This window comes from Tachypleus tridentatus, chromosome 2, assembly GCF_004210375.1.
Source record: "Tachypleus tridentatus isolate NWPU-2018 chromosome 2, ASM421037v1, whole genome shotgun sequence".
NCBI classification, from domain to species: Eukaryota; Metazoa; Arthropoda; class Merostomata; order Xiphosura; family Limulidae; genus Tachypleus; species Tachypleus tridentatus.
Window position 1 is genome coordinate 35,251,703 of NC_134826.1, and position 63,600 is coordinate 35,315,302.

Sequence of the window (63,600 nt, forward strand, 5' to 3'; positions counted from 1 at the left end):
TGCTTACGAATTATTACAGAAAAGCCTTTGTTAAAACAGACTGGGGATGGTAATTATCTGTAGGGTAGAGAGCCTATTTTTTCTCAAAAGAAGAATAGGTTTGTATTGAATAACATGCTCATCATATGTCTTACTTAATATTTTATAAAGACACCAAATTTTAGCATTTGTCCTTTGTTATATGTAGTGGATTCAGAAGGAATATGTTCCCGAGAGAGGAAATAATACATTTCGTTTGTGTTTTGCCAGTTTTATGAAGAACGATTTTTGGTTTCCAGTGGTTTGTTGTCATATTTTAAGTGGTTTTATGTTAATTAAATAAGATTAACAAAGAAGTTTTAGCGGTTATAATCTATATACTCTTTAGACTTGTATGTGTAGTTTATTTGCAGTATCTTTTTCTCACATGGTAAACTATAGTACCCACGAGTTGAATACCCAACAAAATCGTTTTTGGAGTTTGATTGTTAAATCGCACTAGAGTTAAAGGCTCTATATTTTATCGGTTTTGCCCTTTAGTAAAAGTAAATGAACCTTTCACATTGTGGTATCGTAGATGGCCACGGGAGGGTACGAGCCATCCTTACCTCAAAATATTTGTTTATATTGGAAACCAATAAGTTGATAAACGTAACAGTATAAATGAAATTATGTGAAAAGTAAGAGGCACCCTTATTCTTATTATTACTAATACTACTAGTACTATTTATTGGTAAAAGTGTAGTCCAAGAGTTGGCGGTGGGTAGTGAAAACTAGCTGCCTTCCCTCTAATCTTACACTGCTAAATTAGGAACGGATAGCATAGATAGCCTTCGTGTAACTTAGCGCGAAAATGAAACCATACCACAGTTTGATTTTGACTGTGCATGGCGTAACTGCTTTCACGTGTCATCTATAAAATTTATGTATGTAAATCCAAGAAATCTGGAGTTATAGGAACTGGTAGTTTATTATATTATCGCAAGTTAAGATTGTCAACACTTGAACATTTTGAAGTAGGACTTTTATATTATGGGTCGTCTATAAAGTACGTCACATGATTTAAGCCATATTTTAGCGCCCTACCCTGTGCCACATTAGGTCACATGGACGGCCCTAAGTAAATGAACACTTCCTCATACAACAGATGGTAGTAAAACATAAACACATTTTATCTCTAAATAGGACATTTGACAACTCTATTTCTGGTAGTCCTCTGTTGATTGTTAAAAATACAAGAAGAAGTAAAACATCTGTTACTGCGAGGCCCGCAATCAGTCTTGAACTGTAAGAATATAGAACTTCATTGTAGGGGCTGTTCTGGTAGTTACTTTAGAAAACAGGCATTATTCGAATTTGTAGTTTTGTAGATGTATTCAACTCTATGAAGGCCGTTTTAAGTTTGTATTAAACCACCTTCATTGAAAGCAACAGGTAAAGCTTCTATTAAAATTATTTGACCTTTGAAGTTGTCAGCATAAGTTTCTGAATAATGTTTACAATATTTCTAGTGACCTTATGTAAATCACATGGCCATGCTGTATAATTACAACGGATTGAAAATTTCCCACTGACCACGTAGAAAAATAATTTAATATTGAAAATGTTCTGTAAATTTATTTATTTATTTTTTACATTTAAGTTTAAACCGAATTAAAAAAAATCAACTTGTAGATAATACATTTATCTCAGATTGAACTTTTTTGTATAATAACCAACCTAAATTGAAAGGGTTAACACTTATAAACTCAGCTTTTTACAGTTTTTAGTAATAGTATATATTTCCCCCCGTAATAGTATATATTTGCCTACCCCAGTGGCACAGTGGTGTGTTTGCGGACTTACGCTATTAAAAAATCGGGTTTCGATACTCGTGGTGGGCAAAGTACAGATAGCCCATATATATATATATATATATTTCAAATTATCGTTCTATATGTTGGTGAGTTGACAAACAACAATTTATAAGTGTAATGAAGTGATTTTTATTTTAGGAAACATACTAACTATTTCGCCGGAACACTAGTTCGTCATCTTCAGAATTTACATAAGGTCAATAATTCCATTTTTACACTATACATAGCAAGGCTAGTCTGGCTTTGCGTTAGGACAAATTTTATCATTGAAATTCTCATTACAAAATCTATAACTTTTGCTCACATTACTGTTTAAGAATAATTTCGCAAAAGGGGGGGGAAAGGATGATAGAACGTATCTGTTTTGACACTTCCTCCGTGAAGTCTTTAAGTGGTATATACTAATTAATAGCCATAAACATATTAAAGGTATAATTTTCAAAATTTGCAGAACGTGCTGTACTTTTTTTACCTAGAATAAAACCTTTAAAGTAATAATTTTACGCCTAATGTTCAAACACATTTTTCTCAAAATCATAGTGGTTTTTAACTCGTAACCTCAGATGTGGTGATGCTATAGACTTCACAAGTAACACAAACATGCATTATTAGTGTATCTATGGTGTGTCTTAAGGTAAAGTTGCTAAGAGATTTGTTTTTTGTTAAATAACCATTAACGAGTCACTGTAGCATATGTCTTACTCAGGGCATGCTCATTAGTGGTGTAATTTGACACTGATTTAATTTTCTGAATTTTCTTTACTTTAGACTAAGTAAAGTCTAGTTCCATTATCAGGATTTCAGCAGAGCAGAGCAGAGAACGGGGTAGTAGTTTCTGTTTAAAATTATCTGACCTCAAACTAATGCTTATGATCAGATATAATTTGGGCGCTCAGTATTTTCTCTTCGCCCCGCCCGTGATTATGATTGTTTAAAAATATATATATGTATAAATATATATACATATAGTTATACCTACAGAAACTTATAATAAAATAACAAGAATAATAATAAAAATAGGAAGCAACTTAATAATAATAATAAAAATTCAATGGACCTCGGCTTAATAGTAGCTTTAGGGAAGCAAGCAGTAGTGAAAAAAAACCGACGACATATCCTGACATCTATCACAAAATATACGGTCGATTTTGGGCTTACGGTCCTTCAGATCATCTGGAATCATTAGATCCAATGCCACAGATTTGATGTGGTATGAAACGGGAATGCCCCGAGAAAAACCTACTTACACTATTCGTAGACCGAATACTCTACCCAAATAGTGCCTTAGCTGAAAACATAATTATATATGAATTAATTCGCTGATGGGATTATGAAATTGTCACAACATGTGTTGTTATGTTAATTAGATTCATATGAGTTTGCCATGTGTGTGAGGTTATTGCAAGACTTGTGAATTCTTGAGCTAGTGAGTAAAAATTAAGAGAGTTCTTGAAGAAATGTATGACCAGTTGCATTATTATGTCATTGATGTTTTGGATGTCGTCAACAAGATGTGAAAGAGGAGTGTATATCGGTAGTCTGTATTTCGGGAGCATTCAATTGTGTTTACAGAAGTTTTGAAGAATATAAGACATTTCTTTTGTACTTTATTTTTACAATATGCAAATCAGCCACAATCGTAATATTACACATCTGCCACAATGTCTTTGTATCAGTTTTAATATATTTTCATATAAAAAGCACAGTATGAAATGCTTTCTTCAGATAAAACGGCCCAAATACAGATAACACTGTGTGAAGGGTATATGCTACCTTATGTAATAAAACCTTTTCTTGCAACTTGCTTTGATATAACAGTTTTAACGTACACCCTTACAACTGACTACAATCAAGGTAATATTCGAATCACCCCGTGAGGAAATACATTTCTTTAACTTTAAGACTTAAATTAACGGATATAATTATTTACTATTTCCACGATCTTCCCCACACACGTAAAACAAAATATTGCTTCAGGCCTGACGTTTTACGGTCTTTCCCAGTGATGGCATATGAGACGTCAGAAGCACGGCAGCCAATCAAGACACGAATTTGTCTAGTCAAAAAAACAGTACAAGTTCGTTGATGCTTGTAAACTAATTTTAAAAGGCACGAGCTTTGCTAGTGAGAGTAACACAAACAAACTTCACATTACTACTATATTTAAAGACTTAGACAGTTTGATTATTGTCGTGAGTATACTTTACGTACGCGAATTGGTGCAAAGTGAAAACCGATCCTGCGTTTCTGAAAGAATCAAGTTTTAGGTATGTAGAACGTTGTTTTATAAAGAAGTTGCTAATGGCAACTAGCAGAGGTATAGAGTTTTATCATCTAGGCGTCTAGAGGCGTAGTGGTGAGAGAGAGCACAATTTATATTCGAATTTAAAATTATGTAATAAGGTATGTCAGAAAATGTATCTTTGGCGGTTCAACAGTCTGTACTTTCCAGTAAGTTTGTGCACTTGATACTATGGTTTTGTAAACAAACTAAAAAAAGAAGGAAATAGAATGGAACCTGGTAAATTTAGATTAATTGGGACCGATATTTGTCCGAAGAACTGGTTAATCGTGGCGGATTTGTCTGTTGATAAGTACAAAATTGCATAATAGGATATATGTGTTCTTCTCGCCACGGCTACGGAAACCCGGTTTTAATATAAGTCCTCAAACTTGTTTGTAAGCTGCCGGAGGGGGAGATGGTCGTCGAGGAAAAGTGACTTAATAATTGTATTGTTTCATTTTGTTGTTTTGTTTTCAAAGTGTCAAGGAAAGTTCATATATCTTTATGTAACTAAGTCTCTGTAGCTGAGCTACTTCGTGAATTGTGTGTAAACTGATTAACTAACTTAAAAAAACAACAAAAATAATGGTAACTTTAACAGCAGGCAAGTTCTGATGTATTGAAATCTGATTATTAGCATTATAACCCTTTAGATTTATTGCTGAGACACCAGGAAGTAGGTAAAAACTAAATTAAATAAATAAATAAAATCGAACTTCATAGCAATAAATTTTTTATAAGCGTTTGAGTCTTCATAAATCTGAACTGTAAGCTTTAAAATAGTTGGGAGGGGGGGATGCATTGTACATATTACGAGCCAAAAATTTGGAATTAGTTTATTACGTCTGTTTTACTATGTAAAGCACGAAACAAAAGTTTCCAGGTATTTTTGAATGTTCTTGTTTGTATACTTTTTTTTTTTTTTTTTAAGCATTTCACAAAACTAAAATTTGAGAGGAGGCCCGAGGGTAGAGGAAGACCTTTTGAAATAAAAACTGTGATATAAATAAGCTTTCCTGTAAATCACTCATAACAAAACGTGTGTATAAACGCTGTAGAGGTCAGAACATCGACAACTGAAAAAGAACAATCAATATATGAAAAGTTACGAACATCTAATCTGGTCGTTGAATTAAATCCACCATACACTTCAAGCTGTTCTTGCTCATCTAATTGTAACAATATTGAAATAAAACGAGGCAGTGTAACTTTTGCTACGTGGGGGTGGGAGGGTAGTGTAGTGAAACTGAGAACTGGTATTTTTACTGACGGTAGCGATTTCTCTATTGGTATTAAACATGCTAAAGTAAAAATAATTTATCACAAACCACGTCTCATTCAGACCATTTTCTCCAGTGCAAAGAACAATAAAATGGAGTTTTTCCTTTTTTAGAATGAGCCCGAGTTTTCCTTTCCTTGTAAAAGCTATACTTAGCCAGTTTTTTCCCTCCTTCCCTCTAACCCCCCCCCTCCCATTACTTGACCCGACTTGAGACACTCGACTCCAAACTTTGAGTCGTGGATTCGAATCCTCATTCCACCGAACATGCTAGGCCTTTCAGCTGTGGTAGCGTTATAATGTTACAGTAAATCCTACTATCTCTTGGTAAGAGAGCTTAACAGTTGGCGGTGGGAGTAGGCCTTTTTTTTTTTTTTTATTGGTTTACGTCAAACCTTTCATTGTACCTTTTTAATAGTGATTTATAAATATAACTAGAGCAAATATATTGGTTAGAATTCCAAGATTCAGATCAAAAGGTCTGAGATTCAGGCCACGATGCACTTCAACACTTTCCTTTTGTTGCTCCTATATCTGCGGGCATGCTACAATAGTGACTGAATTTCTTTAGCAGATCAAAGGCGAACGAGCCTATTTGGGGACTGGTACTTCTACTGCTTGCGTTATCTCTTTAGTTGGTCAACATAAGAGAAAACTATACTTAAACCGTGAGAACTCTTTCCTGTACGTTTAGTTCATGTGACTATAAGGTAACGTTGAGACCGATAATATAAACAAAATTTATCGTTTGACACTTTGTAAATGGAACTGTGAATTTATCTTCTCGGGTCAAACCTCATATTTATTTATTTTTTAAGTGTTGTAATTTACAAAAGTTATTGCGAATTGTTTTGGGAAACATCCACACAAGGGTAAAACAAAAACTTGTTATTCTGTTGATGTTAGAACCAGAAAGTACAGGAAATAATTAAACTGTATATCTAGAAAATTAAGAACATAAGTATTGACTTTTCTCGCTCCAGTGTCCGAGCGACACTTGTTGAGTAGACTGTAAAATGGGCGGCAACTACTTATTAAAGAAACACTTTTTTTTTTTTTTTTAAATTACAACAACCCCCTCCATCACACTGGTGTAGCTCAAATGCAGGGGGCGACGTTTACATCAGTGTAGTTTGTAGTATCAGAATAAGTTTAGTGTATCATAGAACTAGAACACTAGTTCTAACACTGAAACATTGCGATTTGGCAAAACGTTAGTTAATACCATGTGTAGGTGGCAACATTGAATATGAAAATTAGCCTCTAGCAACTAAAGAAACGTGGCTTAAGTGCTTATTCTTCTAGACCTTCACTTTTGTGCTTTCTCAGCATCTACGATACATAATTTCTGAGAAGAAAGTTGTGCAACTCAACCGGATACATTAGGAACCACAACATCCTGTATCGTTGTAAGATAAGTTGGAAAGCAAAACACACTGTTCATTAATATTGTTAAAACAAACAACAACAAAACAGAATCTGCTAATTTTTTTATGGATTTTAATGCAAAGAATTTCTTGTATTAATTTTTACAATATATTTGTGAAAACAACAACAAAGTCATCATACTTTACTAATTCATAGCAAAGCTGCTCAGATTCTCGCATATTGGAGTGAGGGAACCAACACTAATATTCATTTGACTGAAAGGATAGCAGTATACCACACTCGCTTTTAATAGCACACTGAAGAAGTAAGGCTTATGTGAGGGGTAAAACAATTTAAGGAGGGTGATTAACGTTTCTAACTTTCATATACAGAATATTTCTTAATGAAATTATGTACCAAAACATGTATCTTGATGTTATTCTATTCGTGACGGCTTTTCGGTGAAATATTCTTAAGAAAAAAAAAAAACTATATAAAAAACAAGTGTTTACAGCGACCAGACAATTTGTTTTCGTATTTAATTAATTGAGGTTCCTTCAGTAAATATCTTGCCAACTAAGAGTTACTTCTACGGTGTATTTGGAAAATTTCTTATTGCCATGTAACAGAGCTGCCGCTGGAATATTAGATTAGTTTTTGTCACCAGGTTCATTTTTCTAAACAGCATTAAATAGCGGATAATTTTTAGATGTCTATTTCATTGCTCTGAACTGTAATGATAAAAGAAACCTAGTTTTTTATGAAAAAATTACAAAATTCTTTTTGTTTCTAAAAGTTTTAATAAAACAACAAAAAAAAAACTTGCGAGATAATTTATTAATAAACATGTATTTTTCTAGATCACAAGAAATATGAAGCTTGGAGACTGGAAGTTCTGTCTACTTCTATTTCAACTAATGTTCTTGACAAACGTTTGTCTGTCTGACCTTTCTTTTAATCCTTACAAGTGGCCTGTCAACCAGCTACGTAGAGTAATTGGAGCTGTAAAGGTGACCAACACTAGCAATTACTTTGGTTTCAGTTTATATGAGAACCTTAACAGTAACGGTAATGTTTTTATTTCTCCTTACAGCCTGGCCAGTGTAATGGCTATGTTATATCTTGGTGCTCGTGGTGTAACTAAAAATGAAATGGATTTAACACTAGGATATAATTCGGTAAATTTAAACAGTGAAGATCTTGTGCTCGGGTTTCAACAATCATTACTGCTTCTTAACGCTGAATCTAAAGAGTATCAGCTGGAGACAGCAAATTCCCTTATGATTCAAAACACCTTTAATATCTTGGATAATTATAAACGGATGCTAGAAGACAAGTTTGGTGCAAATGTACAAGATGTTGATTTTATTAATAAAGCAGAATTAGTCCAGCGATATATCAATGCTTGGGTAGCTTTTAAAACAAAAAACAAGATTCCTATCCTCCTGAATGAACCCCTTAAACCAGAAACTCGTCTGGCTTTTTTCAACGCCGTTTACTTTAAAGGTGTATGGGAAACAAAATTTGACTCTGCCCTAACCAGGAGAGTTACCTTCTACAACAATGGATATGTCCCGACCCAAGTTCCTATGATGATGCTGAGAGGAATATTTCCATTTGCTTATGTTTCTAGTTTAAGGTCCTACGTTCTTGAGTTGCCTTATAAAGGTCATGAGGTAAGTATGTTGCTGTTGTTGCCTAAGGATAGAAACGGTATATCTGATTTGGAGAGGGACTTGTCTTCCTCTTCTCTTGACTCTGTTACTTCTAACTTGCGAGAAATTGGGGTCTTGGTCACTGTTCCTAAGTTCAAACTTGAAGAGACCTACGAAGATGACTTAAAACAAAGCCTAGAGTCTATGGGAATGACAAGTTTGTTTAGTGAAGCCAACGCAAACCTAGAGGGTATCACTGGTCACCGTGATTTATTTGTGACTAAAATAACCCACAGAACCCTTATCGAAGTCAACGAAGAAGGGACTGAGGCTTCAGGAATCAGTAGTGTCGTCGCAGGTGTTCGGTCAGGTTGGAAGAGACCAACTTTTACTGCTGACCATCCATTTGTATTCTTTATTCGTCACAATCGATCTGGTATTATTTTGTTTATGGGACGGGTTTCACAACTGTGACCTATATATTTCGTAAATCTGTGCCACAAAACCGAAAGAAAACTGCCAACAAACCTATTAAACTGACTTAAATCAGACCAAACTTCTGCCGTTATAAACCTTACGAATTCTTCAGAAGAACACTATTTACCATATTCTCCACGAAAAACAGAAGTACAATATATTACTTGCTCAACTCCTGTTTTAATACGCTCTTGGAAGTGGATATTTCAAACGGATGAATCTAATACCTACTGTACAAGAAAGAAACGTTACTTGTATTCTAAACTAGCATGTTTTCGACAAGAATTAGTATTTTATTGTATTTTGAATTTAAACACACATGTAGCGATAGAGAACTCAAATTACCAGTTGTGGTCTCATGAAACTAAAATGGCTTCGGTAATTTTGAAAGTGACTTGAAACGTCATCTTGGGTAAAATTAGCTTTTGAATAAGTTCTTGTACTACTTGTTTTTGTTATAGTATGTACTAGAAACAAAATTAGGGAGATCCAATAAAAACTAGACTGAAATTATAGTAAAACCTAGTTTCATAACAGTTTATTCTGTAATAAAGTTGTTTGACACTTATTATACCTTAAATAGTAAAGATATTGGATCCGAGCACTTTTTGTTTTAGGCATTTTCTGCTATTGAACAAAATTTTATTATATGAAAATATAGAAGTATTACTTAACATGCAACCGTTTTGCAGTCTAGTTTTTATTGGATTACCCGTATTCGTGGATTTCTCTAGGTATAATTCACGATGCAAGTGTTTAAAGTGTACTACTATTCTCCTTTAAGTATCCATTTAGTTAGCAGTTCAAGATATATTTTTAAAAAACAAATTGCATAGATGATATAACCAGATTTCTTCATGTACAAGAATTTTGTTTGAAGTTTAGCACAAAGATAAACAATGGACTATCTGTGCTCCGCCCATTACGGGTATCGAAACTCAGTTTCTAGCATCGTAAATCCGCAGACGTATATATACAAAATATTTGTAACCCAGGTATCATAAGACTTTAGTTCACGCCAAATTATCTCGAATTTTAAGTTTTTTAAATTCATTTTACACAATGTGTGCTTATGTTTTGAGATGTCTTGAAGCGAATTGTTAAACATCTTTAATAAATGTCATAAACATGTTTGCATTTACAGAAAAAGCTTTTTGTTTTATCTTGCGCAGTAAATAAAACTGGAATGTTACTTTTCTACCATCTCGATTGCTGTTCTTCAAACAAACTATCTGTGTTTAAGTTTCCGCATATTTCGACAAAAATTAAGTAGGTACCATACAAATAATTCCCTTAAACATTCGTTGTTAAGCGTGATAACTTGTTTAATGTTAACTAATCATTATTTCTTGTAAATCGTTTCAGTCATTCTGTTGTAGTTGTACAGCAATTTCATCACTATTCACAAAACTTTAAGTTTTGAAGATTTTCTTTTTAACTTGTTTTGATAGATTTTGCTTATCGTAGCTACTCAATACTTTTATAAGTATTTATTGTAGGTTAATATTTTAACAGATATCCTTTATTCTAAGGAATCATTTGTGCTTGATTAATATAAAGTTAAAAAGTCAAGACTACACTTGACTTCTCATTTCTCTGGTTGTCTTTCAAATCTCCCACGCTTCTGTATTAACAAAATTAGCTAGCGTGTAAATTTTTATTTCTACATTATTTTCTTAATGAAACTTGCGTCCTTGACAGCCTGGTAACAATTTAAAAAAAATGAACGTGTTCTCTAAGCTGAAAACTAGATGGAAGAAATAAGATAATTTTAAAAGTATAGTAATAAAGTTTCACTGCCGTTCTTCCTAAACCAGTGTTATAATGTAGAAAAATAGGTAACTCTGACTACCTTGTTTTTACGAGTAATGTAATTTTTAGCTCATTATGTTTAAATACCTTTACTTTATTGTGAAAACCAAAGTATTAAAGTTGCTTGTCTTATCAATTTATTTATATTAACAACAATCAGTTGATTAAATGTAACTGATCTACCCTGGATGCGTATGCATTGGTTTCACTTGCTATGTGATTTCTCTCGCTTGATAAGTTAATATAATAACGTACATTACTTTAACCAAATAATACTTGAATGAGAACAAAAAAAAAAAAAAAAACACTAAATTTATTATAAACTCAAATATAAATCAACTTTTTGTATTATTACAGTATTTTATTCATGTTATATAAAGTTGAATTTACACCCAGTTTACCTTGTAATTCATCATCAGGGATTAGTATAATGTCGTGATGTTTCTTTGGCAATGTTTTCCCCACAAAACGATTAAAACACAATAAGAATTTATACCGTTAACCACGTACCCATAATGACGTGTACAACCTGTGACGTGTGTCTGAACATAAACAACAAAATTTATAAAAAAAATAATTCCCCAAGAGCTGTTCAAAACTTCCGACAGCTAAAAGTTTATTCGATTTTTGTTTAGAGAAACATAATACTGGAAATTATTTTCATCAACTCTTAAGTATTGTACAGTATATATGGAGAAAGTGATTATAGGGTGTATGTATGGATTTAATATCGCAGCCTGATTATCTTCCCCCTCCTCTCTCTACACCCGACACTATAACCTACCCTAACAGAAGACTCGCGCGCCGCCTATTGTGAAAGTAAATTATCAATTAAGAAAACTGTCTGTTTTTGAATTTTGCACAAAGCTCTACGAAAGCTATCTCTGCTGTATAATTTAGGTAGCAATGAAGACTAGAAGGAAGGTAGCTACTCATCATCACTCGTCGCCAACTCTTGGGTTACTCTTTTTACCAACAAATAGGGGGACTGAAAGGACGAGCAAATTTAGTGTAAACCAGTGATCCTCAGATTACCAGTAGAGTGCCCTAATCACTAAGACATGCCGGACTCTAAGAAAAGAGCATGTAAAATTAGAACCTAAGATAGTGGGATAAAGATTATTCATGCCTGCCTTACCATTCTGCATTATCTATCATACTATATTTCACAGGTCAGTGTGACATTTACCAACGAGAGAAATTTTCGGAAGCACATTAACTTAAAAATCACAGAAATTCGATAAAGATCAACATAAGGGTAAATTTAAGTGCAAAGTTCTGATGAAAGATAGACACGTTAACAAGTTAAACAGAAATGAATACGTTTAGTTCTATCGCACAAGAATAAATTTAATGATAAAGCCTCCATACTCTATTGTCAAAACATTTATTTAAATGCCACTGAGTTATTGATTGTGCTATTTAAACGTAATTTCATTATGTAATTGTAATAATTACATCGTGTCCTTAGCTTTACCAACAAGAGAAAAATAACATTTCATTGTCACAATTGAGATTAACCTCCGTTTCACGTTGTAAAGTAATTCATCAGTTCTGTAGCTGAATTATCTCTCGCCTCCTGGTGTCAATCTAAATAAGCTATATAACTATTTTTGGTTCCTCAATTGAACAACGTTATTTCTAGATAATGTATCCGCTTATCAAAATACATCTTACATTTGTTTTTTTTTTCTGAGTAAGATGTATCCATTTAAAAACAACAGCATTTTCAACACTTTTCATAATCTCTGTAACAAAAGGTTTAAATACGTGTATTTTCATAGCAAAATCATATCGCTGAGTCCAGCAAGGTGGAAATCGATTCTTCGATTTTTATTATGGTAAATCTGTGGAGTTTGCGCTGTCTCACCGGTTCATACGAAGTAGTATCAGTGTGAACAGGTGCTACTCAGTTTACTGTAACGTTTGAAGTACAATATTTGTGTTTATTATCTTACAGCAAAGGTTTTTAAGTTACTTTTAAACAGTAACAGCTCTCAACCATTAGGAAGCGCATTGGCAATATGAATGTTGCCAGTGTCTCAAACACACACCAATTTTTCTTTATACTTAGAGAAACGTTTCTCACGTCTGTACGAATACGTGAGCTGTTGACATGAACGAGAGTTTATAATATTGTATACAAACATTTGCCAGTAGACGATGGCTGTTTACATCAATTTTCCAACTATAAAGTTTGTCCATTATTTTTACGTGTGTGTATTAGCATTCACTAGAAAGAGTTGGCGGGCTCGATTACCGCAATTGTTAGTATGATGATTAGGACTATCGGACGGTGTATGTTGTATGTAGCTATTTTATTTTAAAATTTGTGCGCAGAAAGGCAAATATAAAAAAAACAACAAACAAACAACTCCTGCAAGAGGACACATATCCTTGTTTTTTTTAATTACATTTTGTTTGCGTCACTCAAAGTTGGCTAGTTCTAGTACAGTAGTTTATGTACGGCAATTGGAAACTGACGGTGAATGCTTTTTTTGTTCGAAATGGGAAAATAAAATGAGCTTCTAAAAAAAGACATTTCTGCGTTTTTATAGATTTTTGGATTTCATTTCAAGATACGAACATTTAGTTTAGTTAGTATTCAATGAGGTCTTCAGGGGTATAACAACGAAAGAGGGAAGAGAAACATTATCTAACATTGTTCCTTATACAATGTTTTTGCTTCCCTAACGCCCTCCACTGACACACCAGTATGTCTGCGGACTTACAGTGCTAGAAATCGGGGTGTTTCTATACCCGTGGTTGGCAGAGCACAGATGTCTCATTGTGTAACGTTCTACTTAATTATAAACAAATAAGCAAGCTTCTTTAACGGGTACCATCTCCTAGTACAAGCTGTGTTGACCGTACGATTAAAAAGAGATCGCAGACTCCTGAGAAGGGGGCTTATTCTCGATACTTTCTTTGACTACTGAATTTTAATATCCTTTGTATTTCGTTTGTCCAAAGTTAAACACAAAGCTACAGAAGGGGCTATATGTGCTCTGCCCCCCACAGGTATCAAACCCCCGATTTCTAGCGTTGTAAGTACGCAGACGTGCTACTGGGAGGCAACATCCTTTGTAATTGCTGGTAGGAATTCTCATAATTCGGCAAGTTATGACAACACATTTTCTGAAAAATCATGGATATTTGACATTGTCTCACCCCTAAGTGATAAAGCTGCGGACTTATAACACTAGAAACCGGGTTTCGATACCAGTGGTGAATAAAGCATTGTGTAGCTTTTTGCTGAACCTCAAACAAGTTCATGGTACGAAATGAAAGTACTGAAGACTGGAGTGATCATATATATTATAACATATACCTTGTAGTGCAAAAATCCTTTTTAATGAAAATTATTGAGGAAACCTTATATATATATATGAATCACGTGTGAGATGATTTCGTAATGTTTTTTAGAATCATTTACAATTTGCATACACATTTGGAATGCGTTAAATATAATTGAGTTTATCTATTGCTTTGTTGGTTTTAACAGTTTATTGGATATTTCAAGGGAATAAACAGTTAATTTAGTTTAGTGTTTACTTGCTGGTTCGAACTATGCAGTATAAACTTACCATTATAAACATAACTACGCATATGTACGCTATCTAACGTACGAGTTATGGTATTTAATCGCCTAGACTAACGACATTTTCAGATTTGACAGCACTACGATGCTTTTTAAGAATGTTTAGGGTAAGAGAGAACTTTGTTGGAATTCTTTTTTTTTTTTTTAACAAGTATTTTGTGAATAGCGCGAAATTACCGAAAATTAGTTTTATTGACAAGACATGTAACGGCCATTTCCGGCGCGAGATATTGTACATTCAAGTCATAAAAAAATATTTGTTGAAATGCGGGATTTAGAGTTTCTAGGATGGAGATATCCAATGCATGTAATGTCAGTGGGAAAACAAAAGTATATGGATCAACTTCGGGCGCCGGGATCATCCAGGTGTTGACCCAAGCCGCACAACAGCCATGGTAACCAAAATGTGTCGTCTTGTAAGGGATGAATATTTACAAACACAAAGACCACTTGTAAAGGCCATGAACATGCTCCAGTCAACGTTATATAACTTATCAAAGAATGAACTCGTTTTGTGTACATTGTGTGGCTTTATATTTAACGATATATAAACAGACAAATACAAGAAAAAATAAATTTATAGAAAGAGAAATGGAAAGTGAACTTAATATTATGGTTCTTTAATATTCTGTGTATAGTTTCAGCGATCAAAATATGTTACAAGTTGAGGTTCTGGTAGTGTAAGACGTTTCTGAGACTTTACGTTCTTTAGTTCTTTCTTACAGGCTAAAAAAATCACTGGAATACATTTAGAACCAAAATATCTTTCAAATCTGAACTTGAAAGTAATGTGTGTATTTCTTTTATTGATATTAAGTTTAAGGGACATTTAAAATGAGGATTCAACGGTTTCTGCGCACTGCAGATGTTAAGGTGTCGTCGACAGGACTTATAATTCTCATAAATTAGAAGGTAAAGGTAAATATACAAGCCAAATAAAAGTGCTATTCCTATGCATATCAGGGAGGATTTTTCAGTCCAAGTTCTAGCCCCAGGAAAAAGCGATTTAAAAACACTACAATATTTCTTAATTTTCTTATTACCACTTGGCTCGAGACTGGCACTTGTAATTTTTCAAAAGTCTGTAGAAGTTAACCACACGTTTTCTTTCATGAAATAATTTATTTTTACATAAAATAATTTAAACCTACTTGTGTTTAAAATCGATGTTAAAAACACATTTGGCTTTAAGTAAATATTAGTTCTAAAAGTTAAGTCTTCTCAATTTAACTTCCCATCATGCAGTGCTAAAATACGTGCAGCTTCTCATTTGGCAATGATATCCTTGAAATAAGGATATTTTTTGAAGTAGTAGTTTAACATAAATTACTGGAAATTTAGTTTGACAGATGGTTTGTTTTGAATTTCATGCAAAGCTACACAAGGGCAATCTGTGCTAGCCGTCCCTAATTTAGCAGTGTAAGACTAGAGGGATTGATCGTCACATTATAACGCCCCACAGCTTAAAGGGCGAACATTTTGGTGTGACGTGGATTTGAACCCGTGACCCTTAGATTAGGAATCGAGTACATTAATACCCTGACCATACCGGGCCGTTCTAGTTCTAAGTAAGAACTGTATCAAGCAGGAAAACTTGGTAATTTAGATTTATAGATATCATTTATTTGAAGTAAAATGCAAATGATACTTTCATCAGTAAACACTGTATAATCTGAACGGAAATAATAAAGTATTCTAATATTGATAAAAGAGTTAACACATCGGATCACATACAAAATGTGCAATGAATTTTGAAAAAAAAAAAAATTGCTTTCGCACAGCTAGCTATTATTCTTCAGGAGAATCAAGGAGAATCATCTATTCGAAATCACTCCAGTTTGTGATTTGTTTTCATTGCACTAACAGGATACTACAAACTCTAATTGATCCAAAATTTATTTACGGCTCTTCAACTAACGGGTTATGACGCTCGTGAACAGGACGTGCAATTTAAACAGAAGAAATGTAATTCTCTACAACCAAACATATCATACTTAAATCGTAGCGTAATAAATATTCGTTGTCTGAGAATATTAATATTTATTATAGGAAGTCATGATACTGTTACTACAAATAAACACGAAAACAACGAAAACATGCTTTACGTTACTGTCATTTCCAAGTAGACTGCAAGTTTCTAGTCCTTATTTCTTAACACGACTGACTTCAAAAACAAAAGTCCGGATAAAATCTGGGCTGGTTTCATAAGATTACACAACGGACTTCCTGACGACTACGTATGATGACATTACTTGTACACAACCAGATACGGCATAAAGAACGGACGTAAAAATTGTGATGTACTGTGAGATTTTGGTACATAAATATATGCCTAAGAAAGAGAACAGGAGTTGTAATTAAATTCAATAAAGAATGTCAGAGAAAATATGACTTTCTTCTATATAATCGTGATGTGTTTAAGAAAAGCTTCTAAACTACTGCATTACATTGAGTAGCAAAACAGACACATACGATGAAGTCGTTGTATCTAGTGGAGTGTAATATTTATTGCATCCAAGAAAAGTTATAAAATAATTATAAAGTAATATCATTAGATTGTTTTAAGCATACAATTACACAGTAGACTTTCTGCACTTCATCCATCAGAATTCCATCAGAGAAACTTCTTATTAATGAATATAACTGTGATTTATATATCGTGATACCAGTTTACCATACATATTTGCTATATATATACATATATACTAGTTTCAGTAATGTTACAATTTATTCTGTTATAGTTTTCAAACAACATGAAGGAAAACGGAAAATTCAAATAAACGTTGTTTCACGTGCATATTTTTAAAATAAACATATACTGTGTCTAGTGAGATACCAGATAGACTTAAACATATACATTTTAATTAAACCCGTCCCAGTGTGAAAAATACAAGAATATTTTATCGTACTTAGATAGTTTCTCTTCTCGTGTAAATTTATTTACTGATATTCAGTAACTCTGGAACGAGAAGTCATGTAACCTTTTGTATAGTTTCGTAACAACAAAGACAACGATATTATCAACAATTGTCTTTTGGATGGTGCACAGAACGTTTAATTTGAATAATTTAATTATTCAGTCCTGAAATATTTGAAAACTTAAAAGAAATAAAAAGCATTCTTTAAAGTTAACAGTTCTGATAAAAAGCTTGGTTATAAGTTGATTAAAAACACTATTTACTGAACACTGAGTTTCCAGAATTCATTTGACATCATTTTAGTTTGGTAACACGTCCTAGGAAGAGAAGAACGCCTCTTCGATTGTTTCGGATGAAGAAAAGGAATGGTCGATCAACAAGGAATTCTAAAGGTTTACGTTTGCTGATGATATTGACAGCCGTGTTTGCAGCCGCTTCGGTACCTTCCTCGTCCACCTGAATTACCGCCTTGTGGACCAATTCTTCCATAAACAGGTCACGTGTTCCCGTAATCTTTGAAAAGTCAGCTTCAGTGGCAGTGAAGGCCGTTATCATTCCCAAAGACTTCAATGTTTCTTTAAGTTTGCGATCGTCTTTTAGCTCAAATTTCGGCAAGTAAATTTGTAAAGTTTCTCTATTCATCTGAGTCAGTATTTCGTCTAATGTAGTCAAGGTGAGTGCGCGCTCTACTTTCTCGAGGTTGTTGTTTGGAGTTGGAAGAAGTATTATCATGCTTATGTCATTACCAACGTATGGAAGATCTACAACATAAACGCCCAGTTTCTCGTGTACGGTAAATAATACTTGATTAATCATGTACATCATCGGCACAGTAACTGTCTGACCATTTTCATTGGTGAAACGTCCAAAGTATGTGAGATCGGGATTGAACGTGTTTAACCACTTACCCTTGAAATGCACGCCATTCAGTAGCATCAATTTAGTGGTTTCAGGTGGCACCTCTGTCAGCAGTTTCATTATTTTTCCTTTGGAAGACCAGTATCCCCATGCATTGACCCAGTCTAAAACTCCTTGACTCCTGGCAAAGTTAATTTCTGTGACCGACGAGTTGTAGAACCGTTTTAAGCTATCTTTATATGACTTGGAAACAGTATATCCTTCCTGGACCAGAACTACATTGACATTGCTAAACTCATTTTCATCACTAGAACCACTCTTTAATAAGTGGTCTTCATTTCTTAATAAGTCGTGAACCGACACTCCTTTAATTCCCGCAAATCGATACCCCAAAACATTTTCTATTTCTTGAGCCGTTCTACCTGAAGCTCCAAGGTACGCCATCCCAAAAGCCATGGACAAGCTCCATGGGGACATAAATATATTACTTTTCTTATCTAATCCCTTAAGGACAGACAAAGCAAGCTGGTTGTTGGCTTTGACAATCTTGCTTTCTACTCTATCTGTGACATCAACTTGACCACTGAAATGGGTGACATCAACTTGACCACTGAAATGGACACCACCACAAATGGCTAAAAAGCCAAATATGGCTGTCAGAGGTAGCAGCATCATTTTATCTACCTCAGTCTGTAAAATCAGAAGAGAAAAAATTAGCTTCTCAACTAGTTTCACTGCAAGGTTGAGGTATATATATATATATATATAAACAGGCCTTCATATAAGAATATATCCAACAACATCCAGATGGCAGAAAATAAACTCACCAAGGTGGACAGTGCACCTTTTAGCATACACTGGTTAATTAAATAGATAAAACAATATTTCGGTTGTCTGTGCTTATTTATCAAGAATATTCAATATAATCTGAGATGTTTAAGTAGAATTGGAAAGTTATTAATTAGTTGTTAAACGCAAAGCTAAAAAAAGGTTTTCTGGGTTCTAGACATCCCAAGCATCGAAACCTAATTTTTGGTGTTATAAGCAATCATACTTGCTGCTGAGACAGAGAAGGGCTGTAATTAAGTTTCACACGTAAAAAGTAAAACAATATAATTAATGTTATAATTTGATTCTTCGTTTCGTGATCCTATTAGTGATATTTCGGTATATCAATAAAATAAATGGACCTACTTTCTATACAGTATCGAAAGCTTTGATGTTTATACCAATGTAATGAACAAAAATTTTTAAGAATAATTTATTGATAATAACTTTAATTAAAGTCAAACAGTTGTACAATACATAAGTGTATCAAAAATCATAGCGTAATACCAATGCAGAGCGTTTCCACTTACAATATAAAAGTGAAATATGAAAGACTAAATCATATAAAAAGTATCGTACATATTTTCAAATAACATTAAAAAGCGACAATAAGTATACAAAGATCTAACGTCTTTCTTACATTTACTGTTTAGCGTTGCATTTTATATCACTTCGGTAAAGCAACGTAATTCTCTGTTTTTCAGCGATGTGGAATTAGGGAACTTTCGAGAAAATAAATCAATTTTTGCACCATCATCTTTTGTTTATAGTTAACCACAAATTTACACAATGGGTTATCTCTGCTGATATCAAAGCTATCAAACCCGGTGTTTAGTAGTGTGAACCCTTTGACTTACCAATGAGCCTGGGGATAGAGGACAAATAACCTATTGTATAGCTTTGTGCTTGACACCAATCACATAGGCTCGGCTAAGCGTGTTAAGGTGTTCGACTTGTAAGCCGAGGGTCGCGGGTTCGAATCCCGCACGCACCAAACATCCTCACCCTTTCAGCCGTGGGGGCGTTATATGTTACGGTCAATCCCACTGTTCGTTGGTAAAAGAGCAGTCCAAGAGTTGGCGGTGGGTGGTGATGACTAGCTGCCTTCCCTCTAGTCTTACACTGCTAAATTAGGGACAGACAGATAGCCCTCGAGTAGCTTTACAGGAAATTAAAAAAAAAGAATTAATTATGCAAATTTTACTGGCTGCTGGTTCGTTCACGGACAGACATATACGTTGCACCAATAAAAAGAAAAGTCTATTATCAAACTTATACCCATGTACATATGACGATATATGTATACATACTGCATCAAGATCTAGAAAAAGTAAATCTGAGTAAACTTGTATCTTAGTATGGGTATTAACACTTTTACTAATAAAGCAGAGAATAACGTTTCGACCTTCTTAGATCATCTTTAGGTTAACAAAGAACACTTATACGTCTCGTATATCCTATTATGAGAATGATCTAGAAAAACAACACCTCATTTCAATTTTTCAATTTGATCATTTACTGCTTTATTGTTGGTTGGTCGAGTAATTTTTTATTATTTATTTGTGTTGTTATGTAACAGTACTATTTACTCAGTGCTGGCAGAAGTCTGCAACAGTAATATAGATTCCAGAGCTGTTCAAATATTGGACACGAGATACAAGCTTCATCTCATTATAGTAACACGTCTTTGGGTAAATGATCTGTTTCTAGACATCCTGGAGAAGGTGGTGGGAGGTCAGTGTTATATCTGCAGAGCATGCCCATTACAAATCACCACTATATTGTCCGTGGGCGAAGTATGACAGAAACTAGAATGATTAGCTTCAGTTCTGTAGTTTGTTTGTTTTGAATTTCGCGCAAAGCTGTGTGAGGGCTATCTGCGCTAGCTATCTACAGTTTAGCAGTGAAAGACTATAAGTAAGGCAGCTAGTCATCACCACCCACCGCCAACTCTTAGGCTACTCTTTTATCAACGAATAGTGGAATTGATTGTCACATTATAACGCCCCCATGGCTGAAAGGGCGAACATGTTTGGTGTGACGGGGATTCAAACCCGCGAACCTCAGATTATGAGTCGAGCGCCTTAACCACCTGGACATGCGGGCCAATCAGTACTCGAATTAACTACACAGCATCATACAGCCCCTTTGGGCTTTTGAAGGGATTGTCTAAATAGGCAACAACGCTATTGGTCAATGTGATCTTCACATGTGAGGTAAAGTTTCAAACCGTACAGTGTTCGTGTATGAAAATTCTGAAAATGAATAATACATCCGTTTATTATTGTTGAATAGGATAGCGAAGAGGAGAAAGACATCACCACAAAACAACTTTATAAGTTTTATGGTTCTTCTGAGGTACGGCATTACTGCTGTCATGTAATAATGGATCCAGTTGTCCATCCTTCCGTAGAAGCAGTTGAATCAGACGTACAAATAGGATATGGCGTGTCTATCATCTATATATATTGTCGGTTCGTAGTGGATCTTGATCTTTCGTCAGTATAATGCTGTTATGAGTAAACGTTTGGATGTGGGAAATGCCAAAACATTTTCAAGAATGGATTGACATAGAGAAACTGTTAAATTACGTAGAGCCAGATTATCCGATATTTAGACTAAATAAGTCTTTATTGATCTCTGTGGAAAGAGAAAACTTTTACAGTAGAGACAATAACAGGTTCTTAACAACATCTCAAACCTTTAATTAAAATAAAGTACAGAACGAAGTTCCGACCTTCTTAGATTATCGTCAGGTTAATAAATAAAGTACAGAACAACGTTTCGATCCCTTCGATCAACGTCAGGTTAATAAATAAAGTACAGAACAACGTTGCCATATTCTAAGGTAATCTTCAGGTTAACAACTAAGAAGGTCGAAACGTTATTCCATACTTTATTATAATTAAGCCATTCGTCTTTAGAATATATTTTAACTTCAAGTGGGTTTCTTGTCGTTATGAAAATTCTAAACTATTCCGCAAAAAAAAAAACACTCTTATTATGAGACTGGAGGCTATAGTTGAAAAAGTGAAGTCTGTGACCCCTTATTAAAGTTCTTGCATTAAAGTCGGGCAGATTTCCTAGTTTTCAATAATATAACAAATAAACATTTGATGTTAACCTCATAAACCAAAAGTTCACCACCTTCTGGCCACTTTTCAAAGTCAACCTCTTTCATGTGTATACCTGACAAGTTTCTCAGTTGACTTGCGTGTTTCTTTAAGACAGGTCTTGGAAGTCGTTTCTTACCAGCAATAGAGTGCAAATCAAAAGTTCTATCCAAGTTTGACGTCTTGTAAGGGAGTTTGTTACAATGGAAATTGTGGCGTTTCAGAATAATTCAGCAAGTGGCTATAAATTGTCAATATATTTAACGAATAGATGTTGCTCATAAAGTTATATATATAATGAAGGAGTAATTTGATAGTAAAATCTTGCAGTCTGAATTTTTTAGTAAGGTTTTATAACTACTCGTGAAAATCGGTGATAAATCAACTGTTTTTAACATTGTTACTTGATAAAAACATTGTACTTCAATATGTCAAACTTGTTTATATGTCATGTTCAAAATAAGTGTACTGGAAAAGTTAAAGGCGAATTAGAACTTCACGATGTTAATACGACAGTCATCAATGTCAAAATGTTTAAAGTAGGAGAATTATGTCTATATGATAATAAGGATTCTGGGCCTGTGAAGTGCACAGAATACTAATTCTTTCAAAGTACGTACACGTAAAAACATTATGTGTGTACATTCATAGGAAATTGTGGTCTGTAAAACGCTCAGAATAACTATTCTTTGAAAGTATATATAATTCAAGAAATTACTTGAGAAGGAAAATTAAGAGTTTCACTTTGCTAGACTACAAGAGTTGGTGGTAGGTGGTGATGACTAGCTGCCTTCCTTACAGTCTTGCACTGTTAGATTAGGGACGGCTAGTGCAGATAGCTGTCGTATAGATTTGCGAGAAATTCAAAAGACGAAAAACAAACTAATTGTCTGGTAATTAATTATAGATTTTCAAATGATATAGTGAAGACAAATAGCATAGATATCTAACTAGCCTTGGCAAAAGTATGTAAAGAGGAATCTTATTCATTTATTTAGTGGATCATATTTCATTTCTTTTTTAAAAAGTAGCCAAATACCAATCATCCGGTATTCACTACGAATACAAATCATTTGGATAAATCAACTAAGGGGCAAGGCCTACCTAACTCAAATGTATAAAGACTACTTTTACTCATTCGATTCAAATATATAAAGTCAGAAGTATATTGTCTTGCTGTCATTTAAAGGTCTAATCTCGTTGAGGTGATTAGAAAATTTTCTTTTGCTTTATACTTATTGAACATAACTTTAAGGCATTTTTGGTTCTAGATTAGTATTAATTAGTGACACATAACCGTCTTTTCTTGCTAGTAACTGCATTTTTAATACTCATCAAACTAATACACTTTGAACTAACTCTAATACTACTTTTCTTTTCAAATATCTAGTCTTTGAAAGGGTTGTTTGTAAGATTCAAATGCGAGACGACTTTAAGAAGAAAAACTAGAGTGCAATCGACTAGATTGGGCTGTTTGCCCATTAATGATGTCTTTGAACATTTTGTTTGTTTTTCAGTAATGGTAGCTAGTTATGCTAACTTGAATACATGCTTTACCTAGAGCACGTTTGATTAGGTGAATATAGAAACTGAACAAAGTCCATTGAGACCAGCATAATCCATAATATCTTAGAATGACTGTTCAAAACAGTTGTTAACCTCAGTTACTATATATTAACAACAACCAATACCTTCGTACTAAAAGTATTACTAACTTATGCTTTCAACTGTTATAAGGTTTTGTCTAAGAAGTTGCAATTACCACAGTAGCTCAGGAATATTAACCACAAAAAACACACGATGAATTCAAAGTATATGTGAAATTAATTTTAGAAAACTCCTTAAAAAGAAATTACGAAACAAATATATTTAATGTCAAATATATCTATAAAGATACCGTACTTTGTGGCCCGGCATGGCCAAGCGTGTTAAGGCGTGCGATTCGTAATCTGAGGGTCGCTGGTTCGCATCCCCGTCGCGCTAAACATGCTCGCCCTTTCAGTCGTGAGGACGTTATAATGTTACGGTCAATCCCACTATTCGTTGGTAAAAGAGTAGCCCAAGAGTTGGCGGTGGGTGGTGATGACTAGCTGCCTTCCCTCTAGTCTTACACTGTTAAATTAGGGACGGCTAGCACAGATAGCCCTCGAGTAGCTTTATGCGAAATTCAAAAACAAACAAACAAACCGTACTTTGAAACAGAAGTAATGCCACAACTCTGATGAACAAATAAGCTCATGATCAAAAACTGACAAACTTCATTTCCAATGAACTTATATAAATAACTAAAATAAACACATGGTAAGAAAGGTCATCCGCTTACTTGAGAAACACTCACATTTGAAACTCAACTATGAGTACACCACAGCAAGGCTTTTTTATAATGGCATCAGGTTAACTGTAAATTTCAAAGACTTGCCATCACAAATTATGTCAGTATGACACCTTTTCTAACAAACAAGACATATCCGTATGTGCTCAAATACAATCATTTTGTCAAAATAATAGAAATAATAATAATAGAACCTCAAAATTATCTTGCTAGCATCGATGTAATAAAATTATCCAACAATGAATGTATTCATTAATGTCACTTTTCAAGTGCTCAGACAAAATTGTACGTGTGTATTGCCCTTCAATACGCCACCATAATTGAAGCTCACTACCATTTGTATACCTACAACTTACTTTCAGCAGAGATATTTATTCTATAAACAGAACAAATGGAAAAAACGTCGCCAATACTTAACAACCTTTCATGAAACATTTTGAAACAAATTTTGGTCCAGGTATGTTAATGATACATTTGTAGTTGACTATATCAAATATATTCAGTTAATGACTTTCTAACCCATGTAAATCATCAACATCAGCTATCCAATTCAACATAGAAAAATCAAACAACTTTCTTAGACGTGTATGTGAAAATAGGCAGATAGTTATTATTGTGGAATACAGAAAGTAAACTGACACAAGAACGCATTTATATCATCTGTCGAACCATCCTAACAAAGGTTGTACTGTCTATATTTAATAAGGTTTGTAAAACTTATAAATCTATAAAGACAGAAGTTCACTACAACACAAGAGCATAATATTGAACAACGGTTATTCTCAGGATGTAGTACTTTAAAGAGTGAACAGTATTTAAATAATAAATACCAAAGAAAAACATTAAATAGTCACAAAGCCTCCTATGGTCTTTCAGAGTATAAGATGATCCAAAATTATTTTTCCTATCTTAAAATATAATAATTTAATAACTAATAAAACACAACTATGCAGTTTTCAACATCTTATAACCTGACTGAAACACTATTTATTCTCATGTTTTATTTTACTCTGGTGAGTAGATTTACTCTGTTAAAGAAAAACTTAATGTGTCGTTTGACTTGCAAAGTCCAAGACAGTGATTGTGGTGCAGCATAGTTGAAGACGGTGGAAAACAAAAAGGTAAGGGGGTATATTAAGGATATCGTGTGTTGCACACCAAGAGCAAACATCACGGTACTTAAGACAAGGGTAACAAATGGCATCCTCTCTGTAACTGTGGAAATGTTACTGCAAACGTAAACGTGGATTGAAATTGAATACCAATTAAATGTGCTTACAACCATTAGTGGTAGATTGGTAGAAATCTACTGACGTTTTAATACAATCTGTTTAAGTTAGGCTATAAGATGTGGAAACTGTATGGTTGTATTTCTTTAGCAATTGTAAGTTAGGAAAAAAATAACTTTGGGCCATCCTATATTCAGAGAATCTTCAGAGATAGCAATAATATCTTAAGGTCTCAATTAGCACACAAATACATTAGCGAGCTTTATTGGAATTGAAAATGTAATTTAAGCGTCTTGTGTGAATGTTGCAATGAATACACTGACAAAAAAAAAAAAAGGCCAATAAAATACTCTACATGATAATGCATAAACATCAAGACAAATCAACTATAATTCAGTAATTAATTTTAATCATAACTTTAAATGTTTGCCGATAATCCATTGGCATATTACTTTAATTCCTCCTCAAATTACAAACTTGCTTTATGCCATCCATTGCCAATAGGGGTCTACATATTTATATCAGATTTATTAATTCTAGAATAATCAGTAGAACTAAGAAAAAAATTGGATTAAACTACTCCTTCTGTGTACAATACATACTAGGGCTCTAGCAGTGAAAGTGTTAATTGCAATATGTGTTATTAGCGGCTTTATAACAAACAAGCATAGGCAGTTCGGTGCATAGACGCATTACACAGGTGATCAAAACATGTTTATACTCTAAAAGGCCGAGGAGGTCGTTAGTTGTTGTGGTTAGTCAACTCAAAACTTTTGAAAATAACACTAAGTAAGGCTTAATGGCACCTGACGACAATAAAGAAAAGACTATATTTAATTAAACAAAATTGCGAATGTAGTGTAACTAAATTTCGGCAAGAGCAAATTCAGTATCACAAGTTTCATGTAAAACTGGCTCATTTGATACAGAAAGTGTTCAACATGTTATCGGTTATCCCTAAATGAAACTACTTCAAGCAGTGTTTATTTCTACGAAAGGGAGTCGAAAGTCAGCTGTAGAGGTCATCTGTTTTAACCTCTCGCACCACTGTAAAGTAGTGTGTTGTCTGTCAATCAATCAGTGGGCACTAAATTGACGTCACATAAGAAACAACTAACGTTGTAATTTATGTGTCGTGACTTCAGCAAAATGTGCGTAGACCATGAATCATGAAAATAGTTATGCACTCTGTCGGCTACAACACATGATGACATATTAACTTCAGAAGCAAGAAATAAAAGTATTTGTTACTATCAGTTTTGGTTTTGTTTAGTCTTGAAACAGAACAATTTCGGGGACCCTATGCAAGTATATCTTGATGGTTAATGATGAAACTTTGTATAATGGACAGCAGCTTCAAGACGAAAGGCAGAAGACTTTCGAAACGTCGTCCTCTGCACTTGTATCTCCACAACGAGCAGTTGCCGTCCATTCTACAAAGTTTTGTCATGAATACTCTGCCAAAACAGTCTATCAAAGAATATCAAATAATTGTTTGTTCATTGTTTATTTATTCGTGTAGTATACTGCACATTGCCAATAAGCTTTTCTTGTTCCCGTAGTGAATCAGACGACCACAGTGTCAGATGGAGAAGACTACAGTAGTTAAAATAAAGAATAAAAGGTAACAATATGCCAACCAAACTGAAATGTACGGTAAAAACCGCTGTATTTCTTAATATTATATGTTTGAATTGTAGGTTAAATATTACCGTACTAGTTCAAATGTAAAAAAAAAAAATAGTTTGTGTTTTCAAGTACTATTATTGTATCTATTAATTTCGGCTAAAGTTGAGCTAGGCCTTATCATATATATTTACATCTAGTAATTTTGAATTATATGTTGAATGGTATAGCTCGTAAAGTTATCTATAAGACCATGACAGTGCATGTAAATTAGCTATCGTTTTGTATCTTAACCTGAAGATGACTTAGGAAGGTCAAAACGTTGTTCTCTCATTATCAATAAAAGTATTATCACGCACACCAGCCGTTCTGAGATACATTTTTATTTCAAGTGGATTCCTCGTCATCAAAATAGCTATCGTTTTCGCGTGAACGTTGAGAAAGTTCTAGATTTACAACCATCTGCCCCTCAAATTAAAGCAAACTGTTTCAATCAGAGAGGTATGTGATTGCCTTTTTCAGAAAGAAATGTTCATACCACCACCACAGGGAGGCTCCAATGTGTAGAACAACAACTATGGTCAATCAAAATCAGAGTATATATCTGCACAGTGAAGACTGTGATTATGGAAGAGTATTTTGCGATTAAAACAAATGTAATTTCAACGAAGCATATCTTTAACCATCGTTGACAATATCTTAAACAAGATTTTAAATAAGATGAACATTCACATTCATAAAGACTCATATTGGAATGAATGACTTATTCATACAATAGATAGTCGAAAAAACATGGAATTACAGCAACAACGTTCTCCCAAATTAAGCGTGTACTTAATTCATACATCTAACACTAGACAATTTATGAAAAGATACACAAAATGAATGGGAAACATACAAGGATATTCTTCGAAGAATCCTAATTTTATGGAAACACGGTTGCAAGGCCGTTGTTACGAAGCAGGAAAAACATATATATGGTGTTTAATACCAGTATATGGAACTTGAATCATCGTTTTTAAAAGTTGTAAATGAACTTCCGTTTTCAAACGTTTGATCAAAGTCGTTTCATACGTAACATCCCAAAGCAGGATGTATTATACTAGCATGTTTTGCTTTGAATATCGAGCTAAGCTACACAAGGTATATCTGCTTTACATCATCCAACAGTTGAAAGGGCAAATCTGTGATCCTCATATTGCGAGTCGAGTTCCTTATCTACCAGGCAATGCCAAGACTGATATATTAGATACTACTTGCTGTCATTTTCAGTCAAATTAAATCATAGCGTTGAAAACCAAAAATCACAAATATTCATGACATTTAAGAAACAATATCATAAGTCACATCAACAATCAAACTTGATACTTCTAGATGCAGAAAAAGTCACTGTTGTTTCTTCTTTACAAGTGATGGCTTTTGATATACGTTCTTATAATCTTTCAACTCTACTCTAACCTCCCTCTTATGAACTCTATCTTATTCTGTTAGTACACTGTTTATACATAAGTATACATACATCAAGCAGGTGTATTGTACAGCTTGTGGTTCTTTACTACTATTCCTTTATGTCATAAAATACTCCATGTATGTAATTACTAAAGATTTTCAAACGATAAACACGTATTGAATTTAACAGTAGCTTACTGGATTTTGTTTCGAGTCCAAAGAATCTAACTTTTCTGAATAAAAGATCTCTAGTTATGTTACTGATGAATGTTGTACTTAGCGAAACGTGTAACTTTTTCCTTCGTATCACCGAGGAGACCGAACAACTCGACAGATTAGTTAATTTTCGTTCTGTATTTGTTAAAGTAGAATGGTTTGTTTGTTATTAAGCACAAAGATACATATTCTGTGCTGTGTATACCTAATGGCATCGAAACCCGGTTTTTCGCGCTCTAATCTAACATTGATAAGCATTTAGATTTGATAATCCAAAGCAATTTAAAAAAAAAAATTCTAGGCTTTGAACAGAACAATATAAAAACTGGTATATCTTAAAATTCTTCTTTGTAATTTTCGTTTACACAGCTCGATGTTTTCCTGACGTAAGACATTCATAAGAAATCCACGAAGCGTGAAATTTTGTACTTTTAAATTTTTTTTGAAATAGCAATGGCTTTGTGATGAGTGCCTGTGATTCAAAGTAAATTTGACAGTTTTTAAATATATATATATATATATATTTAGCTTCTTCTATCTGTTTATTTTTAAAAAACATTGCTTTTTGTAGGGACTTTTCCACTCAATTCGCCGCTAGTACGAGAATCAAAGTTCAGTGTGGTATTTAACACTTAGCTAAGTTTGATTTATGTACAAAGTTCAGTGTGGTATTTAACACTTAACTAAGTTTGATTTATGTACTTAGTATTTTGAATATGAAGTGCTCCTCGAAATAACATATCAGTTGTGAGATACGAAATGTCTTCCTACTTGCTTGTTTATCAAATGTTTAACCGCGTACTAGAGTGTTAGTTTTTTATATATTTTGCTTCCAGCTGGTCACTCGTACATTTTGAATCAAGTATTACAATGTCTGTTGGTATATGTCGTCTGTATAACCACTTCTAGTGTACCAAATGTTAAATTACCTGTCGGTGTTCTAGTGGGTCAGCAGCCTATTGAGACATTAACCTTCATAAAACTTCTGGACTCGTTGACATATTAGTGGTACAATCATTTGCTGGTGAAGCAATTGTTTAACCATCTATCATTACAATAAACGTAGAAATACTATGTACAATACAGAAGGCTGAGTACATCATATTGAAATTATTTTGAAGCCTGACCACATTGTTAAAATCCTTGTCTCCCAGTCCGAAAATGCTCTATTTATAGACTGTGCATATGCAGCATATTTTTCATCATAAAAGGCCCTGTCACAACATTGTCATGTAAAAAAGCACACAATTTCTTCTGATTAAACGGATTTTAATACTTTCTATAATCGGTCTAGTTGGTGTATGAGAACAACGGTTTTCTACAGTCTGATCACACAGAAATTTATAGTCACTGCATTCAATAACTTCACCAATATGTCTTAGCATGGAAGAGTATAAATACCGGTTTCATTCTCTAGCTGTTCGAAGTATGGGAGGTATGACTGGAAGCCTTCTCTTGTTTCCAGGAAGAAATCCTTTTTGATTATGTTGTGAAGTAGATGCTTTTTGCTTATGATCGTTGTATTGTTAGATTCTTGCCTGTTACAAGACACCTTATATCGCTTATCATGGACGGGGTACAGCACGTTGTCACTCTTTATCTGGATGGTCTTGGTATCCAAACATGATCCATATCTCTTTGCTTTCCAGTGTCATTAAGTGCAATTGATATTTCTGTCTTGCAAATTCTTAACCCCAGCTTTGGACATATCCTTATCATTTGAATGTATGAATATTGGTTATAAAATTGGCAAGTTCTTATATATTCCGTTTCACTGCGATTTTATTTCTGTTATTGTTATTACGTAACTTGCTAATTCTCTTATTCCAAATTGTTTTAACATAACATACTCAACCTTGTAGCATTCATTCACATATGATGCATCAGATATGTAATAACTGGTAGTTATATGAATTGGTCAGTTACTTCTAAGAAAATGAAGCCCTACATCACTTGCAGGGTAAATTATCTATTTAAATCTTTGAACGTGAAATTATTCAATTACTTGCATGTATGTAAAACTTTTGATGTATGCTGGCCCAAAGTTATTTAATTATCTGCTGGTGTCCTTTAGTGGGATAGTGGCAAGTTTACAGACTTAAAACCCTAAAATGTGTATGTGCCTTTAACTAAACAAATTATGCTTGCTCCTATGTTAACTATAGTCCCACAGTGGCACAGCGATACGTCTGCGGACTTACAGCGCTAGAAACCGGATTTCAATACCCTGGTAAAAAGAGCACACGTAGCTCATTGTGTTTTTTTTATGCTTAAATTATAAATAAACTATACTTGCTTCTATACTAATTATCCAATTAGTTGTTGGTGCCCAATACTTCAAATGCCAAGACTCCTGCAACAAAATGCCTTTTCAGTTTTTGAAAATAAAAAAAACTTGGATAGACCAATTCACGTAAACAAAACATGTAATGTAAGCCGAAGTTACACATTTTTTCCTTCTGGTTATGACTACTTTTCTTTTTAATTGCATGTAGTGTACTTGTAATTAGTACTTGAGAATTTAATCCGTGATGACGAGAAAACCCATTGTGTAGAGAAAAATATAAATATAAAAACGGCTGATATGATTTGGAAACAATTTTTATGTAGAGAAGCGAACAACGTTTCGACCTTCTTCGGTCATCGTCAGGTTCACAAAGAAAGAAAGAGGTAACTGACTGATAGCTGACCACATGTCTGAAGGGGATTGTGTAATTTAGTATAGGAATGTAGAGGGCGTGCTTAGATGTTTGATTATATTTATTAATATAGGTATAAAGGTCTTCCTTTATATTGGTTTATTTTGGAGTTGAGTTGTTGTATAAGTAAGGCTTCCTTAATTTTGCGTTTATGTTTGTTTCTTTATTTAGTATTTGGGTGTTTTTTTATGGTTATGTTGTGTTTATTTGATTTGCAGTGTTAGAAAACGTGTGAAGGTGACTTTTTGTGTTCTGTGAATGTGGTTTCCGTTTTTCTACTTGTTTATCCAATATAGAAGTCGTGGCAGTTATCACATTGTATTTTATAAATAATGTTGGTGTGGTGTTTGTCAGTGTAGTTTTTACATAGTATAGACCCTAGTTTTGTGCCTGATTTTTGAATATATTTGGTATTAACTGGAATGTCATATTTTGTTACTAGTTTTTGCCAAATGTTAGTTATTTTTCTGCTGATGTCAGGAATACATGGTATGCAGCAGTTTGATTTTGAATTTCGCGCAAAGCTACTCGAGGGCTATCTGTGCTACCGTCCCTAATTTAGCAGTGTAAGACTAGAGGGAAGGCAGCTAGTCATCACCACCCACCTCCAACTCTTGGGATACTCTTTTACCAACGAATAGTGGAATTAACTGTCACATTATAATGCCCCCACGGCTGGGAGGACGAGCATGTTTGGTGCGACCGGGATTCGAACTCGCGACCCTCGGATTACGAGTCGAACGCCTTAACACGCTTGGCCATGCCGGACCACACGTAGCTAAGCCAGGCAGCTTCTAACTCAATCTATATGAATTACTCAATACGTAAATCAAGCAATAAAGTAGAATTGAATAAGCACATAAGATAAATTTACATACGATAACATAAAATGTTTAAACTTGTTTATTAATTAAGAAAAATCATAAATAATAAAATGCATTATACAAAAGCAAAACTACGAACAAGTTTTGTGAGAGCACCTTACACTGCAGATAGTAAAATGAATACACTTAAATCATAGTTACGGCATAAGATAACCAAACCTTATTTATTCAAAAATGTAACAGTAGGTAACAATGGACACTGACCACGCACTGAACGTGGACAACTTTAAAATGACCAAACAGAGGTGACGTTTTATCTCATATGACCGTATTACTGACTCCACATAATCAGAGTAAAAGTTTACACTATTTTGTAAAAGCAATGCTGCAACGTTAATAAAATACCAGTTCCCGACAATATGTACAGTACTATAGTTATTTACTCGAGTAATAAAGTTTGTGAATTTTTGTTAGTTTTACTGTATTATTGTGACTCTTGGAGTCAGTAGTATTTTTCGTTTTGAATCAAGTTTTGAATTTTTTTTTTCAGCATAAGCTATTCTTAAACGTACGATAAACTTGCTGCACCGTTACTATTATGCAAGCTTTTAATTTACGTTGAATTTAACACAAATTTTCAACGTGGATTTGCCTATGTAGACATTTTACTGGTATATACATGTTGTCTGATTTTAACAATTTTGTAACTACGAAAAATATTCCTCAAAAAAACTGATTACGAACATAACAGTTCATACCTTCGTCTGTTACTCGACCAGGGATCATCTGAGAATCCTAAATAATGAAACGTTTTAGTACCTTTACAGCAAAGAAAATAAAATGGCGTGGTTCAAGATTAGTTTCAACAATTTAAATAAACTTAAAAATTAAATAATAAATTGATGACTTACTTTTTGTTCAGTTTGGTATTTTTCTTCAGGTTTTTGGTAACCCTGAACAAAAAAGAGAATTTATGTCTATATCTTAAAATTTACAAGAGAAAAAAAAACAAACAATCAAAGTAAGAAATGCTGTGTGCAGCTAAAATGATGTAATTTCATTAAATCTCTGTTAGATTTCTTTTGCTGAGGTCAGCTTTTACGGGGTTTTCCCAAACTGCGAAGCGGATGCAAACTTGTGCCCATGTCATTTCGTAGAAACGAAGCTTCCGGAGGGTTAGAAAATGTTACAAGTGACTACGCAGAAATCGAATTACGTATAATAAGGTACATGATATGAAAGCTAAGTGTGTCAATAGTAATTTGTCTATCGGTAGTTGATCAACAATATGTTTAAGAGCTTGTGACACTAAAAGTTTGGGTTTGATTCTCTAGAACGATCACAGTCTATTGGAAAGGAAAACAGTAAAATAACGAATAATTTAGAGAAAAAAAATATCTTTGTTAAGATATGGACAATTAATGATACATGTTCTGTAAGCTTTACGTCACATATACTGTTAAAATCTATCTGGTTTTGATTGTTGTGTGCTATTTACAAGGATTTGACTATGATTGTTGTAAGCCATCATAATAGACGTGGCTATTATTGTTGTAGATTATTAGAATGGATCAGACTATGATTATTGTATGCTATTAGAACGGATCTCACAAATATTGTTGAATGCTATTAAAATGGATTAAATTGTGATTGTTGTATGTTATAAAAATGGATCTGGCTGCGATTGTATAGAAAAGTTTTGTCTCTGGTTATTGTATGTTGTTATTACAGATATAGCTATTATTGTTATGTGGTATCAGGATAAACCTGGCTATGACGTTGTGTATTATTAGAATAGACAGGCTATTGCTTTGAAACTTTGAACATCGTGAAGGAATTCATTGAAAGCTATCTACTATTTGTAGGTCCGGCATGGCCAAGCGTATCAAGGCGTGCGACTCGTAATCTTGGAGTCGCGGGTTCACATCCCCGTCGCGCCAAACATGCTTGTCCTTTCAGCCGTGGAGGCGTTATAATGTGAGGTCAATCCCACTATTCGTTGGTAAAAGAGTAGTCCAAGAGTTGGCGATGGATGGTGATGACTAGCTGCCTTCCCTCGAATCTTATACTACTAAATTAGGGACGGCTAGCACAGATAGCCCTCGAGTAGCTTTGTGCAAAATTCAAAATCAAAATACAAATACTACCATTTGTAAAGGACTTCAACTTATTCTTGTGAAAATTAAAAAGTAATTGATTTTATTTCTAGGTCCCCAAAGTATTACTGGTAAGTCACAAACAGTAAACATTCCAATATATGAATAGAAACATTACTAAGATTGATTTCTGTAATACTTCTATAAGTTCTAAAATATATGAATACACACATGAAACTTCCACATGTATATACTTGTAGATACAAGTAAGAAAAGTCCCTGGAGAATATAGCTATTATATTTTATGCATCAGGACTTTTAATCAATTTATGGAAAAACGTACTATGATAATCGTGAAGATCTAGCGAAAGTGACCAACGATCCTAGATTCTGTTGTTCATTTCAAACTTTGGTTTCTATATGCCTATAAAAAATATTTTCCGCCACTGCCATATTTATTGTACTATCCACTGCGTATAAAATCTCTGTCTTCAGTGGAAAATTCGATAAGTTTTGACTGTTATGAATTGTGAACCGCGGGCTGTGTTACAAACCCCGTGTAAGCAGTTAGCTCCTTTAACGTTCAAGAATTATTTCTCGAACAGATGGATACGTCTTCCAACGTAAGATTCGTAATATATTGTGCTCTAAAATCTGTGTGTAACAATTTTTAACATTGCACAAATTATTCCAGAATTTACAAATGTCATTACGTCTAGGACATTGACCAGGTTCTGCTGACTATTTTAACAATAGGTATTTTTACTTCTTGTCAGGTTTATCTAATAAGTGTAAATTTATGCTGTTTTGTCTATCTTTCTCACAGAAAACAGTTTCAGTTATAAGTTAGCCTCTCAGAACAGGTTTGTTTTTCTTTCTCAGTTTTGTAGTTGATTTACAGGTTTTTTGTGTGCATGTTCTTTTGTTACATTCGTGGGGATAATTATTAACATTAAAGCACGTCTAGATTTTGTTTCTTCTTCGTTGGCTTGTTGTGCAAATTAACAGTAACCTACTGAAGACAGCGGAATGAGCTAAATAGGAGTTGAAATACACACCAGTATGACTCAGTTTAGAATAGAGTTCGTAAGAGAAACTTCTATAATTTTCTCTTGTAACCAGGATCTCTTCTGCTAAGCTAGTATGTTTGTCGAGTTTGAGAAGTTTAAAATTATAAGTGTATTTCAGTGTTTTGTGCCCAAACGGAGAAAACATTGTCTTACGTTCCATACGTAGAAGACTAGTGTTATAAGTGTTTCTGAAATGGTTTGTGGTTTAATCTCATCCATGGAGGTAATTGAACATGTTTTCCTAGTGATACCTTTAAGTTATTTATTCACAAGACGAAAGTGATTGCTACTGAGGGCATACTTCAAGAGACATTAAATATTGGTCATCGCAAGGCCAAAAACGCACATTTAATGTTTGGTAAGATACTTGACACTGGGATTAACATCTTCTTCAAGGAGGATATTATGGTACAAAACTTTACTGTTTAAACTGGCAAAAAGGATATTATCTTGTAAACCATTGTGAGATGAAGTACAAAGCTCGTTTGAGGTGAAAGTGATTTAAATCCTGTGGATATCTTGATATGAATCTAATTAGATGTTGAGGGACGTTTTCCAAAAGTCAACAAATATGCTCACATGTACTTTCATCTACTCAGACAATAGGTCTAAAAATAATTCAGACTTGTGATTCATGGGAAGCTTATACCACTGAGCACAGTGAATGGTGAGAAACGATAGAAGATAATAATTGATAATCTACAGTCCTTTTAATGTGTATGTTTAAATTATCTTTGGCTTTTACCTCAGTTTGTTTAGTCAGGTGATGACTGAGTCCTACAAATGTAGACATGTCTTCCAGCTTTTGTTCTGCTAGATTAATATAATCACCTTTGTTCATTTTAACAAAATTTTGGTTTTTGTTTGAATTTCGCGTAAAGCTACTCGAGGGCTATCTGCGCAGCCGTCCCTAATTTAGCAGTGTAAGACTAGAGGTAAGGCAGCTAGTCATCACCACCCACCGCCGACTCTTGGGCTACTCTTTTACCAACGAATAGTGGGATTGACGGTCACATTATAACGCTCCCACGGCTGAAAGGGCGAGCATGTTTGGTGTGACAGGGATTCCAACCCGCGACCCTTGGATTACAAATCGACTGCCTTAACCATCTGGACATGACGAGCCGCACAATTTTGTAAACGCCCGATAATAAATCACGTTGTTAAGTAACTTTCTTCAATTGCTTTAATCCCTTTAGTTATACATTGATCTCTGTACAAAGAATTGATGAAAATTTTCTGTTAATTTGTCATGTTTGTTTGTTTGTTTGTGAAGACAAACCTGAGTCATAGGGAGATTATTTGTTAATACATTCTGGAGTAAGATTAACCTTTAATTACTTATACAAAAATACTTTCTACAATTTTACTGAATTAATTTATTTTGCAATATTTCGGCCTTAAGCCTACTTCTGGCAATGATCGAACTACAAGTGACTAGGAGGGAAGACATTGAGATTGAGTTGTCATTTTCTTAATAATATATGAACGAAAACATCGTTAGTGACATGTAGCAAACAATAAATGTCCCATTAAGTGAACATAAAATTAATGATTGTTTAAGTTGTTTTACATTCTAGATGAGTTTAGCACTGTACAAAACACAAACTATCTTTCTCCAATTATGGAGCCCATCTTTGGCAGTGCGCTGTCTAGATAACACATTGCTGTCTTACGTTTGACCAAACGATTACAGGAAGGCAAGAAACCACTTTTAATTTTATTCTTATCTATTATTACATATATCGTTTATAAACACCAAACATCCAGATCAAGTTAGATAATTTAAATACGATAATTTTAAGAATACCTGGCGCTCCACTCACAAACAGTGGGCTGTGAATTAAAATTCCATAACCTAAATATTCGCCCTTCCAGCATCATGATATTACGATCAATCCTATCATTGTATTAAAGCAGGGGTTACCATACTTTTTAGACCTGCGGAGCTTCATATCAGGAAAAAAAACAATAACATTTCGGAGCCTTAATAAAAAAATAAACTAAAAGTAAAAATAATCGGTAACTAGCACCAGATAAAGTTTACTTCAAGCTTCTAGAATATAAATTTATTTAAAATATCAATATTTAAAGAAAAAAATTACTTCTCCTTACTTCAAAAATTTCTGCCTGCAAAATTTATATCACTAAAAGTACAGTGAACTTATTTATTAGTGGTTCAGATGGGCTTACATTTTGTTCACAAAGTAGCTCAATATTTGGAGTTACGGTTGTAACCTGCAACGCAAATCATCTTCAATATTTACCGTGTTTCTAAATTTGGTCTTTGTAGCTGTATACAGTGAAAAATGCTTGCTCACATAGATATGTTGTTAGAAACGTATCAAACTTTTCAAAGCGCTGTTACTTATTTCATTTGAATCCAAAATTGTGTTATTTCTTCCTGCTGAAATTTTGTTTTTAGGGTGTAATAAATTAAAATTTCTATCAGCTGTTCTTTCTCTTCAAAAGGCAAGTTGTTGGCACTTGCAAAGTCAACAAAGGGATTTTGCATCAACAGTGAATTTTCTAAATGAGTAGGAAAGTACTCTTCAAGAGTTGTACACAAATCAAATATGTGCTGCAAGACTGAAACTTTTGCATCTTTTGTTCTGGTTTGTTTTGAATTTCGCGCAAAGATACACGAGGATTATCTGCGCTAGCCGTCCCTAATTTATCAGTGTAAGACTAGAGGGAAGGCATCTAGTCATCACCACCCACTGCCAACTATTGGGCTACTCTTTTACCAACAAATAAAATAGGGATAGTCCGTAACATTATAACGCCTCCACGGCTGAAAGAGCGAGCATGATTGGTGTGACAGAGATTCAAACCGGCCATCCTCGGATTACGAGTCGAGTGCTTTAACCACCTGGCCATGCCGGGCCCTTTTGCATCTTCACTCAAGGAAATTTCATTCATAGGTAAAAAAAAATCACTGACATTTTCGAAGTAAGCAAGTTCTTCCATAAGTATAAATTTACCCCAAAGTTTTAGCTTACGTTGAAGCGCTTCCATTTCACTCTGAGATTTGAAGTACGTTACCCTGGTACCCTGCATTGTTGCACTTACTTCATTTAGACAGGCAAATACGTCCGAAAGGTAAGCCAGTTTCTGTATCCAGCATTTGTCCCTTAATTTGTATGCAAGTTCAAAATGACATTCACATAAAGAGAAACCTATCTCCTCATGCAGTTCGTGAAACCGAGCAAGCACTATTCCCCGAGAAAGCTGTCGGACTTCAGTGAGAAGCAGCAAATGTTTATACAAACTTCCGTATTCTCATAGAGTAAACTGAAGATCCTCGCGTTGAGTGGTCTTGATTTTATAAAATTAACTATTTTTATGACATCACCCAATACCTCTCTTAAGTCTTCTGGTATTCGTTTTATTGCAAGTGCATATCGATGAAGGCACCAGTGGATACTCTCGATGTCAGGGTTTTCCTTTTTTATGCGTGCCATTGCGTCTGAAAACTTTTCAATCACAGCTACAGCCCCATCAGTGCAAGTGCTTGAGCAAAGCTGTTCTTTCATGAATAAATCGATCAGTTTAAATAATTTTTTGCCTGTTGTTTGTGTAGGCAAGGGTTTGCAAATTAGCATGTCTTCTTCAAAATTGGCTTTGTGAATACAGCGAACAAACACAAAAAACATCGCATAACCTGCAACATATGTTGGTTCATCCATCTGAAACAGAAAAGTTGGACTCGCTTTTACTCGCCTTATTAACCCCGTTAAGCAATAATTTGCTGACATATTCTTTATTCTTCGAGAAACCGAGTTCTCAGAAAGGGGCACAGAGTAAATGTTTTTAACAAACTCTAATCAATCGTGCACTCTACTAAATCTTTTGCACATGGTTTTATCAAATCATTTGCAATTGTATGAGCTTCAACTGCTTTTGAAATGCGGTAACTAACACGATATGAAGCAATAAGAGCACCTTTGTTGTTCTGATGGACAAACGATCGAAATGTAGCCTTCCTTACATTATATTGCAAACACTTTTTTTAAATACTCGGAAGTTGGATTTCTTAATTGGGAATGTTTGGTTCCGAGATGCCATTTTAACTTAGCTGAATGCAAGCTACTGCTACTCAACACTGTTCCACATTCAACACACAAACCACTAGGTTCATCTTCATTACCTGTCCATGTAAAACAGTATTCAATGAAACTTTTATCATACTTTATTTTCTTTCTTGTTTCGGTACTTATTGCATCATTCTATTTTGAAGTTCTTGCACACGACGATAATACCGATGAATTCGTATTAGGCCTAGAAAATATCTTACTCTTATCAAATTTATTACTAACATTCAGCCACTTATCCATTATAAAAGTGACAACTATTTATTAATTATATCTTTTATCTTTAGCACCGAGAAAATATTTTTGAAGCACAAAATAGCTTCTTATTGAAAACTCGTTCAAGCACTTGAGTTTTATCATCACACAATGACCTGCTGACCTGAGATCAGTGTTGCCATAACAAAGTCAGAAATAAATATTTGTGGGAAAAAGGCTAGGCCGCTGGAATAATATATTTTTCTGAAGGGTAATCTGTTATTTTCATATGTGTTTGTTTTTTAACGGAAATTTTAAAGCCAAATAACAAAATATTAAGCCATATCTGACGTACGTCTGAATCTCGAACGAAATGAAAAACAAAATGAAACATGACGTCATGCGGGCGTTTGACGTCATAGAGCTCATTGGTACCAAGTTTGTATAATTAAACTGCAATGAATCTTACTAACCTAACAATTACCAATTATTATTGTCATAAATATAGTTGTACTTCATATAAATATACTTTGAAATTGAAACAATTGATACTGTCTCTAATTGCCTCACAATGTTTCAAATTTGGACAAGTTTCAGTTATGATGTCATGTTTCATTTCTTTCGAGATTTAGCTGCTAATTCAGATATGGCTTTTAAAAGGCAGTTGGCATCACTACTCAAGATTAACCGATGTTTCACACGAAAATTACTAGGCTATCTTTCATCTCCAATGACGCATGCGATCTTGAGATGGTGCCATATCTACTAGCAACCATTGGTGCCACTGTCCAAGTTAATTGAGATTGTAATAACACTTTCACAGCGAGAACTTTCCCTAAGCTAAATAAAATCGTCTGGCGTTAGGCAGAATAAAATATTAAAAGGCACAATACACGATAAACGTGTTGTGTTAAAGATATATTTTAGTTTTTTTGTGTACAGCGTATTCTGATTCAATTTTATAGTTTTAGGAAAAAAATTAAGATTTTAAAATTTTCTCGCTGAGCCCAAGGACTCCATGAAGCATAGTTTGAAAAACCTTGGATTAGAGTAGCCCAAGAATTAGCAGTAGATGGTATAACCTGCTGACTTTTCTCTGGTTTATCATTTATAAATAACAGGCAGGTAGCATTGCGCCAAATAAACAAACATACAACTAGTATATCCTTCAGGAGCTTGACTATCATCCCTCTAGTAGTGTTCTTCTAGCTACAACGTCCAATTCATTTTTATTTAAGTAGAATTATTTTATATTAAGTTTCTCTTCTTCAACAAAACGCGGATTTCTGTGAAGAAAAGATTATTTAGGGGCATTGATGAGTCATGAATTCGACGAAACTAGTTTGTTATGGGAGTAAAGAAACAGGATGAAAGAGTAGACTTGTTCTTTCCACTGTCTTTTCTTAATACTGAAATTCACATATTGATAAAGAAAACAACTGAACAAGTAAATAAATATCCAGTTACTCTCCTGAAAAAATAGTATCTTATTTGTTTGTTGCCAAACACAAAGCTACATAACGGGTATCGAAGCAGGGATTTTACGGTTTTAAGGGTACAGACTTGCTGTTGTGCCACTAGGGGTGAATAATAACGGACAATTAATTGTGATGCCATATCAAATAGTATTCATGCATACCAAAAGTATTTCAAATAGTATTCACATACCTAAAGTATTTCAGATTGCTTGTAGTGTGTGAAGGGTTATACACTTAAACAAAATAAATTAAGTGGAATCTGTTGAGAAAGGGTACCCGAATCACGAACGATAGGGCACGCTTAGCACTTAGCTATGGCTGGTCCGTGATTAGGGTTAGAATTTATTTCGATTTATGAATATACTAAGTCAGAAGGACCAGGCGTGTCTTAATGATTAACGTCCTCAGACTGTGGATGTGAGCATCATGGTTAGCTCTCCGTTGCCACAAAATCACTTGAAACTTCGGGATCGTGGGTGTGATATAAAATTAAAGATCATATTTGTTTATTTTTTAAAAAAGAATAGCTCAAGAGATGGCCATGGATGCCTTCGACTCATTGTCTTCCATCTTGTTTATCAGTTCAAAAGTAGGGATACGAGATATGTATGCACAGATAGCGCTTGTGTAACTTTGCGAGAAAATTCTAAAAGACAATCAAACGAATAAACTTTAGATTTAAGAAAGTTCGAAAGACTTATGAGTAAAATGCTAAGATTAAAGACGATTATTTAATCAATACGTTCTATAATCTGTCAGACGACGTGAAACATACAGATTGCATTGCTATCTGTTTAATAAGGCTTTATTAAACAAAAAATTGCAAAATAACAGATTTTAATATTAGAGTATTGCCATCTGTTGAAAGGAAATTTAAATAACAGAAATTGCAAAATAGCAGATTTTAGTCTTAGAGTATTGCCATCTATTGAAAAGAAATTTAAATAACAGAAATTGCATTAACAGATTAATGGGACAGCATTGCTATCTGTTGAATGAGGATTTCAACCTGGAAAAGACGGTTTGTTTATTCAAACATTCTCCCTTGGTCGTTAGAAGAAAATAAATTTGTAGCTAAATCGAGGAAATTAAATGATTCAAACTGTCAATAAAGCATCCTCTACGAAGACTTACCACATTTGAAAACAATAAAAAGTATTGATAATCTAATAAATCTCAGCAGATAGCCCAATGCAGCTTTGCTATAAGAAAACACACACACACTCTTATAAATCTTATCCCAGAAGTGTTTGACACGATCGTTTATTAGGCAGTATTAATTGAAATATTTAGATTCGTGTGATATCTTTATGTTTTTCTAATGACTTCAAATTCTACTTTATTCTTGAAAAAAACAAAAAGTGCAAGATATATTAATTATGAATAAACATATTTTAATTTCGTTTAAACGTCTAAGATCGGGAATGTCTCAGCTACTTTACAACTGTGTGTTGTTAAGTAGAAATCAATAAATAGTTTCTGTTCAGTGTGGGTAATATCAGGCAGGAGGCCAGCACTTTTAATTTGAGGATTTAGTTTAACACTAAATATTTTTCTAAACATGGATTCAAAATAGTTTGTGTCATTAACATTTTCCATAACAATTTAGATAATCTTCTCAAAAATATTACATGCATGTAAGAAAGATATTTATTAGCTGAAATCTGTTATGGACTACGTAAGTTACAAACAAATTTGTACATTTTTCTACTGGTTCCAGTGAACGATATTATTGGAGTAGAAATATGTATCGTGTTCAAAACGAGCCAATAAATGGTTTTATAGTATGGATTGCGTAGATCTTTAAAATTAAAACGTTATGCATTGATATTATAATAATACGTTTGTGGTTTTACAAGGTTAATTTCAGGATTCCAATTTCTGTAGCGGAGAAAACGCAAGCAGCCCCTTGTATAGCTTTGTGATAAAAATAATAATAATAATAACAGGGCTTGCATATTATTTTTAGAACATAAAAGTTATCTTCACACATTTTCGAACACTGCAAGTTAAATAAACACAACATAACCATAGAAACACTCAAATACTAAATAAAGAAACAAACATAAACAAACGCAAAATTTAAGAAACTTTACTTATACAACAACTCAAGCCTAAAATAAACCAATACAAAGGAACACCTTTATACCCATATTAAAAATAATATAATGGGGACTTGCATAGTTCGTCGATAACATCGACTGTAGTGTCACCCCGTGGCATGTAAAGTAAATAAACTTTCAAAAACAGCTGATTTGTTCGAAAAATAACCAGGATTTATGTATGAAGCAAAATAAATAAATAAACCTTTAGAGGAAGCTTCATGCCTACCAATAAATCTATTTGTGCTTGATAATAAAAACAAAGAGAAAGACGGAGCAAAAACACATTTTGAAAAACTTACGAATTAAAACTGAGATTATACTGCCCTTGTAATTGTCGAATCGTTGTAGATTATACACATATCTGCGAGTTTAAACCTTCACCTTAGCTACCTAAACTTAGTTGTCATTCCAATTTAGTACTGTAACAGGTTGAGTGAAATGTTACCAATACAATTTAAAGGATGTAAACTGCATTATAGGAAGTTTAAAATGTACTTTAGCAATAAAAGTAGGTGCAATCATTTTACCCAAATACCAATAGGGACACATTTTCTATCAAATTTAACCTCTTTTGGCAAGTTTTACGTGTGATCCTTTATTGTTGGGTTTTTTACTTTCATATCCTCATGCAATAAATTCGTTTTGAATTTCGCGCTAAGCAACGCGAAGGCTGTCTGCACTAGACGTCTCTAATTTAGCAGTGCAAGAATAAAAGGAAGGCAGTTAGTCATCATCACCAACCGTCAACTCTTGGGCTACCTTTTTTTACCAACGAATAATGGGATTAATCGTCACAATATAACGTCCCCACGACTAAAAGGGTGAGTATGTTTGGTTGATTTGAACCCGCGACCTTCAGATTACGAGTCGAACGCCTTAATCCATCTGGCCATGCCGGACCCTTTTCCATCTTCACTCAAGGAAATTTCATTCATAAGCAAAAAAACAAACAAACACCGGTAGCTAATTTGAAGGAATACTTTGTATAGTATTAAAATAATTTTAAAATCTCCAACAAATCCAGATCCGTAGTGCCACATAAGGTAAAATATTTTAAAAGTTGCTGAACTGTTTGGAAAATAACTTTGCTTTATTTATGTACAGATATCTAAATGCTTCATAACAACTTAAGTTGTTAGACAAATTACCATGAATGATCTAATTTGTTTGATTATACGTTCAGTCCTATTCAGGGAATTCGATGACAGTCATTTGGAAACTTGTTATAAATATAAAAAAAAGTCGAGCCCCTGTTTTTAGCATTACTAACCCCATACTTAAACACTGGGAGGGTTTATCTGTTAAGAGATTCTGGAACACGATTATGCTTGATATTGCTTATAGACTGCAGCCCTTCAGTGAAATACAAAGAAAAGACATGCATCTATAGACCTGCAATCCTGAGCATTCATTAAAGTACTAAGCGAGGGAGCTAAAACTAGCTATGTCGTTAACTTTATCGTTAAAGTAATAAGCGATGGAGCTAATGCTAGCTATGTCGTTAACTTTAGCATTAAAGTACTAAGCGATGGAGCTAATGCTAGCTATGTCGTTAACTTTAACATTAAAGTACTGAGTGATGGAGTTAATGCCATCTATGTCGTTAACTTTATCATTAAAGTACTGGGCGATGGAGTTAATGCTAGCTATGTCGTTAACTTTAATATTAAAGTACTAAGCGATGGAGCTAATGCTAGCTATGTCGTTAACTTTAACACCGTATTCCAAATGTTTCAAAAATTGAGAAGTTATTAATTTTTGGTGTTTACACTGCATATTTTACACAAGCACGTGCAGCGGTCTTTTTTAACGTGTTTTTCATAAGGGATTTCCGTACGAGTTGGTGGACTGAATGCTTTGGACTTTTGTACCACCAATATCATAATCATTCATTTTTATAATTCCATAAGCACCTTTGTCCATGGTTATTTGTTTCCAACTATCTACGTGTGTGTGAGATAATTACATTAATAAATTCTACGCAGTAGTGCACCAAGAGACCAATGTGCACGTTCAGTGGAAAGAGGATTCTTACCAAGTAGGGATACGCTGCCTTCATATTTTGGTACTGCAGCATATATTTCCATATGGTTCTAAACAAAGGTCGATCGCTTTGTATTAACCTTGTATGTTGTATAAAAACGAACTTGTCACTATAACACTGGTACGTAATAAAGTCCAACAGTGGCAAAACAGTATGTCTGCAAACTCGAACCGCCAAAAACCGGGTTTTGATACCTGTGATGGGCAGAGTAAAGATAGCCCATTGTGTAACTTTGTGCTTAATTCTAAACAAACAAAGTAATAAAGTGAGTGAGCTTCATCAAGAACTGAAACCAGTTCTTCTAAAGAAACCATAAAATAACCAATCATTTTGATTACTAAACAAACTATGAAATAGCTAATCATAGTTAATATTCACTTTGATTATTAATCTTTAACAACTTAAGCTATTTGGTGGTTACTTACAGAAACTTGGTACAATATAACCATTTCTCTGAGATAAAGATATTTTGTTAGAATAAATTAAAGCAGATTGTTGTTTGTATCAAAACTTTAGAAATACATTCTACAATTTATTATTTATAAAACAGATAAAATATTAAACTTTATGCAGTAGTACAGTTAGTAAAGATAAATAATTTTCATTGTTCACATTCTCAATAAACGAACAGAAGAAACTTCGACGTGCCAATAAATTATACAACACTTGTATTTGTTCATGAGAATATTACTCTAAATAATGAACTTCTCACGTTATCCAAAACAGAATATAAACTTATATACCGTGTGCTGAAACTTCCACGAATGTAAGAACAGATCTGTGGTATTCTAAGAAACGTGCAGGATCATGTAAATAATAAACCACCTTAAAATACAGAGTAACCATATAGTCTTCTGTTTAGAAGTCATAAAGAATAAATCACTCTAAAATACAGAGTATCCATGCATTCTTCTGTTTACGATCCACAAAGAATAAATCACTCTAAAATAGGTCTTAGTTGGTCTAGCCATGGAATCACCAATCTCTCTAATTCCAGCAGATATTTACATGAAAGACTTTGAAGAAAGATTCCCTTCATCCACACGTATAAAACCAAGTTTCTACAGATGTTATGTTGACAACACCTTCGTTATTTGGTCTCACGGTTATGAAAACTTACCAGCCTTCTTGGAACATCTCAATTCCAAAAGAATCCACTTCACTATGGACATAGAGAAACAAAACAGTCTACTGTTTTTTGTCATACTCATCAGCAAACAAACAAGACAAATCACCACAACTGTATACAGAAAACTCACCCATACGAACAGATACATACATTTCCAGTTCTATCATTCAACCTCAATAAAACGTGGTATAATCCAATGCCTAATCAAGAGAGCAGAAAACATTTGCGATAAGACATCCATCAAAACAGAACACCAAAGGGTTTAGTTTTAAACAGAATGGTTACACCTCCTTCATCAAAAACTCCTTGAAGAAGACCATGACAGGAAGAAATTATCAGAAAGTCACCACAGCTACCACCATTTACCTGTCATATCTGTAACATTTCAGTGTAAAACTTAAATGCATTACCAAGAAATTCAACATAGAAGTCCTGTGGAAATCTTACAATATCTTAAGGTCTATTGTGGTAACAAACAAACAGCGATCTACCAAAGAGAATCTCAAAAACGTTATCTATGAAATTCCATGTTCTTGCAGTGATACATACATACATGGAGAAACAGGAAGAAAACTTGTGACAAAAATAAAACAACATAAAAATAGTACAAGACTCATGAAAACACAAAATTCAGCCATTGCAGAGCGTGCCACATCAACTGGACACAGAATAAACTGGGACAAAACTAGAATCATCGACACAGACAAATTCTGCAAGATAAAAAAAAATCAAAGAATTATTTTATATCAATACTGTTAAACCTTCATTAAACAGAGATTCCGTATTAGAGATGAATAACCTGTGGTTATCATTGGTTGAGTCTACAGGAAATATCTTCTCCAGTTAGAAACAGTGCTAATCCAACCAATCATAACACGCTCTACAAAGTTTCATCAAGAATACTCTGCCTAAACAATCTATCAAAGAACTTCTGTTTACGATTTATAAAGAATAAATCACCCTTCAGTAACACAGCGATACATTTGCAGACTCACACTTCTAGAAACCGGGTTTTGATATCCTCCGTGGGAAAAGAATAGACATCTAGTTGAGCAGCTTTGTGCTTAATTCTAAACAAACAAAAGAATAAATCACCCTAAAATACAGAGAAAGCACACAGTCTTCTGTTAACCACTCGAGAGTTACCCCCCCCCACATCGAGAAAGAATTAATACTGTTTTAAGGCAGCTATATAACAAATAGTTTATCATTATGGATAATACATAAATATTTTACTGAGAAATTTTTAAAATTTTCTAATACAGTGATTAATATTGTTGAAATTGTTTAAGTACTTACTCAAAAATGGATATAAACATTCAAGTAGTAAGTCAATAAAAATCATCAACAGGACACAGATAATATCTGTTCAAAACTACTTGTGTCTTCATCTAGATTTTTTCTATGTTTTTTTATTGATCTTAAAGTCCAGAAAGTATAATAATTTTTAGAGATGTGGTAATTTATTTTTCCCTCAATAGATGACACTATTATAGGAAAACAAAGGAAAGTTCAAATACATAACGTAACACAATTATTGAGACACAATCATATATTACAACAAAGATATTTCTTCCTATGATCTACGTATTTAATAATTATTCAGTTGAAAACAATTAAACCGACAACCATTCCTAATTTATCAGAGAGAAGGCAAATAGCCAACATCACCAACCGCTAACTCTTGGGCTACTTTCTTACCAGCGAATATTGGAATGATCTTCACATTATAACGCCATTATGGCTCTAAAGGCGATCATCTATGGTAACAGGAAATAGAACCCACGACCCACCAAGGGTATCGAAACTCGATTTCTAGCGTTGTAAGTCCGTAGACATACCGCTCTGCTACTAGGGGGCGTTGGAAAAGAAGATTAAAAGCATCATTAATCTTAATGAGTATTCAGTTAAATTTTGTTGCTGTGCGCAAACAATAGCAAGATAGAGCAATAGAAAGATCACGTGATACATACTACGCAATATAATGAGTAGAGAATCAGTATTCCTAAAAATTAGCCCGCCGTTAGTACAGCGGTAAGTCTACGGAATTACAACCCTAAAATCAGGGATTCGATTCCCCTCGGTGGGCTTAGTAGATAGCCCATGTGGCTTTGCTAAAAGAACACACACACTCCTAGAAACTAAACATTTACAAATGACACCAACGCTGTCTTTAAATTCTGCAACGTTTTAAGACCTAATGTTTAACTTGTTAGACTGTGTATTGAAGGGCTTAGGGTGTAAAATATTGTACACACTGATCACGCTTGACATTGCCATCTATGCGCACGTTACCCAAACCGCAATTAATTTTTCAGTGTGTGTGTGTTTTTCTTATAGCACAGCCACATCCGACTATCTGCCGAGCCCACCGAGGGAAATCGAACCCCTGATTTTAGAGTTGTAAATCCGTAGATATACAGCTGTACTAGCGGGAAACAATTTTTTTTTGTCAGAGACAACCATGGCTATTTTAATGGTAAATACTGTTGGGTATCTCTATCAATGGATGAATGGTTATGTTTCAGCACTAGGTCATTTAGTTTGCAAGTGTTGAAAAGTCATTGTGGTTAAAATTCCAACCTTTGAAACGTACAAACCTAACTCACCAGAATTAGTCCATAAAGCAAGCTCATATATTTTACTAAGGATTTCTTAGTTGTTATTGAATTATTGCAATATTTGTTTGTCTCATTATTATGCACAAATGTACACAAAAGACTATCTGTTCTCTGCCTATCACGGGTTGAAACCTGTATACTAACAGTATAACTCACTAGATATACCACTGTGTCACTGAGAGGGACTACAAAGTAAACGATATCACTTCAAGGTTTATAGATTTCTCAAAAATTTGCTAATGAAGATAACCATATCGATGAGTCAATTTATGAATAAATCACCCTCTTTGCAAGATTAAAATTATTTTATATTTTAACTTTTCGCAATAGAGACTCACACACAACAACCATACCATAATGGTATAGACTGATAAACAACTAGAGGGAGACTAAGTAGAGTGGCCCTGCATGGCCAAGGGTATTAAGGCGTGCGACTCGTAATCTGAGGGTCGCGGATTCGCAACCCCGTCGCGCTAAACATGCTCGCCCTTTCAGCCGTGGGGGCGTTATAATGTGACGGTTAATCCCACTATTCGTTGTTAAAAGAGTAGCCCAAGCGTTGGAGGTGGGTGGTGATGACTAGCTGCCTTCTCTCTAGTCTTACACTGCAAAAGTTGGGACGGTTAAGGCAGATATAAGGAAAATGTGAACACTGTAAAATTAGCCTAATTACTAGCTGGTCAAAAGATTAATACCACACTGAAACGAAGCGTGAATCGGTAAACACGTAACAAAATTTAATCTTTGTGTTCAAGCATTAGCATTGTCAATATCTCCCATTGATATCTGGGCGTAGTAAAACTGCTGTTGCAAATTTCTTAAAAGATCCTGAGGGATACATAACGAGAATTTCAAGTGTTCGACCCAAGAAAATTTCGCCGGTGTTGAGCAGGAGGATTCGACGGGTTGTCCGGCAAGACACCAGCCGATCGTCGAACTTGATTAAGGCCTTTACGGACGCAGAATGCAGCTCAAGAACAATAAGACGGCATCTACGAGAGAAGGGCTTTAAAAACCGTAGACGACTTCAAATGCTACTCCTCCTCCTTTCACACCACAAAACAGCTCAGTTAAACTTTGCTGAGAAGCACCAAACATGGGACGTCGAAAAGTTGTCGAAGATTTTGTTCTCTGATGAGAAAAAAATTAACCTGGATTGTCCAGATGGCTTCCAACGTAGAGAAATTTTCTACACGACGCAGTTGAGGAGGTTCCATCATGATCTGGGATGCTTTCTCCTTCTATGGAACAACGAAGCTTCAGGTTATACATGGACGTCAAACAGCAGCTGGCTACATTGACATGTTGGAGAGAGAGCATCCTTATTGACTGAAGGCCTTCGCTTGTGTGGAAATGACTGGATCTTTCAGCAGGACAATGCCGCAATCCACAATGCTCGCAGGACAAAGGACTTTTTCATGGCGAATAACGTGATTCTTTTGGACCATCCAGCGTGTTCGCTCGAACTGATCCTCATTGAAAATGTTTGGGGGTGGATGACAGAGGAAGTCTATAGAAATGGACGTCAATTTCAAACAGTGCATGATCTTCGTGAAGCCATCTTCACCACTTGGAATAACATTCCAACCAGCCTTCTGCAAACACTTATATCGACCATGCCAAAGCAAATGTTTGCAGTTATTCGCAACGACAGCTGTGCAACTCACTATTGAGACCTCTTGTTGGGCATTACCTACCCTGTTTAGGACTTCTTTTTTGGTGTGGTCTTAAACTTTTGACCAGCTAGTATTTAGGCTAATTACATAATGTTCACATTTTCCTTATTAAATGCTAAAAAGTTTTTTATTTTTATTTTCCCTTTTCTAATTTTCATCTTTCGAAGCTCTACTCAAATAAGTTCTTTATGTTCATTGGCCTTAAAATTTTGGCCAGCAGTATATATCCACCAAGTTTCATAAAAATGTGATCACTTTTGACTGAGTTATAGAATGAAAACCGTGTTAAGTATCGGTCCCCATGTTAACAGACACGGATATTTTTATTTTCGGGCTCTTTGACCTTGACACTCAAAAACCTAATTTTCTCTAAGTTGGGTCGTATTCCAACTTCCATGAAACATTTTCTATGAATTTTGCTTACAAACACACATTCCTACAGGTGAACGGAGGTAACTATCATCACACTGCCAATACCAAAACATTACCACATGATAAACTCACCCGCATTGTTAACTTTCTTATATTTAACATCAACATATTATAGGATCATACACAACTATGATCACATTACCAGTCATAAGCATTACCACATGATAATCTCACACAACTATAAACACTTTACCAACCGACTGACACAAAACTGTCATTAACGTACCTACTGATAACTCGATATATATTCTATTAATTGTTTTTTGTTTTGTTTTTGAATTTTGTGCAAAGCTACACAAGGTCTATCTGTGCTAGCCGTCCCTAATTTAGCAGCGTAAAACTAGAGGGAAGGCAGCTAGTCATCGCGACCCCCTGCCAACTCTTGAGCTACTCTTTTTACCAACGATTAGTGGGATTGACCGTAACTTTATAACGCCACCACGGCTGAAAGGGCGAGCATGTTTAGTGTGATTGGGATTCGAACCCGCGACCCTCTGATTACGAGTCGCACGCCTTAACCCACCTGGTCTATTCTATTAATACAAACCATAATCACCTTCTCTTTCCATAACATTAATGGTCAATAAATTTGCATGTAACGGTCACTACTTTACTAGAGTTTGTTTTAGAGCGAAGCCACATGAGTTATCTGCTGTGTCTACCATGGGGAATCAAACCTTAAATTTTAACGGTGTAAGTTCATAAACTTATTTCTGTTCCATCAAGAGACTCACCTTACTTACTTATAGCATTAATACACTATATATTTACACAAAATGATTGTTACCTTACAAACTCACACCATTAATGCGTAACAGACTTACTACACAACCACCATAAGCTCACCAATCCGTGACGTACTTTATCAATTAAAAGGACAACTCTCGTTATTATAAAATTAGTGGAAAACCAGAATTATAAATTCATTTACAATCATAAGCACTTTATCTAACCGTAATATAAAATCATTACAACTTTCCCAATCTTTATTATTGATACATTAAACATTTCGACTGACAACATGTGTGTGTGTGTTTTCTTCTAGCAAAGTCACATCGGGCTATCTGCTGAGTCCACCAAGGGGACTCGAACGCCTGATTTTAGCGTTGTAAATCCATATACTTATCACTGTAATAACTGACAACCATCATTATGTTACAATAACTAACACCAATACAACATAAACTTCTAATACAACCATAACTACGTTTCCTAATCAAAACATTAATACATTAAAGTTTGTTTGTTTGTTTGTTTTTGGAATTTCGCACAAGGCTACTCAAGGGCTATCTGTGCTAGCCGTCCCTAATTTAGCAGTGTAAGACTAGAGGGAAGGCAGCTAGTCATCACCACCCACCGCCAACTCTTGGGCTACTCTTTTACCAACGAATAGTGGGATTGACCGTCACATTATAACGCCCCCACGGCTGGGAAGGCGAGCATGTTTGGCGCGACTCGGGCGCGAACCCGCGACCCTCAGAGAACGAAGGCCTAATGCCAGGCCTAATACATTAAAGACTCATAACAATATTAACTACGATAGTATCAATGGGTATCATTAATACAATATAAATTGATAACATAACCATCATTACCAAACTAAGCCACAAAATTAATAACGTATAAAATAATAACCCAACCACCTACACCTTAATAATCAATAATATTAATACATCATTGACTGATAATACAGTTACTTTACCGACCCATAATATTACATTATAAACACGTGTACAACCACATTCTCCTTTTCTACCATTAACAAAAATACATTATACGCAAACGCACAATTATTATTAACGTACTTATAACATTAATACGTTGTAAACACACGTACAACCATCCTCATCTTACTTCCTTATAAAGGAGTACATTTAAGCTCACAAATACTTACTAAGCTATAACATTAATACGTTATAAACGTATACTCCTACAACCAGCCCTTTACCAACCGACTATTGACTCGGTCTATTCGTGTGGTTATGAACTGAATATGTGAATGGCTTATCTCTCAAACAACTGGTCTGAATTGACCAATTGACAATACCCTATAACAAAGACAGTAGATCCCCTGTGCATCAGCAATAATCTTAGAGACTTATAACACTAAAAATTCGAGGTTCGATTCCCCGCAGTGCACACAGCAGACAACCCAGTAGGACTTTGCTCTAAGTAGAACGAAAAATAAACATAATTAAACATTAGTTCAAGTCATGATTCTCTGCATGGGTCTAGGTTAAACGCAGCTGTTTTTCAACTACCGTATCTATTGCATATACAAGTACTCTACAAGTACTGCGAGATTCTGTTACGAAAAATAACAAATTATTATAGATTGTACTACTGTTTTCTAGTTATTTCATACGACAGGTATAATACACAATCTCAATTTGCCCCTTAAACCAATATCTCCACCTTCTACTAAAGAGAAAATAGGTAGACACAAATGGGGAGACAGACACTCAAAGAATAAAAAGAACTGAATAGAGAAACATACAGAAAGACAGTGTAATACACAAGCAGACATATCAAAAGGCGTTAGCACATCTAAGAAAACCCATAAAGAATGGATCTTTACGTGTTTTAGGCTTACTGTCTATTGAGTTTATGCATTATATACGTAAAGACGAAAGAAGGATTTTTTAATCATCGGTTTAAGTTATTTAAACGGAGGTTTGCTATAACAACAAAGTATTTCTTTTAGTAGTTTTTTATAAACTGGCTGCGTCTCTATAGTTTTAACTTCAGAGGTAATGTAATTTCACTTTTAAGATTATATAAATGCTTTATCTATTATACTCGCTGTTTCATGGTGCTGGCAGAGCCATAGGAAGACTTGACTTCAATAGTCAATGTTTGTACTTTCAAATAAATTCTTGATTGCATAAAATCGACGCCATTTTTATTTTCTCATTTTATTTACAAGCTCTAAAAAGTTACAGCATGCGATGTTTACAAATATGCAACTCTTTACCTGTGTAGATTCAATCGGTGAGAAAGACACAGCCAGTTGAAAAATTCAGGTAAAACTTCGTCGTCTTGTAAAATTTTACAGAATTTTCAAACGTCATAGCTCTAATAAGTCACAACTTTCTCCGTAAATTAAAACAGGAATATCAAATCTTTATGGACATTGGGCAGGAAAGTGATTTTTTACTCTTAGAATTATGAGTGTTATTTACAAGATGGCGTGCTGAGCTATAGGTAAGAAGGTTTAAAGTTCAATTTACGATATGTCCTTGACCCCGCTCTGCACTATCAGTTGTGAAGTGCACATTATAATTGTGATAGTTATTCCTTACATTCGGTTAACGTTAACTGGGTAGGTAGGTGGTGGGTGCTGCTTACTGGTTACCTTCCTCTGTTCAGTAGTTCTAAATTAAGCACAAATATGCCTGAATTCTAGTTGTGTCTGATATGGACGCTTAGCCTACATGTTGCTTAAGACTCCATTCAGGTTCCAACGCAATCCAAAGAGACATCAGCCAATAGCATTATTTTCAAGAAACAAACGAAACAGACTTTATTTTCAAATTTGTACCATTTTAGTGTATTTGTCATTGAGACAGTAAATTCAAACAACTTATTGACATAACTGGTTTATTTTCTAAATTAAATGAGTAATATGTGAAACAAAGCAATCTGAAATGTATAAATGTTAATACTGCAAAACTTTATACGTACCACGATTAATGATTCTACTAATATATCAACTTTTACAGGCATGACATTCCTGAAAAAGTCGAAGGACGTTAATGACAAAGTGAAATATGTTTTCTTTCAATCTTAAATGTTTTACAATCTACAGTTTGGATCGACATCCTGATAATGAGATGCAGAAGTTCTCGAAGTTTTATATTTTCCTTTTGTATGCAAAAAAGGGGAGAGACTAAATGTATTCTATCAGGATATTAATAATAAAAAAATCATTTTGAGTGGAAATTTAATCTCGCGAAATAAGAAATTATTATCATTTCAACTTTCCATTTACACGGAAATAATATGTTTTCAATATGCAGTACAACGACACCGTTCATTTTTTAACTATAAAAAAAATTACAAAATGAGATGTTTCTTATACCTCTTTGCTTTTTTTTTTTGTCGATTTTAGAGACCTGCTTCTTACAAGATGGTGTCTTTTCCTAAAACGGACTGAGCTCAGAGGTAAAGATTTAATTAACACAGAAATGGAACGTGAATTTGTAGTGTCTGTCAGCCGGTTTACTGTTCGCCAGCCACTGTTGCTTGCTGGCTGGAAGCTGTGTAACCATAATTTAATCAACAATCTGAAAGAATTAATTAAAAACACCTTCAGGTATTAGTGATAAATCGTTATGCGATGAAAGAAAAGACAGTTTCAAATGGCTTGGAACTTGTCCGAAGACGGTTCGTTTGCCTGGCTAGGCTGGAGGCCACGAGTGTGTTATATTAATTTTTTACGAGGAGGCGAACATATCTATTACTGTGTGTAATTTTTGTCACTTCACTCACAGACCTACAATTTCTTCATTTAAAATTATGATTTCCAATTTCTTAATTTAAACTAAGTTTTTTCTGAAACTTTTTATAGGTTCTTTTTTTACGGATAAAAAAGATGATTAAATAAAGTTAGAGATAAGTCACTGAACAGTCGTAAATCCATTTTCAACTTTTTCAATAAAAAATTCTGAGCTGTGTATAATAAACTACATTATACCAAAATTCTATATAGATGTATATATCTACGTTTATGCTATATTTGAATACAAAATTAGAATATTATACTCATAAAAAATGTATATATTTGTATTGAATTTAAAGAGAAAATTATTATGGAAAATAAGTGTCTTCGTAGAAGCCCCTTAGTGGCGCATTATTATGTGTGCGGACTTACATCGCTAGAAACGATACATGTGGTGGGTAGATCACAGATAGCAGCACTTTGAGAAGGCTTAATTACAAAGAAATAAAACATTGGTAATGTTGTTTAATAAGACTAAACAACGTAAACAAGACGTAACAACGTAGAATTTAATAATACAGCTTTGTTTGGTGAACAGATACTTTATATAATTCTGTATAATTGGGCGTGTGTGCGTTTTTTTATAGCAAAGCCACATTAGACTATTTGTTGAGTCCACCGAGGGAGCCCGGCATGGCCAGGTGGTTAAGACACTCGACTCCTAATCTGAGAGTTGCGGGTTCGAGTCTTTGTCGCACCAAACATGCTCGCCTTTTCAGCCGTGAGGGCGTTATAATGTTACGGTCAGTCCCAGTATTCGTTGGTAAAAGAGTAGCCCAAGAGTTGGCAGTAGGTGGTGATGACTAACTGTTTTCCCTCTAGTCTTACACTGCAAAATTTGGAACGGCTAACGCAGATAGTCCTCGTGTAGCTTTGCGCAAATTTCAAAACAAACACCAAGAGTAATCGAACCCCTGATTTTAGCGTTGTAAATCAATAGACTTACCACTGTACCAACGGAAGAATGTATAATTGAAATAAAACATTGTAATATCTTATGGTTGATTATAAAGAAGTCTTTGTCTTCTTCCTTCTGCACCTGTGTATAGCACAATGGAATCAATATGCTGTGAAACAGTAACTGTAAACAATAGATTACTATTCTTTGATAGTCTTTACAAAACATAGTTAAACGTTAATTTTAACAACTTTTTACCCCAAATCCTTGAAATTTATCTAAAATGTGCAACAAGTACATAACAAAGTGTACATGAGTGAATTTAAAGTAAAAAAAATTGAAGACCAGGGAATGCACTTTGTGTGCTTTATTACACATTTTTTGTTATTGTTAGCGGTATATATCAAAGTTTCTCAGTCATTGGTCCGCCGATCGGCGTCGTGCGTCTCAATTATCTTGCTGGTTTGTAGGATCACACGAAAACAAACAAATAAACAAAGATATCACAATATTCATATGGAAATCGTAATGTTATGTTATTGTATCTCCATTTTAGTCGTTTGGGCCGAGACAGCCAAAGTATGCGGTACGTAGCACCGAAAATGTTAGGAAATGCTGTTATTAATAAATTCTATTTTCACTGAGATTAATAAAGCTATTTATCTACAAAATGTAGAAGAAAAATGTCTAACTGAAGTTAAATAATCTAAACGTATGTATTATGCTTTCTGTAAATTAGATTTTAGTGTATTATTAGGCCTAGAAATATATTCTATATTATTGAGATAAAATTTAAAGCTATAATGTTATAAGTAAGAAAACCTAACTAATTATTTGCCCAGGGCATAACTTGTAAACACAAGAACACAAAATCTAAAGTTACAAATAGCAGTAAAAGCAAACAAATGAGTTGATATAATTCCAATCAGTAATATCATAACAACCAGTAGAGTTTTCATGCAGAGTTGATTTACTACTCATTATCAGCAACAAGTTCACCGCTAATGTTTTCCAGTAAATTTGTTTGCACTCATCGTTAGCTTTTTTGAATCATTTTTACTGAGTATGAGATAAAGTGGTTTCATTTCTTTGAAAGTAAGTTCGTGAAAAGCTACACCAAAACCATCTGCTCCAGCCTCCACTAATTAAGCAGTGGAAAAATAAAAGAAAGGCAGCTAGTCATCAACATTCACTGTCAAGTCTTGGGTTACTCTTTTATCAACGAATAGCGGGATTAACCGTCAGTTATAACATCCCAACTGCTGAAAGAGCAAGCGTGGTCGGACAGGAATTCAAATTCGCGATAGAAGATTAAGATTAAGATAAGCAATTTTATATGAAAAATCTAAAAGACATATATATATATTTACATATACGTGTGTGTATGTTTAGTGCACAACAGAGAATATCTTAGTTCTAATTCTCTATAAAATAAATAAAGTATTGATTAGTAGTGGAAATGATGATAAAGTATTTGTAATTGTTTTTATAAATGCTATGTTTTCCATGAAGTCTGGGTCTCATCGAATAACCTCTTTAAATCGTATAAAATGTTAGTGAATAATTTCCCATTTATTTTAAACGTGTGATTCAAATTATGACAAGTCAGATACCTTGTCTTGCACTTACTATATTTAACGGTCAATTGTTAAATATATGCTCTAAACTAATTTATTCAAGCCATTCTGTAATACTTCAAACTCCTAAAACAGTTAGAAATATTCAAGAATTTAATTTCATCAGAAAAGATTGCTAATTTACCAGTTATGCTCCTATCATTATCATTAATATAAATAAGAAATATTAGCTTCCCAACATTGACTCTGAGAAAATCCATTAGTAATAATAACAACAATTTGTTTTATCCAAACATCTCGCAATCCATTTCATACCATTTAGATTTTTTAGCAATTTTTAATGGGTTTTTATTACAAACTTTATAATTTTTTAAATATCAAATACACACCCTTTCTTCGTCAAAATACTAGGTAATGTCCTTTAAAAAACAAACAAAAAGTTATTAGTAAGTCAAGATCTAAAAAACTCATGTTGGCTTTCATTCAGAGGCGTCACCAGGCACTGGCATATGGTTCTCATGCCTGAATTTCTAGTTGGTGTACTGAGAAAATCAGAATAAAAAAAAACATGATCGATGTCATACTGAAAAGCCAAATATTCCCGCACCTGTGGACTCCAGCCCCGAATATTTTAAGTACTTAGCGACACTTTTACTTTCATTTATAATATAGATTTAATTAAATTACTTTTTTAGAGCATTTTCTCAATGAAGTAAGAGTATCTGATGATCTATGGCATCACTCACCACTCAATTTAGAAATTGGTTAACATAGGTAGCTGTCAAATTCTCAGGGACCTGCCTCTTATATTAACCTACCAAAAATAAAAGAGAGATAAACTCTTTGACCTCAGAGGGAAGGCTTTGGCTGTTACTGGTTATCTATCTGTTTAGTCTTTATATCTCTCTATTTATCATAAAGAAGTTGATATTTACATGTTTAAGGTAAAATTCAATGTTACTCATAGAGTGTTAAGTCAGGTGTTTGTCACAAACTGTTTGGATTTCCTAATTTCCCTCTTAACCAGATGTAGTTCAGCAAGTCTTACATTTTATCTGTCAGTTTAAGCTTCCGATCCTTACTCCAGATGTCTAACTTTCATTTTTTATTAATTAAACAAGTTAGGATTGATCGCTCATCTTATCATTTTCCACTTTAAATTCAGTTCCAATTCATTAATGATGTATCTTGTGTCATGGCCTCAAAATTAGTTCAAAAATATAGAAACTTCATTTTGTTTTATCTCAACATGTAGTAAAAGGTCAGCAATGATTATCTTTCACCAAATGTTCTCCTCATTCAACTACTACAACCGTATTCTTATTAACTGTATACATTAAACCAAACTTTACGTTATTTCTTGATGGTTCTTCGATTGTTTTGTGCAGAAAACTACACAGAATAACTTCCTAAGAAATCTGTTTTTTTATCTACTTGACTCCATAATATCCCAGTCAGTGTGTATAACTCTAAACTATCTCATAGTTATTGCATTAGCTATTTTTATAAGTAGTAACCATGATCTAATAAAATAATACCTCATTTATCCTTTCTTTTTCACCAGGTTGCGGTGACCTGTAGCAATTGTTAATTAAAAAAAAAACTATTACCCTAGAAACTACTTATTGTAACCTGTGTACATTTAGTATTTTGACTAGCACTTTTTATGTTCTCATTCCAAACAGGCTACAGTTCACACTTTATATAAAAAGTCGCCCCAACTATCGTCTTCTGTTGAAAAGTCTACCACTATTATCAGTATTCTTTAAATCAAACTAAGTTTCAATATTGCCCATAATTTTTCTTCTTCTGTTTCAACCAGACCCTAGAACTCATTATTTTGTTTCTAATGCTCCTAGTCTTAGAATCATAGCAACTAAGTTTATTCTTTATTCGGCTATGTTTATCGAATCTGATAGGTATACCGTCAAAACTGTTATTTAATTTCTTATGCTCTGAATATTGTTTTCCAAGCTCTGCTTAGCTAGAGTCTATCTTTAGCATATAATTCATCCATAACCTAAAACCTATCCCACAGGCCTAACCAGTTTAACTTTTGCTCTAAACAAATCCGTCACAACTTTATTCTAAGCTTTGGATTCTGCTAAGTATCTTACCCCTGAATTTAATCTAAGGGATACTACCGACAGGGTCACACTTATATTTCTCTCTTTAAGCCTCTGAAGGAGCTGTCTATAAGTATTAATCAGATCTACCGAATTACAGCTTCCAATTTCTTTTGCTCGTAGGTATTGTACAAAAAAATAATATCCCTTGGTACTAGCAACTCAACAGTCAACACTTGGTATTTTTAAGCTTCTAACTAAGAAAAACAACATATGCATAATGAAAGGGCCCTTTACTACATAACTTATTTTGCTTATTTCTTTCTAAGCTTTTCGCAACTAAAGTCATAGACACTAAGATCTTGAATATCAGGGTATTACACGAAGTTTTCATGTCGAGACCATTCACCGAATGTGAACCCTAAACCGAGCAACTATTAACAGATTTTGTTCATTGTAAAAGCACTCCAAATATATCTAATCAGAATGTGTTGTTTGTTTGTTTTAAGCACAAAACTGCCCACTCCTACCCGATTTGTATCTTTATGAATCCTCACAGTGCTATGGTTTATTCATATTTTATTAATACATTATACATTTAGTAAATTTGAGCTCTATACTTTATTTCCATTCTGCCAATAAGTACTATCAAACAAGAACATTGTAGTTTTAATGTAGTTTGCTCTTATTTCTAAAAAAAACAATAAGCTTTTCCTTTTGTTGCTTTGTTTATCATAAATAAGCAGATCTCATGCATATCCTTTATAAACTAATGTTTTTATAAACTAAACCTAACTGCTCCTACAAGTTTGTATTTTTTATCTAAAGTGTTATACTTGGGCATCCATACTACTTTGTAGCAACCAATATTTAGTCCTAATTTATAAAACATGTATCAATAACTTATAAAATTTTAATTTATATATTTACATGAGAACCAAAATCGGTCTTAATATTACGAAGAATTCAACGAGGAATTATAACCGAAGCAGTGTTAATTACTTCAGTTTCTTTGTAGTCCAACACAGAACTACACAATAGGCTATCTATGATCTGCCCACCACGAGTACCGAAACCCGTGGTATTATATTACTAGGTAATATAACGAGATCTTTCAAACTTAATAAGTCGAATCTAACAGTTTTACACTGTTTTCTTGAAATTTATCTTTGTTTTTTATTACTTATCAGTAGAGCAAAATACAATTTTGTTTGTTTGATTGTTTTGAATTTCGCACAAAGCTACTCGAGGGCTATCTGTGCTAGCTGTCCCCAATTTAGCAGTGTAAGACTAGAGGGAAGGCAGCTAGACATCACCACCCACTGCTAACTCTTGGGCTACTCTTTTACCAACGAATAGTGGGATTGACCGTCACATTATAACGCCCCCACGGCTGAAAGGGCGAGCATGTTTGGCGGGACGGGGATGCAAAGCCGCGACCCTCAGATTACGAGTCGCACGCCTTAACACGCTTGGCCATGCCGGTCCAGGCAAGATAAGAAAAAATCGTACAGAAAATAAGTTGTTCCTTATATTACAAATTATAGATAGGGAGACATGCACAAAAACACCACGTAGAAAAGAAGTGGTTCTTTATGTAACAACTTCAAACATATAGAAAACTCAGTACGTTTTAGCAACATGTTTCAACAATGGCTTTTATATCATGTCGCTCAGCAATAAAAGTATAACGCATTATTATTGTTAAGTTTGTTTACAGTTAAGCACAAAGTTGTATAATGGCTCTCTGTGCTCTGCCCACCACGAGTATCCACACCTGAATTTTAGCGTTATAAGTCTGCAAACATGCCGCTGTGCCACTGGGGAGATGTTTTTTTTTGATTATTTGCTTTTATTATTTAAGTTTAAAGTCGGAGGAAAAGTCAGAGGGATGGTTACCTATGAAGGTCACATCCAGTAAAATAGCAACAAATAGGCCATACTTTTTAAAATGGGTTCAGAATACACACACTAACATAATCATCTGAAATAAATTAACGTCATAACCCGAGCGAAGCCGGATACTACCGGATACTATCGCTAGTACATTATAATTTAACAAACGGTTTTATGTTTAACTTACTGAAAACATAAAAAAATTATTACCAGTAAACTACTGTATCTACACATAAAAAAAACAATGATTTTTTTCGCAAAAACATAAAATTGTGTCTAAGGAAGGGACCAAATGATCCTCATAGATACTTAAAATATCGAAGCTCTACTTCGCAACTCTTTCATTTTGAATTTAAAGGTAATTTAAACGAGCCACATCTAAAATAACTTCCTACTTTCACATTTGGAAGAGTTTTGTAGCTGAAATATCTATTAATATCGGTCTTTCGTAATTAGTTGAGAATATGGCTTCATTCAGTTTCATTTGGATTACGTATTTCATGCATATACAGTCATGTGAAAAAGTTAGGACACCCTATAAAAGCCTGTGTATTTTTGTAACATGTTTGGATATATAGATATTTAATCTCAATTTTAACAGTACTGAGAGATTATAGGAATATAACTAAACAATTAAAACTGAAGAAAAGACTTTTCAAGATCTTCTGTAAATGTAATTCTACAAAAATGCATATTCTAACGGTAAAAAAGTTAGAACAACCCCACATTTATTCCCACTTAAAATGGCTCAACTCACACACAGGTGTATCACACCAGGTGCACATGATTAGAAGATCATTACTCAGCATTTTGAATGAGGCCTGCCCTATTTTAACCTCAGACATTTAGTTTGGTGTGCTCCTGACTGTTGAAGTGAGAGTGAGCACCATGGCGAGAGCAAAAGAGCTGTCTGAGGCCTTCAGAAAGAAAATTGTAGCAGCTTATGAGTCTGGTAAGGGATTTAAAAGGGATCCCAAAATATTCTGAAATCAGCCATTCCACTGTCCGGAAAATAGTTAACAAGTGGAGGGCTTTCAAAACAACTGCCAACATGCCCAGGTCTGGTCGTCCAAACGAGTTCACCCCGAGAGCAGACCGCGAGATGCTAAAAGAGGTCTCCAAACACCCTAACATGTCATCACGGGACCTACAGCAGGCTCTGGCTACTGTTGATGTGAAAGTGCGTGCTTCTATAATCAGAAAGACACTGCACAAGTTTAACTTGCATGGGAGGTGTGCAACGAGGACACCTTTGCTCTCTAAGAGAAACATCAAGGCCAGACTGAAGTTTACCAGAGAGAATGTAGACAAAGACCAGG

At 34.2% G+C, this 63,600-nt stretch overlaps 2 protein-coding genes across 5 annotated transcripts; one reads left to right on the top strand and one right to left on the bottom strand.

Annotated features, from left to right (window-relative positions):
- Positions 1-3,855: 3,855 nt before the first annotated feature.
- Positions 3,856-10,824, top strand: LOC143240848 (intracellular coagulation inhibitor 1). Of its 2 annotated transcripts, none has more exons than XM_076484023.1 (2): positions 3,856-4,102; positions 7,627-10,824. In XM_076484023.1, the coding sequence occupies exon 2, from the start codon at positions 7,639-7,641 to the stop codon at positions 8,893-8,895; it is 1,257 nt and encodes a 418-aa protein (XP_076340138.1). In that variant the 5' UTR covers positions 3,856-4,102; positions 7,627-7,638; the 3' UTR covers positions 8,896-10,824. The 2 variants fall into 2 exon arrangements, with proteins under 2 accessions (XP_076340138.1, XP_076340147.1); XM_076484032.1 differs by lacking the exon at positions 3,856-4,102 and adding an exon at positions 6,842-7,091.
- A 5,512-nt stretch (positions 10,825-16,336) lies between these two features.
- On the bottom strand, positions 16,337-33,583 carry LOC143240857 (iripin-8-like). 3 transcript variants are annotated; one of them, XM_076484056.1, is made up of 3 exons: positions 33,315-33,483; positions 33,162-33,198; positions 16,791-18,777 (listed from the first exon to the last, which is right to left on the bottom strand). In XM_076484056.1, exon 3 carries the CDS (start codon positions 18,760-18,762, stop codon positions 17,524-17,526), a length of 1,239 nt encoding a protein of 412 aa, XP_076340171.1. In that variant the 5' UTR covers positions 18,763-18,777; positions 33,162-33,198; positions 33,315-33,483; the 3' UTR covers positions 16,791-17,523. The 3 variants fall into 3 exon arrangements, 2 of the variants coding, with proteins under 2 accessions (XP_076340171.1, XP_076340160.1); XR_013022001.1 differs by lacking the exons at positions 16,791-18,777; positions 33,162-33,198 and adding an exon at positions 16,337-16,643 and having other exon boundaries at positions 33,315-33,583; XM_076484045.1 differs by lacking the exon at positions 33,162-33,198 and having other exon boundaries at positions 33,315-33,515.
- Between the last annotated feature and the right edge of the window lie 30,017 nt (positions 33,584-63,600).

Excerpts from the sequence above, each read along its gene's own strand:
- LOC143240857 (XM_076484045.1), bottom strand. The coding sequence starts at position 18,762 with ATGATGCTGCTACCTCTGACAGCCATATTTGGCTTTTTAGCCATTTGT.
- LOC143240848 (XM_076484023.1), top strand. The coding sequence starts at position 7,639 with ATGAAGCTTGGAGACTGGAAGTTCTGTCTACTTCTATTTCAACTAATG.